The following is a 72,089-nucleotide window of genomic DNA, read 5'->3' as shown; positions in this document are numbered from 1 at the left end:
TCATGTCGTTCTGGACGTGGCAATACCAAATATGTGTACTTTTATTTTTTTTATTTTTTTTCCATAATAAATAAATATTATGAGTACAATATATTTTTATTTTTGGGGGATTATTTTTTTCTTTTTTTATATATATTTTCACAATTTTTTTTTTTTTTTTTTACTTTCTGGCACTTTTTTTTTACTTTTACACTTTATCCCACTATGGGACCTTCACTTTTTGCAGCCTGATTGGCTGTATAGCACAGGAATGCAACACCATCCCTGTGCTATACAGCCTGTCAGCGCTTCACAGGGAAAAGTTACTTTGGTCATGCACTGCGCATGACCAAAGTAACTTCCTGCTGTCTGGTGACCCGGATGTTGTCATGACGACAGCGGGTCATCATGACAACATCCAGGAGCCGCCGCAGACACCGCGGGACGCCGGCAGGGGAGGTGAGTGCCAGCGCTTACCTCCCCTTGCCCCTGCAAAGCTGCAATCGACTTCGATCGCAGCATTGCAGGACTGCTCCTGGCACATAGCACCGGGTGTCAGCTGTGACAATCAGCTGACACCCGGCGGCGATTGCCCCGCACTGCTTGTGTGCGGGCGCGATCGCAGCATGTGTAATAGTACATAGCTGGCCATATAGGCCCAGGGCGCAACTACGTACTATTATTGACAAGGTCGTAAAGGGGTGAAGCTAATATGCTTAGGTGACAAACCGCCCAAGCAGTTGTGGACAGCTCTGAATGAGCAGGCAGATCTGTGGCTGACACCACTGAACCTACTGCCAGGCCTGGTCGTGTGTGACAATGGCCGGAACCTGGTGGCAGCTTTGAAGCGAGGCAAGCTCACATATGTACCATACCTGGCCCATGTGCTTAACCTCGTGGTTCAGTGGTTTCTCAAAACCTACCCAGATCTGCCGGATCTGGTTGTCAAAGTACACCGCGTGTGTGCCCATTTTAGAAAGTCAGCTACAGCTTCCACCGCCATTGCCATGCTTCAGCATCGCTTCCATCTTCCAGCTCACCGATTGGTGTGCGATGTCACCACGCTTTGAAACTCTACATTGCAGATGTTGGGAAGGATTGTGAGCAGAAGAGGGCAGTTGTTGACTTCCAGCATCAACACGGCCATCGGTATTCAGGTCATACTCTACACATGTCAGGAGTGGACATGGATGTCAGAGATCTGTACCATCCTTCAAAAGTTTGAGGACTCCACAAAGATCACGATGAGATGGAGCAAGGAACCACACAGGGTGATTCCACACAGCCCAGCCTCATCTCATCCCAACATGGATAGGGTGACAATGAGGAAGAGGAGGAGGAGGAAGAACAGGAGCTAGTTTCTTGAGCTGTAGATGGTACTACCTGTACAACTGTCATACTGTCTGTTCAGCGTGGATGGCCTGAGGACAGGGAGGAGGAGGAGGATGAGGAGGAGAACATGGTCAGTCATCCTCTTGATAAGGACACGGAAGTCTTGCCTGTTAGCAGTCTGGTACACATGGCTGAGTTTATGCTACGCTGACTTTCCTGTGACCCTCGAATTGTCCAAATTTTGGGTGACAGACATTACTGGTTGGTGACACTTATAGACAGATGCTACAAGGACAACTTTCTATCCCTTATTCCCGTGGCGGACATGCCTAATAAAATAGGGCAGTGCCAGAAGGCCCTTGCTGCAGAATTATTAAAAAAATTCTTATCTGAAAACGCTGGTGGAGGAGGTCACAGTTTGTTGGATAACCAAGGAGTACAGGCGAGAGAGACACAAATCCAATCCAGCTGAGGCAGGGGAATACTGTAAAAGATCTGGGACAGTTTTTTTAGACCCTCCCATCGCACAGGCCCTGATGCGCGGAGTACTCTCACAAGGAGGGAAAAGTTTGGAAAGATGCTGAGGGAGTACCTTGCCGACCGTACCAACGTCCTCCGTGATTCCTCTGTGCCTTATAATTATTGGGTATCCAAGCTGGACACATGGCATGAACTGGCTCTCTACACCTAGAGATCCTGGCCTGTCCTGCCGTTAGCATTTTGTCAGAGTGGGTTTTTAGTGCCGCTCGTGGAATAGTAACTGATAGGTGCTTCCACCTGTCAACTGAAGGTGCTGACAGGCTGACTCTTATAAAAATGAACAAGGGCTGTATTGGGCCAGACTTCTCAACACCACCAAATAATAGCAGCATAAAATAAAGTCAAATCCAGGGTCTTTTTTTTGGGAGGTTTATTCCCATGCACCTCTTCACAACCAGTCAGGGGTATATGCCTTCTGATTTGGTCTATTTGCTCTTGTCCTACCTCCTTCTCCTCATCCTCCATCACAATATCATTCACCACCATATGTATCATATCACCTTCTCTATGTCTCTTACAAGGGACGTTGGAGTGCCTCCAAATTTTTGGCAGCCGATGCATTCACTGCATAGGCAAACAGTATGTGAGACCCACTTCCTAATAATGGGAAAAAAAAAATTTCAGGAGGCCCTCCTCTACGTCTTTTGCAAGGGGCATTGGAGTGCCTCCAAATTTTTGGCATCCGTTGCATTCACTGCATAGGCAAACAGTATGGGAGACCCACTTACAGTATGGGAGACCCACTTCCTAATAATGGGAGCACTTTTTTCAGGAGGCCCTCCTCTACATCTCTTGCAAGGGGCATTGGACTGCCTCCAAATTTTTGGCAGCCATTGCATTCACTGCATAGGCAAACAGTATGGGAGACCCACTTCCTAATAATAGGTACATTTTTTTTAGGAGGCCCTCCTCTACGTCTCTTGCAAGGGGCATTAGAGTGGCTCCAAATTTTTGGCAGCCATTGCATTCACTGCATAGGCAAACAGTAAAGGAGACCCGCTTCCTAATAATGGGAAAAAAAATTTCAAGAGGCCCTCCTCTACATCTCTAGCAAGGTAAATTGGAGTGCCTCCAAATTTTTGGCAGCCGTTGCAGTCACTGCATACGCAAGAACAGTATGAGAGACCCTCTCCTTTCTAATGGGAACATGTTGCTACTGAGGCCCACCTCTTTGTGTCTTTAAATTGTTATTGGGGTTTTTCCTAAATGTTGGCAGCCGTTGTACTCACTGCATACCCTATACCCTATAACTGTATAGCAGACCCGCTCCTTTCTAATGGGAACATGTCATTACTGTGGCCCACCGCATTGTGTCTTTAAATTATTATTGGGGTTTTTCCTAAATTTTGGCAGTCGCTGTACTCACTGAATACCCTATAACTGTATAAAAGACCCGCTCCTTTTTACTGGGGACATGTTGTACTCGTTACTGAGGCCCACCTCTATGTGTATTTAAATTGTTATTGGGGTTTTTCCTAAATTTTGGCAGCCGTTTTACTCACTACATACCCTATAAATGTATAGCAGATCCACTCCTTTCTAATGGGACCATGTCGTACTCATTATTGTGGCCCACATCTATGTGTGTTTAAAACTCAAATATGACAACATGTACCCCAAAAACTGCACCTCCTGGATGGCAAAAACACATTTCTGTAGTTTGGCATATAGTTTGCTATCCCTTAATATCTGGAGCACCTGTTTAACATACCCCCGATGTGTCTCGAAATCAGGTGAGTAAACCAAAATATCATCCAGATAGACTACCACAAACCTCCCCACCTAATGATGGAAAATATAATTTATGAAATGCTGGAGCACCACATGTGCATTGATCAAACCGGAAGTCATAACCAGACTCTTGAAATGCCCTTAAGGGGTATTGTATACTGTTTTCCATTCATCCCCTTCTCTGATTCTAACCAAATTGTAAGTTCCACTTAAATCCAACTTGGAGAATATCTTAGCTCCCACAACCTGGCTGAACAAATCAGATGGTAATTTGATTTAATTCCCAGAAATCTAAACAGGGACATAGGCCGCCATCTTTTTTCTTCATGAAGAAGAACCCTGTCACAACGGGCGAAGATGAGGGTCTGATATGTCCCTTCTCCAAACTTTCCACAATGAAATCCGTCGTTGCTTGTCTCTCAGGGCCAGAAATATTTTACAGTCTGGACTTTGGTAGTTTAGCTCTAGGGGTCCGGTTAATAGGACAGTCATATGCATGGTGAGGAGGCAAATCTTGACACACCTTCTCAGAAAAAACGTCTTCAAATCCAGACTGTAGAAAGGGAAGTATCTAAACAGTTCTCATGGCAGTAATCTCCCCATTCAATAATCTCCCTGGCTTGCCAATCCACAAACGGATTATGTTTCACCAACCAGGGTAAACTGAAAACAATTGAAGTGGGAAGACCGTCCAGGACATTGCAAGGAATTATCTTACAATAAACCGACCCCACCCTCAGTTTTTTACTATGTACAATCTCAGTTAGAGCTTTCTGTACAAGTTGCGCTGAGTCCATGGCAAAGATGGGTATAGGCTTGGCTTAAGTACAGCAAACAAGACCATGAGTTCTCACAAACTCACACAAACTCAGCATCAACCATGCTGACTCTAGTTCCACTGTCAACAAAAATAGAAATTTTCTCGGTTTTGCTCTTCAGCACCACCTCTGCTGTCAGGACAAAGCAGGAACTGCAGGTTGACGATAAATGCACCCCTTGCTTATCCAACTCCAGACTACCAAGGGTTAATTGAGCTTCCTTTTGCTTCGGAATTGAAGGACAATAAAATGACTTTTTTTCCTACAAAAAAAAGATACAGCTATTTTTTTACAAATATCTGGGTTAATGTATGATGCAGAGGCATCCCCCAACTGCATGGGTTCTTCCACCTCCCCCACTACTGGTTCACCGCCAGACCGCTCCCCCAGCAAAGGGGCATAACTGGAGACTTAAAATAGAAGAATGGACTGAAGAACATTTAGAGAAACAGAATGTTTTTATAAGACATCCTGAAAGCATGGAGGGACAGTTTAGAAAAGAGTTAATGCAATTATGGAATAGTTTTTTAAAAAAAACACACTTAGAGGGGGCTTTCAAGTCAGGAGTCTTACTGACCCCCAGCTGTCCAACCCGAGATCAATGTTCAGGGAAGAGTCACCCCTCCTCATATCCATGCTTTTTTAATGAAGGAGCTGTGGAATCATGAGGACGGGTTTCTTATTGAAGATCATTTTGGGGCAGAGGTGTGAGCTGCGGGATGTAAAACTTTCTCAGATGGGATGATGGATTTTTTCAGGCTTCCCACCGCAAGTAACACCGACTTATAGGGTGCTTCCCCTGTTCTCCTTGCCCTCCTTGTCCCTCTTTCCCTGGACAAGGATGGAAGACCTTATGTCAGAGCAAGAATAGAGGGGCTGCCGTGGGAGGCATCCTCATCGATACAGGAGCCTCAGTTTCAGTAACAGGACACAAACTGCAGTCACCCTCTGGACTGCCTGAGACTACCACTTTTGTAGGATTTGAGGGCTCCTGTATTCAAGCAGTAAAAAGCTGTCCAGTGAACCTGAGATTTCAGAATGCAGGGGGATTGAAGAAAAGTGGTTTTCGATGCACTTTTTGGGTAGATCCACAATTACAGTCCACTATTCTGGGTACCAATGTTTTGGGAGCAATGGGGATTGTTGTTGATTTGTGAAACAAAGTTCTGTGGCGGAACAAAGAAGCAAATAGTTGTTCTGTAATAATACCTGTGGAGGAGTTGAAGAGTCACAAAATACCCATTGCCAGTCTAGGTTTATGTACTTGCTGATGAAAATGTTGAAAATGTTGACAATGATGTGCTAAAACATGAATTGAAACAAAGGTTCCCTGAATTGAGGATCTTAAAGAAAACTGATTGTGCAAACTCAAGTTAAAATTGATGGTGAAAAGATACCACCTTTCCATAATCAGTACCGAATTCCTGAGGATGCAATGCCTTACTTAACCGCTTCCCGACCGCCCACTGTAGATAAACGTCCGCGCTGCCTGGGCTCTGTGCAGCGCGGACATTTAAAAACGGTGGGTGGTCTCGCAGTGCTCAGGACCCCCAGGGTCTGTGAGAGCGGTGCAGAGCGTTAGCTCTGACAGGGAACATCATCGGGACCTGATTAGATCAGGTCCCAGTGATGTTAACCCTTTGCTGTCTTCTATATGCCGCGATCTATAGTGATCGCGGCATATAGAAGACAGCAGGAGGAGAGGGGGTCGTCCACTTACCTCTTCGACGACCCCTTGATTGCTTTCAGGACCTGGCGTTGCTATGGCAGCTGGAGGTCACGTGACCGCCTCCAGCTCTGCCATATATGGTGTCCTTCCTGTCTGGCTTCAGCCTGTAGCTGATGCCAGACAGGAGACTGTGAAACAGTCAGTGAAGATCTCATATAATGTAATACATGTCTATTTCATTACATGAGATCAGGGATCAGAAAAATAAAAATTAATGTCCCATACAGGGACTAAGTAAAAATGTAAAAAAAAAAGTAAAAAAACATTTTTTGAAACTGTTAAAAAAAAATACAAAATAAATAAAAATAAATAAATAAAATAAATAAATCCATATATTTATGCAAAAATAAAAAAAGTACACATATTTGGTATTGCCGCGTCCGAAACAACCCGAGCTATAAAACTGTTACACTAATTAACTCCTTATGTGTACACCGTAATAAAAATAAATAAAAAATGGAGCAAAAAGCTATGCTTTTTCCTCATATCGCCAAACAAAAAGTGGAAAAAAATGCGATCAAAAAGCAAAATGGAAATAGAAATGGTACCGCTGAAAACGTCATCTTGTTCCGCAAAAATCAAGCCACTACACAGCTCCATGAGCCAAAAAAGAAAAAAGTTATACCTCTCAGAATAAAGCAATGCAAAAAAAATATTTTTTCTATAAAATTGTTTTATTGTGTAAAAGCGCCAAAACATTAAAAAATATACAGTAAGTGTAGTATCGCTGTTAACGTACTGACCCGAAGAACAACGCTGCCTGATCACTTTTACCACACGCAGAACGGCATAAAAAAAACCTCAAAAAACAATTCCTGAATTGTTGGTTTTTGTTAATTTTACCTCCCAAAAAACGGAATAGAAAGCGATCAAAAAATGTCACGTACCCACAAATGGTACCAATAAAAATGTCAACTCGTCCCGCAAAAAACAAGCCATCACATGACTCTGTCGGCCGAAATATGGAAAAATTATAGCTCTCAAAATATGGCGATGCAAAAACTAGATTTTGCAAAAAAAAAGCGTCTCTTAGTGTGTGACAGCTGTCAGTTATAAAAACCCGATATAAATCTGGTATCTCTGTAATCGCACCGACCCGAAGAATAAAGTAATCTAATCAGTTATATCACACTAGGAACGGCGTAAAAAATAAATAAAACCAATTCTTCACCTGCTACTGATTTGTTTATTATGTCTCCCAAAGATCGCAGTATGGCTCGGCACACATTTATCCTGTGCTCTGCGCTGAGCACTTACGCCAGAGTTTCCATGTAAATCTCTGAAATATGTGATTCAGCCGGAACCCATGACGGAAGATTCCCTGTAATGAGGCAGATATAGGCCACTGTGGATGCCGTCTGGCCTGTGATCCCACGGTGTCATTTGTTTTAGGCGTGCATAAAAGTGCGGTTGGCCACAGTTTTGTGCACTTCTGAAAAAAAGGACACCGCTAAACAGAGGCCAGACGGAGTCCAGAGTAACTCTGCTGCCTCATTACAGTGAATGGATCCCGCAGGGGTTTCATCTGAATTACATCACTTGGAAATTTAGATGGAAACCCCGATGTAAGTGCTCAGCCTAGAGCGCCGGATAAATGTTACGTAAAATGTTCCCAATAAAAGCTTCAACTCAGTCCTCAAAAAAAGCTAGTCCCCACTCAGGTCCGTCATCTGTTAAAAATATAAGGGACTTCCAAGTTACTGGTAGCAGAAAAGCTCTGGAAAAGCAAAATGGCCCTTGCCCCCCAAAAGAAATTCAGAAAATTTTGTGCTCCCAAATCCAAATGCCTATTCTACAATAATTTGTTCTCCAATTGTCAAATAGCGCTCCGTCCCCCCCAGATCTCGCCATATGGCTGAGCGGTACGATACAGCCACATATGGGGTATTGCCACTTTTAGAAGAAATTGTGTGACACATTTCGGTACCATTTTTACCCATTGCCCTGTGTGAAAATGTAAAATCTGAGGGTAAAACATTTTTTTGTGGCAAAGATATAATTATGCTTTTTTCACTGCCCAATGGTATAAATTTAAAAATTTAAAAATACTCACTACTTCCCTAGATGAATTCCTTGAGAGGTGTAGTTTACAAAATGGGGTCACTTGTGGGGGTTTCTGCTGTTTCGGCATGTCAGCGACTCTTCAAATGTGACATGGTGTCTGCTGCCTATCCCAGCCAACATAGCGCTCCTTTCTCTTCCGAACCCTGCCGTACACCAAAGCAGTGGTTTTCCCCCACATATGGGGTATCGGCGTGTTCAGGAGAAATTGAACAACAAATTTCATGTGCAATTTATCCTGTTACCCTTATGATAGTACAAAATTAGGGAAAGGAAAACATTTTTTGTGGGAAAAATGTGAAAATTTTATTTTTATGGCTCAATATTATAAACCTCTGTGAAGCAGCTGGGGGTGCAAGGTGCTCACCACATATCTAGATAAGTTCCCTAAGGGGTCTAGTTTCCAAAATGGTGTCACTTGTGGGGGGTTTCCACTGTTTAGGCACATCAGGGGCTCCCCAAATGCAACATGGCGTCCGCTAATTATTCAAACAAATTTTACATTCAAAAAGTCAAATGGCGCTCCTTCCCTTCCGAGCCCTGCCGTGTGCCCAAACAGTGGTTTGCCTCCGCATATGGGGTATCGGCGTGTTCAGGAGAAATTGCACAACAAACTTCATGGTGCAATTTATCCTATTACCCTTATGATAATGCAAAATTAAGGGATGAAAAACGTTTTTGCGGGAAAAATGTGAAAATTTTATTTTTACAGCTGAATATTATAAACTTCTGTGAAGCACCTTGGGGTTCAAGGTGCTCACCACACATCTAGATAAGTTCCCTAAGGGGTCTAGTTTCCAAAATGGTGTCACTTGTGGGTGGTTTCCACTGTTTAGGCACATCAGGGGCTCCCCAAATGCAGCATGGCGTCCGCTAATTATTCAAACAAATTTTACATTCAAAAAGTCAAATGGTGCTCCTTCCATTCCGAGCCCTGCCGTGCGCCCAAACAGTGGCTTTCCCCCACATATGGGGTATCAGTATGTTCAGGAGAAATTGCACAACAAATTTCATGGTGCAATTTATCCTATTACCATTATGATAATGGAAAATTAAGGGATGAAAAACGTTTTTGTGGGAAATATGTGAAAATTTTATTTTTACAGCTCAATATTATAAACTTCTGTGAAGCACCTTGGGGTTCAAGGTGCTCACCACACATCTAGATATGTTCCCTAAGGGGTCTAGTTTCACAAATGGTGTCACTTGTGGGGGGTTTCCACTGTTTAGTCACATCAGGAGCTCTCCAAACACAACATGATGTCTGCTAATTATTCAGACAAATTTTACATTCAAAAAGTCTAATGGCGCTCCTTCCTTTCCGAGCCCTGCCGTGCGCCCAAACAGTGGTTTTCCCTCACATATGGGGTATCAGCATGCTCAAGAGAAATTGCACAAAAAATTTTGGGGTCCATTTTTTCCTGTTACCCCTGTGAAAATAAAAAAAATTGGGTCTAAAGTAACATTTTTGTGAAAAAAGTTAAATGTTAATTTTTTTCTTCCACATTCCAAAAATTCCTGTGAAGCACCTGAAGGGTTAATAAAGTTCTTCAATGTGGTTTTGAGCACCTTGAGGGGTGCAGTTTTTAGATCGGTGTCACTTTTGGGTATTTTCTGTCATAAAGACCCCTCAAAGTGACTTCAAATATGATGTGGTCCCTAAAAAAATGTTTTTGTAAATTTTGTTGGAAAAATGAGAAATCGCTGGTCAATTTTTAACCCTTATAGCTCCCTAAAAAAAAAAATGTTGGTTCCAAAATTGTGCTAATGTAAAGTAGACATGTGGGAAATGTTATTTATTAAGTATTTTGTGTGACATATCTCTCTGATTTAAGGGCATGAAAATTCAAAGTTTGAAAATTGCAAAATTTTCAAAATTTTCGCCAAATTTCCAATTTTTCTCAAATAAATGCATGTGATATCAAAGAAATGTTACCACTATCATGAAGTACAATATGTCACGAAAAAACAGTCTCAGAATCAGGGGGATCCGTTGAAGCGTTCCAGAGTAATTGCTTCATAAAGTGACAGTGGTCAGAATTTAAAAAATTGGCCCGGTCACGAAGGCAAAAACAGGCTCTGGTGCGAAGTGGTTAAGGGTTGCGGTCAGTGAATTCGAAAAACAAGTTGTTGTAAAAGGTAATTCCTCATGTAACAGTCCCATTTTACATGTAAAAAAGGATGATGGTAGCTTTCGCATGGTTGTAGACTTGTAAATAAGTACACTCCCTCAGCATCTCACCTTGTTGCATCTGTCCCTGAAGTTAAGTCACAGCTGAGGAGTGATTGTAAAGTGTTTTCTTGTTTGGATATCACAAATGGCTTTTTCTCAGTAGCCCTAACACCTAAATCTGCCCTCCGCTTTGCATTCACCTTTGAGAATGTGCAGTACTTGTTCACGTGGTTTCCCATGGGATTCCACAGTTCCCCTGTGTATTTCCATCAGGCATTGGCTCAGGTCTTAAAACCCCTTGGTTACGGAGACAATGTCTTACAACATGTGGATAAATTGCTAATTCAAATTATTGATGAATATGAACACAAATAGACCCTTGAAACTTGACGTGGGACTCAAAATGAGCCTGACAAAGTACAATTGATAAATTCAGAGATCACATTTTTGGGTGTGTCAATTTCAGCAGAAAGAAAAAACAATGCATGACAGGGTTAAATGTATTGAAGCTGTTCCCATACCAACTAATATTATTGAGCTTAGAAGATTTTGGGGACTTATTAATTTTTCCAGAGAATTTATTGAGGAGTTTGCTCATCTGGCTAAACCATAGCATGATTTGTTAAAAGAAGTTAATAATGATTTTGTCTCTGTCATTGAAGAGGGAGAAGCCTTACGGGCTTTTGAAGGTATGAAGCAAGCCCTTACGGCAGCCACTGCGTTAATCAGCCCTGACCCGTCCCAGCCCTTTTGCATTCAAGCTCACACCGGAGATGTATGTATCTCCTCGATGCCTTTACAAAAATGGCCCAAAGATAGTCCTGAAGTGTCCAGTCATGTATGCCTTAGGCCAGGGTTCCCCAACTCCAGTCCTCAAGGCCCACCAACAGGTCATGTTTTCAGGATTTCCTTAGTATTGCACAGGTGATGGAATTATTGCCTGTGCAGGTGATGCAATTATCACCTGTGTAATACTAAGGAAATCCTGAAAACATGACCTGTTGGTGGGCCTTGAGGACTGGAGTTGGGGAACCCTGCCTTAGGCTACTACTCTAGGTTGCTCACCGTGTGGAGAAAGGTTTCACTCTGTGCACGATACAGTTACTGGGCGTCCACTGGATAATGAATCAAGTAAAATATATAGTGGGATTTGCTCCCTTAATTTTACAGACCCCACTGAAAAATAGTCTAAATTTATTAAAGGAGCTCAGGTTATGATTAAAAATTTTAGAAACCTGGAATTTGGGAAGCGAATTGGGAAGGTCCCTTTGTTGTTATTCAAATAATTGGCCACACAGTTTTAGGAGTGCGCAGGATTAGCAAATAAAGGGACAAAAGTTGTTAAAATTGTTAATATTGATCAGTGTAAACTTCTTAATTATCTTACTGAGATTTCTGGTAAGGATTGATTCTCCACCTTTTTTTCTCCTCAGGTGAGCCGAAGATTTTCATATTCGACTCTCATGACCATGCACCTTCCAGATGATCTGTATATGATGTTTCACACTATACAGTGGGAATCTGATAGTGTGAGAAAGGGTGAGAAGACAAAGAAAATCCAGAATACAAAGCGTAAGAAGAAAAAGAGAAGACAGGGGTCAAAAGACTTTACTATTATGGGACTTATTATCTTGGGACTAATACTTTAATTACTTTTTATTATGTTTTTTTTCTCTTTTAAGGGGTTTTTGCCTCTCCAGACACAAGTTTATAAAATGATGAATTACCGCAATAATCATGTTTATAATAATTCACCTTTGCATATTACATCAATGTAAAGTTGTACTCTGGAAAGAGTACAAGAGGGGGACTTGTAAGGGAATGAGAAGTCCTAATATTCTGAACAGCCATGTTAAGCCTAGCAGCCATTTTGTTCAGAAGTTTGAGCTAAGTTTTGCAGCTAATGAGATGCATGTCCTGCTCGTCCTAGTCACAATGCAGACATAAAATGATGTCAGTGCTATTAGCAGGTATGGTAGTATACACAAAGGGTAATAACAGCAGCTGAAGGTCAATGTGAGAGTAAATAAATGGTGTTATAGGCTGATAAATAGCATCCTTGCTATTGTGGTATTGCTGTCATCTGTGTTGGCTCGTTCTACAAGTAGCAGGTGCTGCTTCATCCAGGACACTCTGCAATGTATTACTATATTGTGACAATTATGAGGCTGGACAGGAGAGAGAGGAGATCGAAGCTAAAGATGTAGATTGTTCATAAGCTGCAGGGTATTGATTGCACGTAGATTTCTTTATGTGTGGTAAGAGGGGGTATCCTTAGCAGGGAGACAGTTCTTGACAAAGAACAAATGAAGGTTTTAGTCAGAGGGGGGAGACGGGAGTTAGTAAAGTCATGCACTGAGCAGAGCTAGGAAAAGCCCAGGTCCAAAGTATTCCTCTCCTCATAAATTGGAGAGTTAGCAAACTGTGAGAGGCAAAAAGAGGAGGATAGGAAAGAAGATGAGTGGCAGATGGGGACAGTGGATTATTAATGGGAATGTTAAAGTCCCCCATGATGATAGTGGGAATGTCACATGATAGAAAGTGTGGAAGCAAGGTGTCAAAGTGATCGAGGAACTGCTTGGTTTTGCCTGGAGGGCGAAGCACAACTGACATCCTGCTCCATATACATGTGCATGTCACTAAATTAGAATATCATCAAAAAATAAATTTATTTCAGTTCTTCAATACAAAAAGTGAAACTCATATATTATATAGAGTCAATACAAACAGAGTGATCTATTTCAAGTGTTTATTTCTGTTAATGTTGATGATTATGGCTTACAGCCAATGAAAACACAAAAGTCATTATCTCAGTAAATTAGAATACTTTATAACAACAGGTTGAAAAATGTTTTTAAAATCCAAAATGCTGGCCTACTGAAATGTATGTTCAGTAAATGCGGCTGTGCTGTCTTTGGTCTTGATAAAATACAGTGGACCTAAACCAGTAGATGACATGGCTCCCCAAACCATCACTGATTGTGGAAACTTCACACTAGACCTCAAGCAGCTTGGATTATGTGCCTCTCTACTCTTCCTCCAGACTCTGGGACCTTGTTTCCAAATGAAAATTGGAACTCTGGGACCTTGTGGAATGGGTCAATGACTGCCTTATGGGCATCTGTCAAGTCAGCAGTCTTCCTCATGATTGTGAAGCCTACTTAAACAGACTAAGGGCCCTTTTTAAATGCTTAGGAAGCCTTTGCAAGTGTTTTTTGTTAATTATTTTAATCTACTGAGATGATGACTTTTGTATTTTCATTGGCTGTAAGCCATAATCATCAACGTTAACAGAAATAAACACTTGAAATAGATCACTCTGTTTGTAATTACTCTATATAATATATGAGCTTCACTTTTTGTATTGAAAAACTGAAATAAATTAACTTTTTGATGATGTTCAAATTTAGTGAGATGCACCTGTACATGCACACATCCAACTCTGACTGACATCCTGCTCCATACACATGCCACAAGTCAGGGGAGTGATTACAGCATGCTCCCACTTTGAGGTGAGCAATGTCTGATTACAGCTCCCTGTGCTGCCCTGATGACTGAAAGCAAGATGATGCAGGGAGAATATAACTTCATATTCTCCCTGCAGCCACATTTTGAGTTGGACTGCCACCCAAATGGTATTTGTGTGGAAAAATCAGACGGGTGAATGAGCCCTTAAACTGCTCGTACTAGCAAAGAGAAAATGAATAAACAGAACATGTATTTATTCACACACTTTATAGGGGATCAAAAAATATAATGTTTTATCCACTTTAAATTTCAGAAGATATACAAAATATTTAATAGGACTAGAATAAATGTGATCAAAGTTCTATACAAGCCAAGTGGAATATGAGCTCTGTTAGTTGAATGCTGCAGTCGTTGTATGACCTCCACCCAGTTTTAATATCAGTCTATAAAAAATTTAAACAATGTTTCTGCCAAAATTAGTTTTATTTTTAATTCAAATAACCATCTGTACAGCCTCTTAAATTATTAAGCAATTGACTTGGATGAGAAATTCTGAAAATGACACATAAATTTCACTACATTTATTGCATAAAATGCTAAAATTATTAGCTCTATATGGTATTTTAGGGGGAAAAAATGCATATTTTACAAGAAGCAAAGATCAGGACACCTGTGATTTGCCAGATCTTAAAATCAGCATTTAAGTTGAAAAAAGGAAAAGTGTACCAAATATATTAGCTCATAGCGTTTATTTTGTAATGAGTACCTAGAAATATTTTATATATTGCTGTACATCTATTGCAGACTAATTGCGTAGTAAAACATAATGGTCTTACAATGACCTTATGTAGAAAAGCAAGGAATTAGTTTAATTTTGTTTGCAGGTCCCTGGTTTACAAAGAGTGAATACCCAAATGCAATATATATTTTCAGTTACAGAATGTTGGGACATTATAAAGTACAATGAGTCACACTCAAGCCTGCTTAATTATTTTGCACTGCATTTAACCCCTTAATAACATCTGACATACTAATACGCGTCTGTGCCCTGGGACTTAAGAGCCAGACCCGTATTAGTACGTCATCGCGATCGCGCGCGCACACAGGCTGTGCGGGCGCGATCGCCGCCGGGTGTCAGCTGATTGTCACAGCTGACACCCGGTACTATGTGCAGGGAGCGGTCCTGCACCGCTCCCAGCACATTAACCCCCACGATGCTGCGATCAAAGTCGATCGCGGCATTGCGGGGGCAAGGGGAGGTGATCGGCGATACTCACCTCCTCTTCCGGCTTCCAGCGCAGTCTGCAAAGGCTTCCCGGGTGTTGCCATGACGACCCGATGTCGTCATGACAACATCCGGGTCACCAGAGAGCAGGAAGATTGCTTGGACATGCGCAGTGCATCTCCAAGCAATCTTCACACTGTGCATTTCTGACAGCCTTCATGGCACAGGGATGGTGCTCCATTCCTGTGCCATGCAGGCGATCAGAAAAAAAAAAGTGAAAGTCCCAGAGTGGGACAAAGTAATAAAGTGTATAAACTGTGTGAAAGTGGGAAAAAAAAAAAAAAAAAAAAAGTGCAAAAATATTATAAAAAAAAAAAAAAAATAATACACCAAAAATAAAAATATAATGTACCCATCAATAAAAATTATTATAAAAAAAATTAAAAAAAAACAATAAAAGTACACATATTTGGTATCGCCGCGTCCGGAAAAACCTGACCTATAAAAGTGTCCCACTAGTTAACCCCTTCAGTGAACACGGTAAAAAAAAAAAAAAAAAAACGAAGCAAAAAACAATGCTTTATCACCATACCGCCAAACCAAAAGTGGAATAACACGCGATCAAAAAGACGCATATAAATAAAAATGATACCGCTGAAAACGTCATCTCGTCCCGCAAAAAACAAGCCACCATACAGCTCCATCAGCCAAAAATAAAAAAGTTATAGCTCTCAGAATAAAGCGATACTAAAAAATATTTTTTTCTATAAAATAGCTTTTATTGTGTATAAGCGCCAAAACATAGAAAAATGATACAAATGTGGTACCGCTGTAAACGTACTGACCCGAAGAATAAAGCTACCTCATCAATTTTACCACCCGTGGAACAGAATAAAAAAAAACAAAAAAAACAATTCCTGAATTGTTGGTTTTTGTTTATTCTGCCTCCCAAAAATCGGAATAGAAAGCGATCAAAAAATGTCACGTGCCTGAAAATGGCACCAATAACAACGTCAAGTCATCCCGCAAAAAACGAGCTGTCACATGACTGTCTGCCAAAATCTGGAAAAACTATAGCTCTCAAAATATGGCGATGCAAAAACTAGATTTTACAAAAAATGCGTCTTTTAGTGTGTGACAGCTGTCAGTCATAAAAACCTCATATGATTCTGGCATTGCTGTAATCACACCGACCCGAAGAATAAAATCGTCTAATCACTTATACCGCACAAGGAACGGCGTCAAAAATAAACTCTTGAGTTAGGATTGGGCTAGGGTTAGGGCTGGGTTTGGGGCTAGGGTTGTGCTGGGGCTAGGGTTGTGCTGGGGCTAGGGTTGTGCTGGGGCTAGGGTTGTGCTAGGGTTAGGGCTGGGGTTGGGATTTTTTTCAAAAGTATGAAAAAAAGATGACGATATGGCGACTAGTGTTGAGAGCAAGTGCTCGCTACTTGAGTTTGCATCGGGTGCTCTGGTATGCATTGAGTATCGTGGGTATTTGAGTGACATGCTCGAGTCTCTGCCCCATATGCTTCGCGGCCAAAATACTTTACGGGGATTGCCTGCCATGCACGAGCGATCCCCGCATGTTTTTTTTTGGGTGTCTAATAACCGTGAAACATGCGGAGCAGGGACTCGAGCATGTCACTCGAGCACACGCTGTACATGGTGCATACCTGAGTACCCGATGCAAACTCAAGTAGCGAGCACTTGCGCTCAAGAATAATGACAACTTATTCAATATGATGACCTAATGTAAACAAATTCTGTGCCGTACCTCTGGGTTCAAAATGTTCATTATACACCTTAATAAAATCCTTGAGGGGTATAGTTTCCAAAATGGGGACACTTGTGGGGGAGCTCCACTGTTTAGGCACATCACGGGCTCTCCAAACGCGACATGGTGTCCGCTAACAAATTGAATGGAAAATCGGCTCAAATTGTTAGCGGACGCCATGTTGCGTTTGGAGAGCCCCTGTGTGCCCAAACATTGGAGCTCCCCCACAAGTGACCCCATTTTGGAAACTAGACCCCCCAAGGCACCTAACTAGATGCATAGTGAGCACTTGGAATCCCCAGGTGCTTCACAAATTGATTTGTAAAAATGAAAAAGTGAAAAAAAAAACACTTTTTCATTTTTATGAATCAATTTGTGAAGCACCTGGGGTTCCAAGTGCTCACTATGAATCTAGATAGGTGCCTTGGGGGGTCTAGTTTCCAAAATGGGGTCACTTGTGGGGGAGCTCCAATGTTTGGGCACGCAGGGACTCTCTAAATGCAACATGGTATCCGCTAACAAATTGAATGGAAAATCGGCTCAAATTGTTAGCCGACACCACATTGCGTTTGGAGAGCCCCTCTGTGCCCAAACTTTGGAGCTACCCCACAAGTGACCCCATTTTGGAAACTAGACCCCCCAAGGCACCTTTCTAGATGCATAGTGAGCACTTGGAACCCCCAGGTGCTTCACAAATTGATTCGTAATAATGAAAAAGTGAAAAAAAAAACACTTTTTCATTTTTATGAATCAATTTGTGAAGCACCTGGGGTTCCAAGTGCTCACTATGAATCTAGATAGGTGCCTTGGGGGGTCTAGTTTCCAAAATGGGGTCACTTGTGGGGGAGCTCCAAAGTTTGGGCACAGAGGGGCTCTCCAAACGCAATGTGGTGTCCGCTAACAATTTGAGCCGATTTTCCATTCAATTTGTTAGCGGATACCATGTTGCATTTAGAGAGTCCCTGTGTGCCCAAACATTGGAGCTCCCCCACAAGTGACCCCATTTTGGAAACTAGACCCCCCAAGGCACCTATCTAGATGCATAGTGAGCAGTTGGAACCCCCAGGTGCTTCACAAATTGATTTGTAACAATGAAAAAGTGTTTTTTTTTTCACTTTTTCATTATTACGAATCAATTTGTGAAGCACCTGGGGGTTCCAAGTGCTCACTATGCATCTAGAAAGGTGCCTTGGGGGGTCTAGTTTCCAAAATGGGGCCACTTGTGGGGGAGCTCCAAAGTTTGGGCACAGAGGGGCTCTCCAAACGCAATGTGGTGTCCGCTAACAATTTGAGCCGATTTTCCATTCAATTTGTTAGCGGATGCCATGTTGCATTTAGAGAGTCCCTGTGTGCCCAAACATTGGAGCTCCCCCACAAGTGACCCCATTTTGGAAACTAGACCCCCCAAGGCACCTATCTAGATGCATAGTGAGCAGTTGGAACCCCCAGGTGCTTCACAAATAGATTCGTAACAATGAAAAAGTGTTTTTTTTTTCACTTTTTCATTTTTACGAATCAATTTGTGAAGCACCTGGGGGTTGCAACTGCTCACTATGCATCTAGATAGGTGCCTTTGGGGGTCTAGTTTCCAAATTGGGGTCACTTGTGGGGGAGCTCCAATGTTTGGGCACACAGGGGCTCTCTAAACGCAACATGGTGTCCGCTAATTATTCAAGCAAATTTTACAATCAAAAAGTCAAATGGCGCTCCTTCCCTTCCGAGCCCTACAGTGCGCCCAAACAGTGTTTTTTCCCCAAATATTGGGTATCTGCGTGCCCAGGGGAAATTGCACAACAAATTTTGCGGTCCATTTTTTCTTGTTACCCCTGTGAAAATAAAAAAAATTGGGTCTAAAGTAACATTTTTGTGAAAAAAGTTAAATGTTCATTTTTTTCTTCCACATTCAAAAAATTCCTATGAAGCACCTCAAGGGATAATAAAGTTCTTGAATGTGGTTTTGAGCACCTTGAGGGGTGCAGTTTTTAGAATGGTGTCACTTTTGGGTATTTTCTGTCATAAAGACCTCTCAAAGTGACTTCAAATGTGATGTGGTCCCTAAAAAAATGGTTTTGTAAATTTTGTTGGAAAAATGAGAAATCGCTGGTCAACTTTTAACCCTTATAGCTCCCTAACAAAAAAAAATTTTGGTTCCAAAATTGTGCTGATGTAAAGTAGACATGTGGGAAATGTTATTTATTAACTCTTTTGTGTGACATATCTCTGATTTCAGGGCTTAAAAATTCAAATTTTGAAAATTGCTAAAATTTCTAAATTTTCGCCAAATTTCTGTTTTTTTCACAAATAAACGCAAGTGATATCGAAGAAATTTTTCCACAATCATGAAGTACATTATGTCACGAAAAAACAATCTCAGAATCAGGGGGATCCGTTGAAGCGTTCCAGAGTAATTACCTCATAAAGTGACAGTGGTCAGAATTGTAAAAATTGGCCCGGTCATTAACGTGCAAACCACCCGCGGGGCTTAAGGGGTTAAACAATGTTTTTTTTTCTTATCACATTTATTTTTCCCATTGGGTCTACAGGGTAATGGTTTTCCTTGTGGAAACTACCAGCTTGCATAGGATGGCTAAGGCTACATTCCCATGATGATGAGTATTTAGTGAATTTTTGATTCAGACTTTCAGTATTATTTCTGCACTAGTGATGAGCGAGCATGCTCACTTCTGCTCTATACGCGTCCGAGCATCTCACTGCTCGAGCTGCTCTGAGCTCGGCGAGTACTTCCGGGATGTTCGGGCGGGAGCTCGAGTCCCCGCCTGGCACTGATTTAACAGCGAATAAATATGCGGGGATTGCTTGCCAGTCACTGTAATGCCCCAGCTATGTTGGTTGTTCCAGTATAGTGATTGGCTGGCCGCATAACGTCATCGGGTCTATATCAGATCTGGTGACACTATGCTCGTCACAGTCTAGCCTTCAGACAGGCAGAGTACGGTGAGCTAGGGAGATGCTGCTGAGCTAGGGAGAAAATTGGCGGTTTACTAGTGAGGTATTAGGTATTCCACAGCTATATATACACATCTGAACTAACAGTTCTTTTAAGGACTAATCCAGCTGCATATATTATTAATCCTGATGGTAGCAGGAGTTAGGCAGGCAGAGTTTGTGGAGAGTGTATGAGCAGAATAGGGTCCATTGCACGTTCTGTCTGGTCTGCTGCTGTTACAGCTATCCATAGCCCTAGATATCAGGGGTAATTTATCTTTTGCTGTTAATCTTGATTATTTGCTTAAAAAGCAATACAGTATACCATTTTACTGCTCCATTTGCTTGTTAGCAGAATGCAGCCAGATGTTTTAGATTTTATTCGCTGCATTGCTGTATTGTGGAAGCAGAAAAAAGTGTCCAGTATAAGACGTGATCTGATTTTACTGTGGTAATAATCGCGTGAATAGGTTGAACAACACACAACTGGCAGACTTTAACTGGAGTGTAATATTTGGCACGCTCCAAAAAATATGACGATTATTACAGCAGTAATATTAGATCCAGTCTGATGACCACGGTTTTAGGCAGTGGCCTTGTAGTATGGTATTGGAAATGGTTAGCGACCAAAATTTACACTTGGTCGCTGACCAATAGTATACTTGTGAAAAATGTTGTCAGAGTATTACACCATTTTTACGGACTGACAATAAAACATACAAAGACTAAGCTAAAATGGATTTTCCTGGAAGAAATCTTAAGAAACATTCTTTGCAGGGTCATGACTTGTATGTAAGGTCAAATAAAAAAAAGTATGGACTGTGGAAAAGATTTATGCGACCAGAATGAACACTCATTTCGAGCTGATGATACCACCTAGCAGCACTTGTTCCTATTCTAAATGCATCTAACAGCGGTATCAATAGGGAATATAATAGATTTGTATTATTTTTCTGCAGCACCAGCAGCACGCAGTATAAGGCAATAATACCTGGCTGGATAGGTGTAATACGCTATCCATACTGCGACAACTCACCTAATGACAAGTAATATTCTAGAATATAAAATCTATTTGAATTGTCCTTCCCATTATTAAGGAGTGGGTCTCCTATACTGTTATTACGCATGAATCAATTTCAAGGTCTGCCAAAAATTAGGACGCACTCCAATAAACATTTGAAGAGACGTTAAAAAAAAAAAAAAAACTATAAAAACACAACAGCATCTTTAGTATAAAACCCGACTGGCCAATGTAACCTCTTAATCCTTGCAAGCTTCAACACAATGTTCACAAGGTAGACACCAGAAGTGGTCAGTCTCCTAGACAACGAGCAAACTCCTTCATGATGATAGAGGCCACCATCTCCTTAGCTTGCTCGTACTTTTCTGTGGGAATGAGCTTGTCTCCAACCAGCCAGGAATATCCAGTGAATGGCACGCCATGGTTTGGTATTAGCACCCAGTACCAGAAGTGAAGCCATCCACAATTTCCATATCTCAGGAATTTTATTTGGTAGACTTGCTGCCCAAACATTAGTTTCTCACAAAGGAGCTTAAGATACTGAGTGTCAGTAGGTGTAAATTTCTCCAGCATGACCTGTTTTTTAGATATCAGAGGGAGAACAGAATTGGGCTTTGCCAAGGTGCCAGATTGCATCTTAAATCTTATAGATTGCTTGAGCCAGTCCACAGTTAAAAAAAAAGCAGCCATAGAGTGTCCGGGAACCTTCACACAAACTTTTCTTAGCCAGGACTGCTTCTCGGTGAGAGATGTTTTTCACTACAGCCATATTATTTAGGTCAATGTTCTCCTCCTCATCCTCCTCCTCCTCCTTATCACCCAATCCATGTTGAGATGAGATGAGGCTGGGCTGTGTAGCATCACCCTGCATAGTTCCTTGCTTTGCCTGCAATGCCTCCTCTTTAATTGTGAGCAGCGAGCGTTTCAGTAGACAGAGAAGCGGGATGGTGACGCTAACTATGGCATCCTTCCCAACATCTGCAACGTTGATTTCCAACATGTGGTGACATCGCTCCCCAGTTGGTGAGCTGGAAGCTGCAAGCGCTGCTGAAGCACTGCCAGGGTTGCGGAAGCTGTAGCTGACTTTCTGAAATGGGCACACACGGCGCACTTTCATAAGCAGCTTTGGCAGATCCGGGTAGGTTTTGAGAAACCGTTGAAGCACTAAGTTGAGCACATGGACCAGCCATTATACGTGTGCAAGATTGCCAAGCCTCAGAGCTGCCACCAGATTCCAGCCATTGTCACACACGACCATGTCAGGCTGTATGTTCAGTGGTGAGAGCCACAGATCTGCCTTCTCTGTTACAGCTTTGAATAACTCCGCAGCGGTGTGGGGTATGTCACCGAAGCATATTATCTTCAGCACAGCCTGTTGCTGCTTGGCCAAAGCAGTGCTTCAGTGCTTCCAGCTTGCGACTGATGTGGTCATTTCAGAGATCGAGGCCGTAGAGAAGAAGGAGGAAGTGCAGGAGCTGTAGAATGTGGGGGCAACCCTGATTGACCCAGGGCCCGCAATCCTCTGTGCAGCGAGGATGTGTTCCGTCCCAGGGTCCTACTGGGTCCCGGCTTCCACAATATTAACCCAGTGTGCCATCAGTGAGATGTACCATCCCTGGCCACAAGCTCTTGTGCACGTGTCTGTGGTTAGGTGGTCCTTCCCAGTAACTGCGTTGTTGAGGGTACGGGTAATGTTCTGGGACCCGTGCTTGTATAAGGCGGAGACGGCACACCTGGAGAACTAGTGGCGGCTGGGGACCAAGAACCAAGGGACAGCCACCAACATGAGGTTGCAGAAAGCTTCCGCCTCCACAAGCCTAAAAGACAAAATTTCTAGTGCAAACAGTCAAGAAATGTGGCAGTTTAGTAATGGTGTGTGGTGTCACCCACAGACATTGCTTCTGGACCCTGGCGTTCGGCCAAACTAGTCGGATGGTTTGTTGTTATGTGCCTGAGCATGCTGGTGGTGGTCAAAATGACTTTTGTGTTTTTATTGGCTGTAAGCCATAATCATCAACATTAACAGAAATGAACACTTGAAATAGATCACTCTGTTTGTAATGACTCTATATAATATATGAGTTTCACTTTTTGTATTGAAGAACTGAAATAAATTAACTTTTTGATGATATTCTAATTTAGTGAGATGCACTTGTATGTGTTTTGTACTTGTTGATTTTCTGCATCTACTGCAGTTCTAAAGCAAAAATCTGCACATACAACTCAGTGTAATCGTAACAGAAATTGACATGTTGCGGATTTCAAACGCACTAAAGGTCAGTTTACGCAGGATAAAAAAAAAGCACAGTGGGCATCAGACTTCTATAAATATATATAAGACACTGCTTTTTAAGTGCAGCAAAAATATGCAGCATCAAAATCTCACCAAAAACTAGTAGGAACTGGTCAGGCAATGCTCCTGGAGAAAAATCTTGCAGATTTGCTTGCCTCCATAAGATAGAAACCTGTCCCTCTAGTGTCTGCTGCCACTCATTGTAGGTAGCAGTTTATAAATTAATATCTGTCTGGGTGAGATGCCTTTGATATTAAGACCACCAGTTGGTAAAGAGAGTCTTATAGGCCAGGTAACAATTTCCGGGGGAGAATGATATGTAAATTAGCTATACTCCTAAAGAGAGAAAATGTATTTCTCCATTGTTCCTTATCGAAACTAGCTACCCTATTAGTTAAAGGAGCACTCCCATCAATTTTTTTATCCTCTTAATATATTGCAGCCATCATATTATATAGTACTGTGTACTTAGAATTGCTCATTTTTCCCTTCTACCAAGTTAATTCTTCTGTTTTCCATTAGGTCTATGACATCATATGATTAAAAATTGACTAGCTGCATCAGTCTAAGCTCTAGGTAGAAACAGGAGGTCAATTTTCTCTGTTTGAGTCATGAGTCACTGCAAAAGTCCCTGGCAGTTGGAGGAGGGAGCAGCTGGGTCAGGAGATGAAGAGGGGGATGATAAATGCAGTGACAAGAGACTTCCTATTTTTACTTAGAGTAGAGAAAAGAGAAGAATTAGCTGGGTAGAAAGGCAAAATGAGCAATTGTGAGTACATAGTGCTATATAATATGATTGTTGTAATATATTAAGAGGATAAAAAATTTGATGGGAGTGCTTCTCTAAAGAGGTACTTATGCGCAACCACTGCTGAATTCCGACAGGACTCAGTAGAGTTGCTTTTCATTTTAACTGGAGTTTCCAGCGGTCAGTCACCTACTGAACAGTAAGTTACCCTTTTGGGAAAATCCCTTTTATGGCTGACCTGACTCATTAACAAGTCTTATAATATGATTGATGTAAAAAAGACAAATCAAAGTCTTTTCAGAAGAAATAAGCATCAGGGCTTGAAAGCAAAACAAACAAGGTTCTTCCATTAGTTTTGCTGAGAAAATTATCTGCAGTAAATCCTCTATTTATAAATGGATCCTATCAAGATTTAAAAATATTAAAGGAAAAAAAATAATCCTGTAAATTATTATAAAAAAAGCTTTTGATCACCTTAGAGAACTACGATTAGGATATTATATGTATGTTTCAGCAAAAAGGGAATTCCCTGATTAAACCAGCACCTATTACTTAAATTCACATAGTACAGTAAGCTATAGAATTTAAAGAGCTGCTATACGATTTTTCTATTGATGACCTATCCCAAGAACAAACCAATGAGGATCTGACACCCAGCACCCTAATCAATCAGCTGTTCTCATTGCTGGGGTGGCCGGATATTATCAATTGCAGAGCTCTACAGCACACCTCTATCAATTGCTTAGAGGCCGATGCTGGGTACTGCAGATTCACTCCTATTTATTCATATAAGGTCAGAGGGGCAGTACTCAGCAGCGGCCACTACATTGTTGATAGAGGTGTGCTGTACAGAACTGCAAATGCTAATATCCAGCCGACACTGGACGCCCACTGATCTGATATTGATTATCTATCTTTAGGATAGATCAACAATCTAGCAGTAATGGAGAAAGCCTTTAATTTGATTTATTTATTTATCATTTGAACTGAAAATTGATGTATGCTTTTTTATATATTCTTTTCTATATCAAGGAATTCCCCATTTTAGTTTAAATACATTAAATTAATTTCCTGCTCTTTTTTTGCTTAAAAGACCAGTAGACAGTCCAATGTAGCTATATTTATGTACAGTTATACAGGGAAGGCAGTCAATCACTAATTTGGACCACCAACTGGTCTCCGAAGCATAAAAAGTGCAGAAGTTTAAATGAATAAATGCAAGTTATAATTAAATGTTTTCTACAAATGTTTATACAATTTTTACATATCCTTCCACCATGTAACATGCTGCCTGAAAATCAGACACTATATTTAATGGGTTATTCAAAAAAGTTATGCCCTATCCATAGGTGCAATTGATCCCAGGAACTGGGTTGTGCAGAGTTTGTTCATAAATGGAGCCAAGGTGTACATGCTCAAACTCCACCAGATTCATTGTCTGTGGGCCTGCCAAGTACAGTACTAGGTTATTTCCAGGAGTAGAGCATGTGTACATCCTCTCTTTTGAAGTCAAGGCTCCGCAGAGCCAGATTTCCATTATCTAGATTCCCTATTCTATGGATAGGAGATAACTTTGGGGTTTGAGAATGACCCTTTAACATTACTTGCTTTCTTTAAAGGGTTCTTTTTCTGAAAAAGTTGTTACACATGTTATATTAGTGAGGTCCAATAGTGAGTCAATGTTCAAGGGAAGCTCACAGTCCCGACACTCTATTATAATTTAGAACAAGGTAAGAAAAAGTTTTAGAATTTGTATTCTATATATTTTGTCCATACAAAAATCATTTTTATATTCAAGGTGTTATTTTGCTAAATCTATTTTACTAAATAGAATTTATTAGCTATCAGACTCCGATCTTATATTTGCACCATTATTTCTCCCTCATTATAATAACTAGGATATCTTTGAGGTATCATCTCATCCGGGCTGGTCCTGGACTTTGTAATGAAGTGCTGTTTTGAAAGCTGTCAGTGAATCGAGAAAACACTATCTGGGTTAGCTGAGGATAATGTCATTTTGTGTATGTTAATCATCAGTTTTCTACCAGAGACATAAATAATTACATCTACACCATTCACATAGAAATAGCTGATCTCCAGACTTGTATACATTATCACCAGTAGATCTCATTTGGAATATATTGAGTTACGGCACACCTCATATATCTGGGTGGCAGCATATTACAAAATATTTATTTTCTTAAATGTGAGATGATGGGAAAGTTTAGAAAACAACTTCAATACATTGGGAAATACCAGTATTTCCAGCATCATGTTCCCATGTAATAGGTATAACCTTCATAAATAATAAAACACATATGAAGAATGAGAATTATATGAAAACAATAGAAATGTGTGAAGTTGTTCCCATTATTTTTGTTTTAGGCCACACACATCTTTACCGTGTTGACTTGTATAAAAATTCTTATTATTAATAACTGATGATTTATTTTATCAAGCAAAAGACTAAAACAAAAACAGCCCCTTTGGTGCAATAGAAATGTTTTTCAGATTGTTACATTATTTTTAAATCCAAATTTATTTTTAGAAAAAAAACTGAATATACTATCTAATAGATCTCTCAGACTTGATGAGGCTGTTATATTTATTTTGAAAATGTATTTAAAGAGGTTGTCCACTACTAGGACAACCATTTCCTTATCAAAATGTTTGGTGTCGTATTCGCGTTCCCGAGACTCTTGTGCGGTTGATATGACAGGTGAGCCTGGCGCCCAATCAGTACCATCTCCACCTTCAAATGGCATGAGAAAAAAATCACTAGTCGGCACTGCCCCATAGTATAACACTGGTCTGAGTGCTATTCGATAAAACATCAGATAGTACTCGGTTGTGTTATGCACCAATGTGAGCGATCCCTTAAATGTAGACAGCGATGGCTGTTTTCTGGGAAAAAAATGGACAGTCAAGTTTTTTTTTTAACCATAGAATGAGTGCTAGGTAGACATGGCATTTTCTTCATGCCTTCATAGGAGTTGCGCCTGTCACAATTCCACCAGGTGAGTGTAACCAGCACACTCCTACTCTCCCTCCATAGGGTGTCCCACTATTGTGTGCATTGTTTCCCACTTCCAGATCTATTCAGGTAGAGATGGTGGACTGATTTGCGGAACTCGAGTCTATTGGTTAGATCAGTTAAGAAGTCTCTGGCAGCTGGACTGGAGTCTGGTGAATCTGTTACCTTTCAGGATCCCCAAAGTGGCTTCTGATTAGCTTGGCTGGTGTGAAGTCATCATTGCTGGGTGACACATAAATTAAGTTACGCCACCCCAGTGTGCCGGGGATTCTGGAAGGTAAGGGATTTGTGTGCCTCTAGTCCAGCGGCTAGAAACTACTGACCTGACCGATGAGCCGCAGGCCAGCGAATTGATCCTCCCATCTCTAGTGCTAAGGCTGTTTTTCCCATACATTAACCAATAACTTCAGTATTATTGACTTCTTGTATACTGTATAGAGTTATGTAGGAAAAAAAAAGCTTCTTTAAAAAACATGGACCTTATAGAGACACAAAAGACATTGTGAAATTCCTGCTTGTGGAATGGCAGAGAACAGACTGTATGGTGGATTTTTAATCATTCTTTTAATTTGAGAGAATATATTGTAAAATGAGAAACTTAGACCTTTACCAGAAACTACTGTATGTTTGGATACTTAATTTGATTTCATTTGTACCTGGGGTAGCTATAAATGATAGAAATATAAAACTAATTATAGTTTAAACTATAATAGGAGACATGTTATATTTGCCCTTGATTGCTGCATTTCTTAAAATACCTTTGTGATTACTTTAGCGTCAGAAAATGAAGTTGGATGTAAAAATAGATTTTCTCCAGGAAACAGAACAGTAACTTTAGTAATAGACTATAGTTGCGTGAAGAAAAGAAACTTAATACTTGAGCAGAGGTTTCTAACTTACTGGAAAATAGATTTACAAAGCAAACCTGCTAGCAAAACCAGCCGCCACCTGAAACCTAATTTTTCAGAAAGGAAAACCTGTGAAATTTCAGCCCCTAATAAAACCTGACCCAAAGCAGAAGTAGCTGTTTTCTTTTACATGAGTTATTTCCACTTGAGTGTGGAAAGAAAGGTAAACACTGGGCTTCTTTCCTTTCTTTTGCATTTTATGTAAAATGTGCATGAAGTGTCTTGCAGCATTTCTTAATAATACCAGGCTCAGAAATAGGCATGGGAAATAAGTGACATAAAATATGGTATGTAAATGCAGCTGCTTTGTCTCTTGTACTGATTTTAGCCATACTAGCTAAAGTTTACTGTAATATACAGTACAGACCAAAAGTTTGAACACACCTTCTCATTTAAAGATTTTTCTGTATTTTCATGACTATGAAAATTGTACATTCACACTGAAGGCATCAAAACTATGAATTAACACATGTGGAATTATATACTTAACAAAAAAGTGTGAAACAACTGAAAATATGTCTTATATTCTAGGTTCTTCAAAGTAGCCACCTTTTGCTTTAATGACTGCTTTGCACACTCTTGGCATTCTCTTGATGAGCTTCAAGAGGTAGTCACCGGAAATGGTCTTCCAACAATATTGAAGGAGTTCCCAGAGATGCTTAGCACTTGTTGGCCCTTTTGCCTTCATTCTGCAGTCCAGCTCACCCCAAACCATGTCGATTGGGTTCAGGTCTCGTGACTGTGGAGGCCAGGTCATTTGGCGTAGCACCCCAGCACTCTCCTTCTAGGTCAAATAGCCCTTATACAGCCTGGAGGTTTGTTTGGGGTCATTGTCCTGTTGAAAAATAAATGATGGTCCAACTAAACGCAAACCGGATGGAATAGCATGCTGCTGCAAGATGCTGTGGTAGCCATGCTGGTTCAGTATGCCTTCAATTTTGAATAAATCCCCAACAGTGTCACCAGCAAAGCACCCCCACACCATCACACCTCTTCCTCCATGCTTCACGGTGGGAACCAGGCATGTAGAGTCCATCCGTTCACCTTTTCTGCGTCGCACAAAGACACAGTGGTTGGAACCAAAGATCTCAAATTTGGACTCATCAGACCAAAGCACAGATTTCCACTGGTCTAATGTCCATTCCTTGTGTTCTTTAGCCCAAACAAGTCTCTTCTGCTTGTTGCCTGTCCTTGGCAGTGGTTTCCTAGCAGCTATGTTACCATGAAGGCCTGCTGCACAAATTCTCATCTTAACAGTTGTTGAAGAGATGTGTCTGCTGCTAGAACTCTGTGTGGCATTGACCTGGTCTCTATTCTGAGCTGCTGTTAACCTGCGATTTCTGAGGCTGGTGACTAGGATAAACTTATCCTCAGAAGCAAAGGTGACTCTTGGTCTTCCTTTCCTGTGGCGGTCCTCATGTGAGCCAGTTTCTTTGTAGCGCTTGATGGTTTTTGCAACTGCACTTGGGGACACTTTCAAAGTTTGCCCAATTTTTTGCACTGACTGACCTTCATTTGTTAAAGTAATGATGGCCACTCGTTTTTCTTTACTTAGCTGCTTTTTTCTTGCCATAATACAAATTCTAACAGTCTATTCAGTAGGACTATCAGCTGTGTATCCACCAGACTTCTGCACAACACAACTGATGGTCCCAACCCCATTTATAAGGCAAGAAATCCCACTTATTAAACCTGACAGGGCACACCTGTGAAGTGAAAACCATTTCCGGTGACTACCTCTTGAAGCTCATCAAGAGAATGCCAAGAGTGTGCAAAGCAGTCATCAAAGCAAAAGGTGGCTACTTTGAATAACCAAGAATATAAGACATATTTTCAGTTGTTTCACACTTTTTTGTTAAGTATATAATTCCACATGTGTTAATGCATAGTTTTGATGCCTTCAGTGTGAATGTACAATTTTCAAAGTCATGAAAATACAGAAAAATCTTTAAATGAGAAGGTGTGTCCAAACTTTTGGTCTGTACTGTATAGGGATGAGTGGACTCGTGGAAATTCTAGTTCTGGTACAAGAACTTTATTCAAACTTGAACCCAAACCTTTGAAAACAATGGGGACCCGAACTTTCGATCTGGAAACTCTCCCTCTCTCTATCTATCTCTTGTGTCTCCGGACTTCCTCCAGAACTCCAACCATTAACCCCTTTACCACCTTGGGTTTTTCCGTTTTTGCATTTTTGGTTTTTCTCCCCTTCTTCCCAGAGCCATAACTTTTATATTTTTCCATCAATATGGCCATGTGAGGGCTTGCTTCTTGCGAGACGAGTTGTACTTTTGAACAACAACATTGGTTTTTCCATAACATGCATTGGAAAATAGGAAAAAAATTCCAAGTGTGTGAAATTGCAAAAAAATTGCAATTTCACAATTGTTTTTTTTTTTTACCATGCTCACTAAATGCTAAAACTGCTTTGGCAATATGATTCTCCAGGTCATTAAGAGTTTGCAGATGCCAAACATGTATAGGTTCTTTTTTATTTAAATGGTGAAAAAAAATCCAAAGTTTGTAAAAAAAAAGGTTGAGGGCTTATTTTTTGCACACTGAGCGACGTTTTGTTCGCCTGTTATTGCATTTTATTGCAATGTTGTGGTGATCAAGAAAACTTAATTCTGGCGTTTAGATTTTTTTTCTTGTTATGTCGTTTACCGATCAGATTAATTCTTTTCATATATTGATAGATCGAGCAATTATGAACGCGGCGATACCAAACATGTGTATTTTTGATTTTTTTTAAATTTTTTATTTTGAATGGGGTGATGGGCAGCACGGTGGCTCAGTGGTTAGCACTGCAGTCTTGCAGCGCTGGCGTCCTGGCTTAAAATCCCACCAAGGACAACAACTGCAAGAAGTTTGGATGTTCTCCCCGTGTTTGCGTGGGTTTCTTCCCACACTCCAAAGACATACTGATAGGGAATTTAGATTGTGAGCCCCAATGGGGACAGTGCTGATATTGTCTGTGAAGCACTGTGGAATTAATGGCGCTATATAAGTGAGTAAAATAAATAAAAATAAATAAATTGGAAATTTAATATTTTTTAATTTTTTTAATATTTTTAAAAACATTTTTTTTTACTTTTCACATGCTTTAATAGTCTCCATGGGAGACTAGAAGGTGCGATAATGCGATCACCTGTGCTACACACAGCTGGGCTGAAGCTCTGCTATATGTAACAAAAATGCCCATCTGCTATGAGCGCCGACCACTGGGCGGCGCTCATTGTAGATTGGATATGATAATCACAAGGGTCTCCTGTAGACCCCGGGTTGACAAGCCAACCCATCGGTGGCCCGCGATCATGTAACGGGCTTGCTGATGGGTGGGTCTTATGACGCGTTTCCATTGCAGCAATGTTAAATACCGCTGTCTGAGTTTGACAGTGGCATTTAACATGTTAACGGCCGTGGGTGGATCGAGGTTCCACCTGTGGCTGTAAGGGGCACATGACAGCTGATCAGGTCAGCTGTCATGTCCCAGGAAAGATGAAAGGGAGGGAGATGACCTTGGACATACCTATACATCCAAGGTCGTAAAGGGTATAAAACAGACCTCTGGGAGAAGTCCGTGTTTGGAGTTTAACACCAGACACTCAGTGTTCGGTTCGAACAGCGAACTTTTAAGTTTGGGTTCGCTCATCTCTAGTAATATGTGATCAATAACAACAGGATTTCTTATCTTCTCTTTACTTTTCCTTTTTGCAGAATACTGGAATACATGTCCTGGGACTTTATCGTGACATCACATACAGAAAGTTTTCCAGGTCATGTACATGAGCGTATAATGGATTCTTGCAATGTAAACTTAAATTAAATGTGATGTCTATAACCAGTGTTGTAACTTGAAGCTCCTGGGTCTTAATGCAAAAATCTCTAACAGGACTCCCAATTACTACACGGTGTTAATAGTGATGTCTTTTCATGTGGGCCAAAGGGACTTTTAGGGCCACATAAGCTCCAGGGCATCGTTGTGATTGCAACACCTGCACCTATTATAGTTACACTACTAACTATAACCTACTGATCAATATAATGGTGGTACTCTGCTAATATGTATCTATAATAATACATTGGATTCAAGACAATAAAAATAATTTCTGGACTAATTAAGGACCTATATAAAAAGAATGCACGGAAACCTAATAGTAAGTAAATAGTAACACAAAAAATAGAAAATTGACAGTAGTGTCTGTATGTGTAGCCCAAAGATGAAATATCTATAAAGCACCTATTGGCATTTGTATCGAATAGTATTACTGTGCATTCATACTACTTGGACTGAAGTAAATATACTGGGATCAAAAAGACCTGTTTTAAAGTGCTTAGTGCAAAATCAATTAGTCCCTACATATTGAATATAGCCACAATTCACATCAGCAAAAGTGCATGCTTGAAAGTTCAGTGAATGACTCCTATAGTGTGTATATTGACTACATCTATATATTGAGCAGGCAAAAAAAAACACCAGGTTATATGGTAAAAAGTAATAGAGATAAATATATAGTCTATGCTCTTATAATGTAGATGCAATCATAAGAAGTAAAGGCTTGTCTAAGTACAGGCATGGAGGCGATCAGCCTGTGGCACTGCTGAGGTGTTATGGAAGCCCAGGTTGCTTTGATAGCAGCCTTTAGCTCATCTGCATTGTTGGGTCTGGTGTCTCTCATCTTCCTCTTGACAATACCCCATACATTCTCTATGAAGTTAAGGTCAGGCGAGTTTGCTGGCCAATCAAGCACAGTGATACTGTTGTTTTTAAACCAGGTATTGATACTTTTGGCAGTGTGGACAGGTGCCAAGTCCTGCTGGAGAATGAAATTTCCGTCTCCAAAAAGCTTGTCGGCAGAGGGAAGCATGAAGTGCTCTACAATTTCTTGGTAGACGGCTGCGCTGACTTTGGTCTTGATAAAACACAGTGGACCTACACCAGCAGATGACATGGCTCCCCAAACCATCATTGATTGTGGAAACTTCACACTAGTACCTCAAGCAGCTTGGATTGTGTGCCTCTCCACTCTTCCTCTAAACTCTGGAACCTTGATTTCCAAATGAAATGCAAAATTTACCTTCATCTGAAACTAACACCTTGGACCACTTAGCAACAGTCCAGGTCTTTTTTCCTTGGCCCAGGATTGATGCTTCTGGCATTGTCTATTGGTCATGAGTGGCTTGACACAAGCAATGCGACACTTGTAGTCCATGTCCTGGATAAGTCTGTGTGTAGTGGCTCTTGAAGCAATGACTCCAGCAACAGTCCACTCCTTGTGAATCTCCCCCAAATTCTTGAATGGCTTTTTCTTGACAATCCTTTCAAGGCTGCGGTTATCTCGGGTTAATTGTGCACCTTTTTCTACCACACTTTTTCCTTCCACTCAACTTTCCATTAATATGCTTAGATACAGCACTCTGTGAACAGCCAGCTTCTTTAGCAATGACCTTTTGAGGCTTACCATCTTCGTTGAGTGTGTCAATGACTGCCTTCTGGACATCTGTCAAGTCTGCAGTCTTCCCCATGATTGTGGAGCCTACTGAAACAGACTAAGGGACCTTTTTAAATGCTTAGTAAGCCTTTGCAGTTGTTTTTGTTAATTATTCTAATTTACAGAGATAATGACTTTTGTGTTTTTATTGGCTGTAAGCCATAATCATCAACATTAACAGAAATAAACACTTGAAATAGATCACTCTGTTTGTAATGACTCTATATAGTATATGAGTTTCACTTTTTGTATTGAAGAACTGAAATAAATTAACTTTTTGATGATATTCTAATTTTGTGAGAAGCACCTGTATATACAGCAAGTGCATAGTGCAAATCATATTATATTACAGGGAAGCCATTATATTTTTCATCAGGCAAGCAGAAACAACAAAGTGCAATAGGTGAAAGCTTGACTAATAGAAATATAATAAAGTACATACACTCCCTGACAGAAGTTATGTCACTTATCCAAGTTATGTAAATAACAGCTTATAACCTGACGTTAAATTCATCCATTGGTTTTATAAATTACTCTTTTGAAAGCTGAAACCCTCCCAAATTTGGTTTAGGTAAAGAAAATAAATTGACATCAATGCTGAAATATTGATCATTTAATGAACACAGAATGGTCAGATTTTGGCAAGACAAAAGTTTTGTCGCCTGGTCATATAATGCACCCAATCCTAGTTTACATCCTCCCCAGTGCTCAGTAAATGATTGATTAATTAGTGGGTGTGTATAAAAAGATACCCAGCACCCCAGACCTTCACTTGAATTGCCAAAAATCCACCCTGCGACCAAAGCCTTGATTATCAAGAGGCTGAAGACTAGATCCACTGCAGAGGTGGCTGGCACCTTTAATGTGATTCAGCATCAAGTGCAAAGAATTATAAAAGATTTGAAGAGACTGGAGATGTGTTTGACAAGTCCAGGTCAGGCAGACCCCACAAGACAACTGCTCAGGAGGAACGTTTGTTGGTTAGATAATCCAAAGCAAGCCCCTCTTCCACTGCAGCAGAGCTCCAACAGGCCTGGTCACCTCAAGTCCCTGTGTCAACTAGAACAGTTTGTAGGATTGTGTCTCGAAATGGCCTCCATGGTCGAATCAGTGCCCAGAAGCCAGCAATAAACAAAAGGCAAATAAAAAAACGTGTGGCATTTGCAAAGTCCCACAGCCTGCTAAACAGATGGACGCTGGAAAAGTGGCAGAAGGTGGATTTCTCTGATGAATTTTCAGTAGAATTACACCACAGTCGTCGCAAATACTGCAGGAGACCTACTGGAGCCCATTTGGATCCAAAATACCAGAAAACAGTTAAATTTGGTGGTGGAAAGATAATGGTCTGGGGTTACATTCAGTATGGGAGTGTGCGAAACATTTGCAAGGTGGAAGGCAATATCAATAGCCTAAAATATCAAGAAGTATTAGCTACCTCTTACATTCCAAATGATAAAAGGGGTCAAATTCTTCAGCAGGATGGTGCTCCATCTCATACATCCATCTCTACAACAAAGTTCCTCCAGGCAAAAAAGATCAAAGTGCTCAAGGACTGGCCAGCCCAGTCACCAGACATGAACATCATTGAGCATGTTTGGGGTAGGATGAAAGAGGAAGCTTGGAAGACAAAACCAAAGAATCTAGGGAGGCATGTAAGACTGCATTCTTTGCTATTCCTGATGACTTCATTAATAAATTGTTTGAATCATTGTTGAACCGCATGAATGCAGTCCTTCAAGCTCATGGAAGTCACACAAAATATTAAATGTGACTCTAATAGCACCAGAACTTCATTCACCAATGTTATGCAACATACAGTTAGGTCCATATATATTTGGACAGGGACAACATTTTTCTAATTTTGGTTCTAGACATTACCACAATGATTTATAAACAAAACAATTCAGATGCAGTTGAAGTTCAGACTTTCAGCTTTCATTTGAGGGTATCCACATTAAAATTGGATGAAGGGTTTAGGAGTTTCAGCTCCCCTAGAACGCATGACCATAAAAATCTACTTTTTCACATACCTGGGGCCTTTTAGGCCCGTGTGCAAATAACATGGAATAACTCAAACAGAAATGACAAACAACTATATACCTGAGGAATACCTAGAGTTTCAAAATTCTAACTAAAGTATTCTTGCAGAAAATAGAAAACAATTAACAGGGCGGGCCTGCGAGGCCCCAGGTATGCGTTCTAGGGTTAACATGTGTCACCCTGTTTTTAAAGGGACCAAAAGTAACTGGACAGATTAAATAATTGTAAATAAAATGTTCAGTTCTAGTACTTGGTTGAAAACCCTTTGTTGGCAATGACTGCCTGAAGTCTTGAACTCATGGACATCACCAGACGCTGTGTTTCCTCCTTTTTGATGCTCTGCCAGGCCTTCACTTCGGTGGTTTTCAGTTGCTGTTTGTTTGTGGGCCTTTCTGTCTGAAGTTTAGTCTTTAACAAGTGAAATGCATGCTCAATTGGGTTGAGATCAGGTGACTGACTTGGCCGTTCAAGAATATTCCACTTCTTTGCTTTAATAAACTCCTGGGTTGCTTTGGCTTTATGTTTTGGGTCATTGTCCATCTGTAGTATGAAACGACGACCAATCAGTTTGGCTGCATTTGGCTGGATCTGAGCACACAGTATGGCTCTGAATACATCAGAATTCATTCGGCTGCTTCTGTCCTGTGTCACATCATCAATAAACACTAGTGACCCAGTGCCAATGGCAGCCATGCATGCCCAAGCCATCACACTTCCTCCGCCGTGTTTTACAGATGATGTGGTATGCTTTGGATCATGAGCTGTACCATGCCTTCGCCATACTTTTCTCTTTCTATCATTCTGGGTTGATCTTGGTTTCATCTGTAATGAAACTAAGTAATTTATAAAACCAATGGATGAATTTAATGTCAGGTTATAAGCTTTTATTTACATAACATGGATAAGCGACATAACTTCTGTCAGGGAGTGTAGTCCAGGTCAGTTTGTATTATAGATCAGCCATTGCAATCCCACCAACATTGTCCCATGCCCGGTAACCATACATTAGAAAAAACATATGGAAAGATACACACGTCACAAGGTATATTACCCAAGTCAGTACAGCGTCAGCGAACCGTTTGACGTGCATTTCGTTGCTATTTCTGCAGAAGCTAAGTTTACATTAATCTCTTTAAAGCTAAAAATTATTTTTTATATTTTCTGCTTGTATGTGTTTACAATTATTTCCCATTCCAGATGAAAGAGATAACATAGATAAGTGAATATGCATTAACAGGATGTTATTTGTCACATTTAATATACACAAATTGAAAGGTGCACAATACCATACATATGTGAGATATTTTTGAATGTTTTTATTTTTTTATTTTATTCTTTTTACTTATTATACACCAAAAAACAGATAAGATAGTATAAGACAAACATGTATAAAGTTGGGAAAAACAAAGTTGGATAAACAGAAAACAGAGGGCCAAAGGGTTAGATAATATGGAATGCAGTAAATATGATACAGAAATGTTTAAGAACTACATTGGTTAGATATAACAGCACAAACATTGACCAACACATACAGCATGAAATATAAAATCAACAAAGTACTAAACAACAGAGTGACAAGTGCATATATGCATATATCAATAAATATAAAGAACCAATCTATCAAGCTCTCTGCAGCCAAACATTTGTGTCGCTTGCTCTTCTTCCACAGGAATAATGTTCATAGTGAAAAATTCTAGCTATTAAAACACAGGGCAGACTATCTAGAATCAGAAGAATAATTAACTGAAGTAAAGATCAATGAGTAGCTCTGTATACATGGAGCCACGTCCCCTCGTGTGATCATAGGGTGAGAACGATTAAGGTCTTGGGACTTCCAGCCATTTCCAGGCCTCAGAGGTCTCTGAACACCCCACGTCTATGAAGTTATTATGTGCGACATGCCTTGACCTTAAAGGCCTGGTCGCAGCCGTAAGTCTCAGCATAGAATGACTGGGATATGTGGCTTGCAACGAGGGAAAGAAGAGGCAGACAAGTGAGCAGTGAGGAGGGTAAAAGTTTTTTGGGTTGTTTTTTACATCTTACAGTTATTATGCTCTGGGGTCAGGGGAGAGCTCAAAGCATAAGGGACAATAAATTCTTAGAGAGTAACTTGGCTGAGACTCAAATTTCCCAGGAAAATCCATGCAATTTGGTGGATTTGAATTACTGTCCAAAAGTAGATTGGAAATTTACTCTAATGAAGGTAAGGCAGACCCAAAACAATGGATCACCAAGAAAAATGATGTAGAGAGTTTGAGTGAAGGATACCCAGACTCTACTGACTAAACAAACAATTTCAGCCATAAATATTAAATATGGTGAGTGTAGAAATTCAAATGTGCATTATACAATTTTTGGGGCCAAGCATATGTGTGCCTTAAATTTGAACAAAGATGTAATAGACTATTAACTCTATAGTAAATACAATGAAAAAAAATATATATACATATATATATATATATATATATATATATATATATATATATGCATACGCCTATGCGTTTACATATTGATATTCACAATAAAGAATGGTTAAAGTGGAAAAACTGTCACTGAATAGTATTATGTGCACAAAGTCAAAATCAAAAATGCAAAACGTAAACAGACACGTTTTACAGAAAAGCTACTAAGCATACCATGCATACAAAATATAAATGTGTCAGAAAACCAAATGTTTACAGTAAAATAACACGGCATATAGAAATAGTACAAAGATTCTTTTTTCCTTGTTTTTTAACCTTTAGATGGCCCTTTACAGTTCAACAGAACAGCAGCTAGTGGCCACCATTTTGCTGAATCTACACTGAAGCAAATTACAAAAAATCTGCATTTTGGTGAATGCAGATTTTTGTAATATTTGAATAGAATAAATTTCCAGTAATCTCCAGTACATGCATAGATAAAGTTTAATTATATTTTTATATACACAACCAGGTGCATACTAACACATTCAGAGCCATACACATCTGTATATTAAAGGTAATGTTTTAAGGGTATGGAAAGGGCATATTGTGCTAAATATCCTTCATACTGTATATTGCTTCATTCTCCAAGAGGTAGTCACAATATGAAAAGATCAAAGTAACAAAGAATACAGTTATTGATTCATTTTAAAAGGTGTGACTATTCAGCTAGATAAAACAGACAAAAACAAGAGGTTAAAAGAAAGTGAAAATGTAAGCTCATATAATGAAATTTATGCGTATACAAACCAACCTCAAATACTAATTACAAAACAGAAGAAAACCTAAGATGTAAACCATTTGGGGTTACTGCATCCAAAATAACAATAAATCTCAGCTTTCTGGGCCAACATTTATTTCTAATTGCAGATGCTACATATCTTTAATAGTGTTGAGTGAGCATGCTCGACACTGCTCGGTACTCGCGCAAGCATCTCACTACTCGGGATGTTCGGCGAGCACCGAGCATTTCCGGGTTACTTGGTTGGGAGCTCGGGTCACCGCCCTGCACGTTTGGCGCTCTTTACTGGGCCAATGAACATGCAGGGATTGCCAGTCACTGTAATGCCACAGCCATGTTGTTTGTGGGCATTACAGTGATTGGCTGGCCGCACAGCATCACCTTGAGTATTTAAAACCGGGCGCCGCCATCTTGGACACAGTCGATCCAGATCAGCCAGTGTAGGGTCAGTGCTGCTGAGCTAGTGAGAGATTTATACTCTGAAATAGTTAGTGTAGGGTCTCTAAAGTCTGCCAAATCAAACAAACAGTCCTTCTCAGGACTAATATCCATCCCAGATATCAGGCAGGCAGGCAGGCTGTATAGGAGACGCAGTGGTTAAACCAGCAAACGCTGCATTATAGTCCTGTGTGCTCCTGTTGGTCAAATTGCTAGACTTATCACCCCGGTCTCAGGGGCCAGGAAAAAATTTTTTTTTTTCATCTAAATCCTGCATTTTTTTTCCCTCAGTCAGACTGTCCAAACACGCGTTTTATTAACCTTTTGGTATCCCCCCCCCAAAAAAAAATTGAGCGTGTCTGTGACTGTTCAGACACCAATATGTCTGGTGTGGGCCAGAAAAATAGAGCTGTGGTTTTGCAGTTCCACGGGTCAAATCTCTGTATTATCCTGTTTTTGGCATTTTTTGCCGTAAAAAAAAAACTGTAATAATGTCTCCCTGACTGGTCAGACACCAATATATCTGTTTAAAAGAGTCTGGTGTAGGCCAGAAAAATATAACTGTGGTTTTGCAGTTCCACGGGTCAAATCTCTGTATTATCCTATTTTTGGCATTTTTTGCCATAAAAAAAACAGTAATAGTGTCTCCCTGACTGGTCAGACACCAATACATCTGTTTAAAAGAGTCTGGTGTAGGCCCGAAAAATATAACTGTGGTTTTCCAGTTTCACAGTTCAAATCTCTGTATTATCCAGCTTTTGGTATTTTTTCTGTAAAGAAAAACAGTAATAGTGTCTCCCTGATTGTTCAGACACAAATATATCTGTTTGAAAGATTCTGGTGTAGGCCAGAAAAATATAACTGTGGTTTTGCAGTACCACGGTTCAAATCTCTGTATTATCCACTTTTGTGCCTTTTTTACATAAAAAAAACAGTTTGAGTGTGTCGCTGACAGTTCAGCCACAAATGTTAGGCATCGGTCTGTGGCTGGATTTCAAATGGGTCCAGGACCTTCTGTGGTCTCCCATTTCAGTCCAGCCATGGCTGATGCTACTCGGCATCATAGTCAGCCCCAACGCCTAGCTGGTCCACGAGACGTACAGATTGTCTCCCTTGTATTGGTACCTAGCAATGTTAAGCATAGGTTGCAGAGGGAGATAGGGTGCTTGGAATCTAAGTCCAGGTTTCGCCGCACTGAGCAAGCCCGTGACCTGGCGGATCGTGATTGGTGGTTTGGCACCCACCTGACCCGGTGACCTGGTACCACCTGATTGGTCCACGGGTGGCATCACCAATGGCGCGTCGGAGGGCAGGGCTTAGTCTTTAAAAGGCCCGCCCACAAACATGGCGGCACGCTCTGATCATTGAGCAAGTGTTGCTGTGTGTGGACGACTGGGATCCACGTAGTTTCTGTCAGGCAGGCTAGTTCCATAGAGGCAGGCTAGCTCCACAGAGGCAGGTAGTTTCGTCTACCAGGCTGGCTCAGCCAAAGGGGTCGCCTAACACCCAGAGCAGCCTGCAGACGTCCTATTCACGGCTATCGCCTGTCAGCCACGTGGAGTTTTACCCTTCAGTCCGGTAGCACGCCGGCTGGAGGCACATGTACCCGTCGGCGTAGTCACACACGCATCCTAGCGCCGCCACTGTAGTACCTGTGATGTAACAGGACTACAGATAGTTTTTCTCTGCCTATCTCTCGTGCTGCTAACGGAGATAGAGAGAACCGCTATACCTGTTCCCGTGTGCAGTAACACGGAAGGGTTTACCATTTAAGTTGGTTGCTTTACTTTCCACCTGGAAAGTGTTCGGCAGCAGTCCTCCAGGCTGCATCGCGGACCCCGGGGTCGGTTGCGTTCCATTATAATAAAGTTGTCTGCAACCGCCCTCCTAACACCAAATGTATCTATTAAAAAAAGACTGGTTTACGCCAGTAAATTAGAACTGTGGTTTTGCAGTTCCACGGTTCAAATCTCTGTGTTATCCAGCTTTTGGCCTGTTTTACGTAAAAAAAAAAAAATAGTGTCTCCCTGTCTGTTCAGTCACAAATATATGTGTTTAAAAGAGTCGGGTGTAAGCCAGAGAAATAGAACTGTGGTTTTCCTCTTCCACGGTTCTAATCTCGTTTCTATTACCCTTTTTCCATTGATAGTGCGAGTGTAAGCTATTTTACTTAATTTACAATGGGCAAGGCGCGTGACAAGGGACGTCGAACTGGATGTTCTGGTGATGGTGCGTGCAGAGGAACGGGGCCGTGGCCAAGGTGAAAATGTGCCACAACCAACAGCCACATCTTCTCGCTCCCACTTCTTGACCGAATTACTAGGGAAGCACACTGCAACACCAGTATTGCGAACTGATCGGTGTGAACAGGTTATTAATTGGATAGCAGATAATGCTTCCAGTTACCTGGGCACCACCACCTCTGGTCTGTCTTCCACACAGTCAAGTTTTAGTAGCCTTGAGTCTCGACCGCATACTCCTCCTCACTCTGATGGTCCTTCCTCCCACCATGCCGAGTGTCATCAGACAGGAACTGATCCCACACTTGGACACTCTGAAGAGCTGTTCACTGGTCCATTTCCATATTTGTGCCCCTCGCCTGCTCCGCTCGAAGTGGTGGAAGAGGACATCCCATGTAGCGATGCCCAAATATTTGAACAGCCACGGCCACAGGAAGTCGACGCTGGCAATTGTTATGATCTGCTACAGGGACTAAGGAAAGACAGGAGAACTGTCCCTACAATAGAACTAAACTAGATCCCTACGATGTAACGGGGAACCTGATCCTGCAATCAGACCCGCTAAAGTCCTCGGCTAGTCTGAACGAAGACCTATAGATGTGAGGGAGGGATCCCTACAAGAACTAGGGACTGGGATAAGTTGGACACCTCCTAGCAGAAATAGTAGCAGTCAAAGACAAACACACAACAAAAAGCATAGAGGTCAGAAGACCTAGCAAAACTAACAGAGAACGGCAACAGAGCACCAAGCTAGCTCAAGAGTAGTAAATACAATGAAGTCCAGCAAGACCAGGAGGGCGGAGCCGGATTAAATAGGCAAAAATGGTCATGTGACCAGCAAACTAAAAAAAACTAACAGGAGAGTTCTAACAGTACCCCCTCTTCTAAGAGGATCCTCCGGATCCCCTAGGCCCAGGCTTACCAGGAAACCTCCTGTGAAACGCTCTGACAAGTCTGGAAGCAGAAACATCATCCGCCCTCACCCATGAGTTATCCTCAGGTCCGAAACCCTTCCAAGCGACGAGATACTGCAAACTCCCTCTATACCGTCTAGAATTTAGGATGCGGGAAATTTGATATTCCCCGTCCTCCACCACCGGAGGAACAGTGGCAGAGGCGTCACCATCAGACACATCAGCTTTTTTCAACAGAGAAACATGAAACACCGGGTTAATCTTCCAGGACGTAGGAACCTCCAACCTAACAGCAGATTGGTTAACTATCTGAAGCACCTTAAAGGGCCCTACGAACTTGGGACCCAATTTTTTAGAAGGAATCCTCAATCGCAGATTCTTAGAGGACAACCAAACCATGTCACCAACAGCAAACAAAACCTCTTGCCGTTTCCTATCAAAGTACCTCTTAGATTTTTTGTTAGCCTCCTGAAGATTACCACGCACATTCGTCCAAACTCTCTCCAAATCACCGGAAAAACTCTCCTCCTCAGGCACAGCCGAAACCAATTTGGAAAATGACCCAAAAGACGGATGTCTCCCAGAACAACAAAAAAAAGGCGAACACCCAGCAGAAGAGGATGTATGGTTGTTAAGAGCAAATTCAGCAAGTGGCAGAAACTCAGACCACCCCTCTTGATTGTCTGCCACAAAACAACGCAAGAACTGCTCAATATCCTGGTTCTTCCTTTCTGTCTGGCCATTAGACTCAGGATGATATCCAGATGAAAACGACGAATGAACTCCCAACCTGTCACAAAAGGCACGCCAAAAACGAGCCATGAACTGAGGTCCCGTATCAGAAACAATGTCAGTAGGAACACCATGTAGTCTGACAATTTCCTTGACAAAGGCCTTAGCGAGTGTCTTAGCGCAAGGCAGTTTGATGAAGGGAACCAAGTGACACATCTTGCTAAAACGGTCCACGACCACCCAGATGACCGTGAAACCTTCAGAGGGGGGAAGGTCAGTAATAAAGTCCATAGCCAGATGTGTCCAAGGTGCACTAGGAACCTCCAGAGGTCAAGCAACCCCGCAGCAGGAGCATGCGAAGACTTGGATCTAGCACACACAGTACATTGGCGAACCCACTTAATGACTTCCTTCTGCCATCCAGGCCACCAAAAACTGCGACCCACAAGTCTCTTGGTTTCAGAAATTCCTGGATGACCTGCCAACCGAGACTCATGACACTCAACAAACAAATCTCTCCTAAAGGTCCTAGGCACAAACAACCTCCCATGGGGAGTGTTAGATGGGGCATTCTCCTGAGCTTTAAGAATCTCATCCTCCAAAATGGAGTCCAAAGCAGCAATCACAACACCTTCTTGTAAAATGCTCTCCTCTTCCTCCTCAACACCGACCATGGGAGAAAAGCTGCGAGACAAAGCATCCGCTTTAACATTCTTGGTACCCGGGATGTAAGTAACGGAAATATTAAACCGCGAGAAAAAAAGTGCCCACCTAGCCTGACGGGCATTCAAGCGCTTGGCAGCATCAAGATAGATCAGATTTTTATGATCAGTGAAAACCTGAATGGGAAATTCAGCACCTTCCAAGAGGTGACGCCAGTGTTCAAATGCGAGTTTAATCGCCAGCAATTCCCGATTACCAATATCGTAATTAAGTTCAGTCTCAGAAAATTTTTTTGAAAAAAAGGCACAGGGATGTACTCCATCCTTGTTTTCCTGAGACAACACCGCACCGACCCCCACCGAAGAAGCATCAACCTCAACCAAAAATGGCTTAGTCACATCAGGCTGCATAAGGATGGGAGCAGAGGTGAACCTCTCCTTTAGAAACACAAAAGCTTCAATGGCCTCAGAAGTCCACTGAACCGCATTAGCACCTTTCCTGGTGAGATCGGTCAGCGGTTTGACAATAATAGAATTTTTTTTTATGAATTTTCTGTAATAATTGGCGAAACCCAAAAACCTCTGTATCGATTTCAAACCAATAGGCCTAGGCCATTCCTGCACAGCTTGAACTTTAACCGGGTCCATCTCAAAACCTTCACTGGAGATAATGTAGCCAAAAAAACTAATTCTCTGTACAGCGAACTCACATTTCTCCAGCTTAGCAAAAAGCGAATTCTCCATTAATAACTGTAATACCTCACGTACGCTCCACCAATGAGACTCCAGATCAGGCGAATAAATCAGAATGTCATCCAAATACACAACCACATTTTTGCCGATTAAAGGTCTAAGGATGTCATTAATAAGATTCTGAAAAAATGCTGGAGCATTGGTAAGACCAAAAGGCATAACCAGATTCTCAAAATGACCCACAGGAGTGTTAAAAGCAGTCTTCCATTCATCACCCTCCTTCATGCGCAACAAATTGTATGCCCCCCGGAGATCAATTTTAGAGAACCACTTGGCCCCCACTAACTGGTTAAATAAATCAGGAATCAATGGCAGTGGGTAAGGATTGCATACAGTAATTTTATTAATCTCACGAAAGTCCAGACAAGGACGTAAACCGCCATCTTTTTTTTTTACAAAAAAAAATCCAACAGCCACAGGAGACTTGGAAGGCCTAATGTGACCGGCGGCCAAGCTTGTCTGTATGTATTCCTCCAAAGCCTTTCTCTCAGGAATAGTAAGATTAAATAAACGACTTTTAGGAAGAGTCGCTCCAGGGACAAATTCAATGGTACAATCATAGTCTCTATGGGGAGGCAAAATTTGTGACTCCTCCTCAGAAAAAACTCTCAAAAAATCGTGAATAGGTACAGGCAATTCCCCTTTATCCACAGCAGCAATACGTCCGTTACAATACTTGTCATAACACTTAGGGCTCCAGGACTTAATTTCATTGGTAGACCAATCCAGTACAGGATTGTGCAATTTTAACCGGGGTAACCCCAATATTACTGGAGAAGGCAAATTATCCAATACCACCAAATCCAAATTTTCTTGGTGAATACCATTAATAGTGAGGGGAAATTCACAGACCTTATGAGTAACACTCTTCAAGGGAGAGCCATCAACAGAAACCACAGCAATAGGGGATGACAAAGTTTTAGGTTCTAATCTAAGTTTTTCCAAGAATCCCCCATCAATCACATTCAGAGTAGAACCACAATCCACAAATACCTGAAATTCAATTAATTCATCCTGAGCAGCAGTAGTGGCAGATAGGAATACTCCCTTAGAATTAAAAAACAGGCAATACGGGCATAACTGACCATTTTTTTTTCTTACTTCATACGAAGCACACAGTTCTTAAGAAAATGACCAGAATTTCCGCAATAGAAGCACAAGCCTTCAGAAAGCCTGCGATCTTTTTCCTGAGAGCGGGGTGCCATCGCCCCAATCTCCATCGGCTCTCCATTGTCAGCACAGACCCTCTCAAGACTCGGAGCTGACATAGCAGAGGATTTGCTCTCATTAACCCTTGCACGCAGTCTCCTGTCCACCCGTATAGCTAATTGCATTGCCTCCTGCAAGTTTCCAGGTGTGGGATAAGCAATCAGTAAATCCTTAACCCTTTCACCTAGCCCTGCAAGAAACAAGCTTTTCAAAGCTGAATCGTTCCACCCCACCTGGGCAGACCACTGACGGAAGTGAGAACAATATTTTTCCACATTACCTGATCCCTGCCTCAAACGTCTCAATTCAGACTCAGCAGATGAGACACGATCAGGATCATCATACAACAAACCCAAAGCAGAAAAAAACTATCCAGTGATCTAAAGCACGGATCACTAGGTTGGAGAGAGAAGGCCCATCCCTGAGGATCTTTGCGCAAAAGTGACATTATGAACCCTATGCGCTGTGATTCATCACCAGAGGATCCGGGTCTCAAACGAAAATACAATAAACAAGCATTTTTAAAAGAAAAAAAATTTTGTTGTTCGCCAAAAAATAAATCAGGCAGACGTACCTTTGGTTCCACAAAATGTGCTCCAGAACAGCTACTCACGTGTTGTTGGAGCTTGGCCACCTCCAGAGAGAGTCCCTGCAAGCGTTGAGCCAAATCTTGAACCGAGACCATGATGGAAAACTGGAGGTCTTTCCTTAGAGAAAATTTTTTTTTTTCTTTTAGGGCTGGACTTACTGTTATGATCTGCTACAGGGACTAAGGAAAGACAGGAGAACTGTCCCTACAATAGAACTAAACTAGATCCCTACGATGTAACGGGGAACCTGATCTTGCGATCAGACCCGCTAAAGTCCTCGGCTAGTCTGAACGAAGACCTATAGATGTGAGGGAGGGATCCCTACAAGAACTAGGGACTGGGATAAGTTGGACACCTCCTAGCAGAAAGAGTAGCAGTCAAAGACAAACACACAACAAAAAGCATAGAGGTCAGAAGACTTAGCAAAACTAACAGAGAGCGGCAACAGAGCACCAAGCTAGCTCAAGAGTAGTAAATACAATGAAGTCCAGCAAGACCAGGAGGGCGGAGCCGGATTAAATAGGCAAAAATGGTCATGTGACCAGCAAACTAAAAAAAACCTAACAGGAGAGTTCTAACAGCAATTTGTCACAAGAGGTAGACTATGACGAGACGCAATTGCCATGAAGTGAGGAGGAGGATCGTGGTGCACAAGTGGAAGAGGAGGAGGTGGTGGATGATCTAGTAACTGACCCAACGTGGCAGGAGGACACGCAGAGAGAGGCCATCAGCACACAGGGAGAGGGAGGCAGAGTACCCCAACAGGCAGGAAGAAGCCGTGTGGTGGCTGCACACAGAAGGCGGGCAACAGTTCCCCGTAACACCAACACGAGGGACGTTGCCAGTGCAACCGGTAAGTTTTCACGAGTCTGGAATATTTTTAAAGACTCTGCTGATAACCCCAAAAAGGCCATTTGTACCACATGCCATGCCAGCATCAGCAGGGGTGAAAAACTACCAAACTGACCACCACCAGCATGATCAGGCACATGGCAGCAAAGCACCCGACTTTATGGGGCGAACCCCAGGGTCCACGACCAGTGTCAGCAGGTGTCACCACTGCTTATTCCGCTGTTGTGCATGTAATAGAACCCCCTGTTGTGCGTGCAAGGCAATCCCCTGTCCATACTGCATGCAAAGATGCCCCCCCCTCTCAGTCTTCACATGTTATGGCAGTTTCTCAAGAAACAGCATCAACGTCCACATCCACGTCTCACCGCAGCGTTCAATTGTCCATATTCCAGAGCTTTGAATGAAAGCGCAAATTCGCAGCCAACGCCCCACAGGCCACAGTCCTAAATTCACACATTTCATGACTGCTTGCGCTGGAAATGCTGCCTTTTAGGCTGGTGGAGGCGGAATCCTTCTGCAACCTTATGGACGTCCCTCGGTACTCGGTCCCCAGCCGACACTATTTTGCCCGGTGTGCCATCCCCACACTACACAAGCACGTGTCCCAAAACATCTGCCGTGCCCTCAACAACGCAGTTACTGGGAGAGTCCACCTAACAACGAACACGTGGACAAGTGCTTGTGGCCAGGGACGGTGCATCTCCCTGACGGCACACTGGGTAAACATAGTGGAAGCCGGGACCCAGTCGGACCTTGGGACGGAACACATCCTCCCCACACCGAGGATTGCAGACCCTATGTCAGTCAGAGTTGCCCCCACAGTGTACAGCTCCTGCGCATCATCCTCCTCCTCCTCATGTTCAGCCTCTATCTCAGATATCACCACAACAGTTACACTGCACTGCAGTACTGCCTCAGCCAAACGGCAACAGGCTGTGCTGAAACTTATAAACTTAGGTGATAAACCTCACACTGCTTGTGAGTTGTGGACAGCTGTGAAAGAGCAGGCAGATATGTGGCTGAGACCGCTGAACCTACATCCAGGCATGGTCGTGTGTGACAATGGCCGTAACCTGGTGGCGGCTCTGAGGCGAGGCGAGATCACACACGTACCATGCCTGGCTCATGTGCTTAACCTCGTGGTTCAGCAGTTTCTTAAATCGTACCCCGAGTTGCCAGATCTGCTCGTCAAAGTACGCCGCCTGTCATCTCATTTTCGCAAGTCGGCTACAACTTCAGCCACCCTTGCTGTGTTGCAGCAGCGTTTGCAGCTTCCGGCACACCGACTGGTGTGTGATGTCCCCACACGTTGGAACTCTACCCTCCACATGTTGCAAAGGATTTGTGAGCAGAAGAGAGCAGTTGTGGAGTACCAGCTGCAACAAGGCCATCGATATTCAGGTCAGACTGACTCCACACATAAGACCTCAGGAGTGGACCTGGATGTCTGACATATGTACCATCCTGACAAACTTTGAGGAGTCCACCAAGATGGTGAGTGGCGATGACGCCATCATTAGCGTCAGCATCCCGCTTGTCTGTCTTTTGCAATGCTCTCTGCAGAGAATTAAAGAGGAGGCATTGCAGCCAGAGTATGATGAGATGGATCAAGAAGCCATAGCAGGCGATTACACACAGCCCAGCCTTATCCCATCCCAACGTGCATTGGGGGACAATGAGGGAGAGGAGGAGGAGGAGGAAGAACAGGAGCTGGTATCATGCGCTGTAGACGGTAGTACCTGTACAACTGTCATACCGTCGGTTCAGCGTGGGTGGCCTGAGGACAGGGGGGAGGAGGAGGAGGAGAGCATGGTCAGTCATCATCTTGGTGAGGACATGGAAGTCTTGCCCGTTACCAGTCTGGCACGCATGGCTGACTTTATGTTACGCTGCCTTAACCATGACCCTTGCGTTGTAAAAATGTTGGGTGACATTCATTACTGGTTGGTGACACTTTTAGACCCCCGCTACAAGGAGAACTTTCACTCTCTTATTCCTTAGGTTGAGAGGTCTACAAAAATGGGGCAGTACCAGAGGGCCCTTGCTGCAGTACTGTTAAAAAAATTCATATCTGAACACGCTAGCGGCAGAGGTCACAGTTCGTTGCCCAACCAAGGCGTACAGGCGAGAGAGACGCAAATCCAATCCAGCAGAGGCAGGGGAACACTGTCAACATTCTGGGACAGTTTTCTGAGACCCGACCAGCTTACAGGCCCTGAGGCGCGGGGTACTCTCACAAGGAGTGGAAAGTTTCAAAAGATAGTGAGGGAGTACCTTGCCGACCGTACCAGCATCCTCCTTGATTCCTCTGTGCCTTTTAATTATTGGGTATCCAAGCTGGACACTTGGAATGAACTCGCTCTGTATGCCTTGGAGTCCTGGCCTGCCCTGCCGCTAGCGTGTTATCGGAGCGTGTTTTTAGTGCCGCTGGGGGAATTATAACAGATAAGCGCACTCGCCTGTCAGCTGACAATGCTGACAAGCTGACCCTTATCAAAATGAACAAGGGCTGGATTGAGCCAGACTTCTCATCACCACCAAATGACACAGAGTAACATAAAGTCAAATCCACTGTGTTATTTCGGGAGGTGTATTCCCATGCAGCGCTTCACACATGGGCATATGCTTCCTCATTTCGGCTGTATTTTGCTCTTCTCCTTATCCTCAGCCTCCACCACCACTATACCACCAGGGTGACCGTGGTCCGTGTTGCCAGCAATGCAAGTTCGTCCGTCCTAATTTTTGGCAGCTTTTGCTTGGAAGGCATAGGCAAAGACTGTGGGTGACCCACTCCCCAATAATGGGAATAATGTTTTTAAGATGCTGTACTGCATGGCTCTTCTTTGTCAGCATTGCAAGTTCCTCCATCCTAATTTTTGGCAGCTTTTGCTTGGAAGGCATAGGCAAAGACTATGGGAGACACACTCTCCAATAATGGGAATAATGTTTTTAAGATGCTGTACTGCATGGCTCTTGTTTGCCAGCATTGCAAGTTCCTCCCTCCACGTCTCTTCCAGGGGGCATTTAAACCGTCTTTTTAAGCTACTGCGACCTCCACCACTCTTCCAAGGGGCATTAAAACTGTCTTGTTAAGCTGCTGTGACCTCCACCACTTCTCCAAGGAGCATTAAAACTGTCTTGTTAAGCTACTGCCACCTCCACCACTTTTCCAAGGGGCATTAAAACCGTCTTGTTAAGCTACTGCGACCTCCACCAATTTTCCAAGAGGCATTGATATTGTCTTTTTATTCCACTGTGACCTCCATGTCTCTTCCAAGGGGCATATAAACCGTCTTTTTAAGCTACTGTGACCTCCACCACTCTTCCAAGGGGCATTAAAACCATCTTCTTATGCTACTGCGACCTCCACGTCTCTTCCAAGGGGCATTAAAACAGTCTTGTTAAGCTACTGCGACCTCCACCATTCTTCCAGGGGGCATTAAAACCATCTTGTTAAGCTACTGTGACCTCCCCCACTTTTCCCAGGGGCATTAAAACCGTCTTGTTAAGCTACTGCGACCTCCACCACATTTTCAAGGGGCATTAATATTGTCTTTTTATTCCACTGCGACCTCCACGTCTCTTCCAAGGGGCATTAAAACCGTCTTGTTAAGCTACTGCGACCTCCACCACTTCTCCAAGGGGCATTAAAACCATCTTGTTAAGCTACTGCGACCTCCACCTCTTTTCCAAGGGGCATTAAAACCATCTTGTTAAGCTACTGCGACCTCCACCACTTTTCCAAGGGGCATTGATATTGTCTTTTTATTCAACTGTGACCTCCACCATTCTTCCAACGGGCATTGCGTTTCCTCCTAATTTTAGTCAGCTTTTGCTTTTCAATGCATAGGTGAACACTAAGGGAGACCCACTCCCCAATAATGGGTAGAAGGATTTTAGTATGCTGTAATCCACGTCTGTTTCAAGGGGCATTGCAGTTCCTCATAATTTTTGGAAAGCCTTCCATTCACTGCTTAGGCCAACAGTACACAGGAGACCCAGTTGCTATAAATGGAAAAAACGGTTTATTTAAGGCCCTCTGACCTCCATGTCACTTCCAAGGGGCATTGGAGTGCCTCAAAATTTTTGTTAGGCATTGCACTCACTGCGTGCCCTTTAACTGTGTAGCCGAACCGCTCCTTTTGGTACAGAAACATATCCTACAAGACATGTGTGGTTGACTGGCCTGATATTGATGTGAATGGTCCCTGTTCCTCCTGCTCTTTCTCCTTTGCCACCACCTCATCCATCATTCATCACCTGAAGCTTTGTTTTAACGGGAGTCATAGAACTGGGATAGTAGCAGGAAAACATCCAGCAATCCTCGGAGAAGTAGGATATGCGCCAAAACCCTGACCATCTCAGGCCTAGCCGCTACTACACACATGCGCTTGCATTCCCAGAAACCAAAGCAGATGCTAACTTCTATCATCATCATCATGCTCCTCACCTTGGCACTCTCAATTCCCCTGATTGAGAAGTCAGGGCCCACCGGAGGAGTCTGGTTCGCTGGTGGGCTCGTCCATTGCTGCACTAAAGCAGGCCAGGCTAAGAAAAGTGTGTGGGGGATGTTCCAAGGAGAAATGGACGGCGGCTGGGGACGGCTTATGGACACCCGGCCGCCCCCAGGCGGCTGGGGAGCGTGTGTGGACACCCGGCTGCGGGGCGGCTGGGGACCGAGTATGGACACCCGGCCGCCCCCTGGCAGCTGGGGACCGAGCGTGGACACCTGGCCGCCGGGCGGCTGGGACCTGAGTATGGATACCTCGCTGCCGAAGCAGCCATGATGTAGTGGCCAGCTTCGGCCTCCTCCAAACTAAAAGGCCCCATTTCAAGTGCAAGCCAGCAGTATGGTATTGCAGCCTGGGGGTGGGTGGGTGTTTGGTTGCACACTTATGCTTGCATTCAAAGAAAACAAAGCAGATGCTAACTTCTATCATCATCATCATGCTCCTCACCTTGGCACTCTCAACTCCCCTGATGGAGAAGCCAGGGCCCACCGGAGTTGTCTGGTTTTCTGGTGGGCTCGTCCAATGCTGCCCTAAAGCAGGCCAGGCTAAGAAAAGTGTGTGGGGGGGATGTTCCAAGGAGAAATGGGGGCGGCTGGGGACCGTTTATGGACACCCGGCCGCCCCCAGGCGGCTGGGGAGCGTGTGTGGACACCCGGCCGTGGGGTGGCTGGGGACCGAGTATGGACACCCGGCCGTCCCCTGGCAGCTGGGGACCGAGCGTGGACACTCGGTCGCCGGGCGGCTGGGGACTGAGTATGGATACCTCGCTGCCGAAGCAGCCTTGAGGTAGTGGCCAGCTTCGGCCTCCTCCAAACTAAAAGGCCCCATTTCAAGTGCAAGCTAGCAGTATGGTATTGCAGCCTTGGGTTGGGTGGGTGTTTGGTTGCACACTTATGCTTGCATTCCAAGAAAACAAAGTAGATGCTAACTTCTATCATCATCATCATGCTCCTCACCTTGGCACTCTCAACTCCCCTGATGGAGAAGCCAGGGCCCACCGGAGGAGTCTGGATCGCTGGTGGGCTCGTCCAATTCTGCCCTAAAGCAGGCCGGGCTAAGAAAAGTGTGTTGGGGGATGTTCCAAGGAGAAATGGGCATGGCTGGGGACCGTTTAAGGACTCCTGGCCGCCCCCTAGCAGCTGGGGAGCGTGTGTGGACACCCGGCCGCGGGGCGGCTGGGGACCGAGTATGGACACCGGGCCGCCCCCTCGGGCAAGCAAGCTAGCAGTATGGTATTGCAGCCTTGGGGTGGGTGGGTGGCAGGCTGCATACTTGCGCTTGCATTGCAAGAAATGGGGGAGGTACAATTGAACACTGCCCTGGGACAAGGACTTGCATGGGGATAGTTGCAAGTCTGCATCTTCTGATGCGGAAAGGATCACTTCTGATGGGCACTCTTTTAGACAGTGACCTGGGTGTCAGAGATACTTCCAGGGGTCTTCCCCATGCTGTTCCCATGTCTTTTCAGCACTGTATGCATGTGTCACACAGCACATGGCCAGATAAGATTGTAAAATGTTAAAATGACATTTCCCGGTGAATGCATTTGTCACGGTTGAAAGCAATACAAAAGTGCAAAAACGCATAAAAAATGCTACTTGTGAACATAGCCCAAGGTGTGGAGGAGCATTTTTGTTTTTGGTTATTTATTTTACCTTATAGACAAGTCTTTACCCTGGAAAGGAAGTTCCTTAACATATTTCACAGGAAAACCGTTTCAGTTTAGTTTTTGAACGTTTTATTGTGAGCCCGTAAAAGTAGCTTAATACCTCTGACCACGTTGTTGACAGCAGTGACCTGGGGATCAGAAATGCTTCCTGGGGCGATGCCCATGCTGTCCCCGTGTCTTTTGAGCACTGTCACTATCGTTTTGGGCACTTTTTAGGATTTCTACAGACTGCCGGGGGTGCCGCCGCAAAAATGATTGAGTCTCCCATAGACTAACATTGGGCTCGTTGCTCGGGTCGAGCACCCGAGTATCACGGCGAGCTCGGCCCGAGCTTCGGGCACCCAAGCATTTTAGTGCTCACTCAACACTAATCTTTAACAATGAATTGTCACATGCATGAAAACATTTTAAGTACTTTGGAATGGTTTTCAGTGTAAAAATATCATGTTGGATTTATGACTCACTACATGGACGCACTTAATACCTCCATCAGACTGACTCAATATCACCAAACTCCCAAATCTAATCTAATTTATTGCCACCTGGAATTATGGGTGGCAATAAATCTCACTTGGTGATTTGGACCAAGTTGTTCTTTCTTAAGTCTCAATAGTTTATCTTGTTTAAATTTCTTCAACCTCTGGTATAAATTATCAGTTGAGCTCTCACTGTAACCATGTTCCCCAAACCGTTGCTTCAATTCATGGGAACATTGCTCATAAAATTCATCCATATAGTAAACTAGCTATTGAACCGGCTCCTTCATCCTGGTATATGCTCCCCTATCCTGGTCCACCATCCTGGTATATGCTCCCCATCCAGGTCCCCACACCCTGGTATATGCTCCCCCATCCTGGTATATGCTCCCCCATCATGGTATATGATCCCCCATCCTGGATTACGCTCCCCCATCCTGGTATTGGCTCCCCAATCCTGGTATATTCTCCGTCATCCTGGTATGTTTCCCCATCCTGGTCCCCATCCTAATATATGTTCCCCCATCCTGAATATGCTCTCCCATCCTGGTCCACGTTACTGGCATACCTTCCTGGCATATGCTCTCCCATCCTGGTATATGCTCCCCATCATGGTCCCCCATCCTGGTATATGCTCCCCAATCCTGGTATATGGTCCCTCATCCTGGTATATGGTCCCTCATCCTGGTACATGGTCCCCGATCCTGTTATATGCTCCCCCATCCTTGTCCCCCATCCTGTTATATGCTCCTCCATCCTGTTATATGCTCCCCCACCCTGGTCCCCCATCCTGGTCCATGCTCCCCCATCCTGGTATATGCTTTCCCCCATCCTGGTATATGCTCCTCAGTCCTGGTCCTCCTTCCTGGTATATGCTCTCCAATCCACTTATGTGGTCCATGGTATCGCATCCTGGTATATGCTCCCACTTCCTGATATATGCTCCCCCATCCTTGTCCTGCATCCTGATATACACTCCCCATCCTGGTCCCCCATTCTGGTACATGCTCCCCATCCTGATCCCCCGCTCCATGCTCCCCATCCTGGTCCCCCATCCTGGTATATGCTCCCGAATCCTGGTCCCCAATCCTTGTATATATATTCAGCTCTGGCTCAGGATAGCATGCGTGCTGGGTCACACTTGCAACAGACTGTAAGTACAATAGCTTAATGTGCTTTTAATAGTTATACAACTTTGTGTGCTGTCTGTGAACAAAGTCATATTCTAGCAAGATTTCTACATGGTATTTGATCCATCCATCCGTTTGTGTGCTGTCAGAGTGTGAACAAAGTCATATTCTAGCAAGATTTCTACATGGTATTTCATCCATCCATCCATTTGTGTGCTGTGTGAGTGTAAACAAAGTCATATTCTAGCAAGATATCTACATGGTATTTCATCCATCCATCCATTTGTGTGCTGTCTGATTGTGAACAAAGTCATATTCTAGCAAGATTTCTACATGGTATTTCATCCATTGCTGCTGTGGTTTTTTTTTCTTTGTTTTTTTTGTTGTTGTTTTTTGGCTCTGTTGTGAAGTGTTCAAAGCTATCTTTTTCACTGTTTTATGGCTCTTTGTTGTATATAGGTTTGTTTACCCTGCATAGCATTGCCTGCTCTGGCCTTGTGCTACTTGGCTAATTACTCTGTTTGGCCAATTGGTGCTGCATGTTAGCAGACATTTCAATTGATATATATTCAGCTCTGGTTCAGGATAGCACGCGTGCTGGGACACGCGTACAACAGACTTTAAGTGCAATAGCTTAAAGTGTGTTTAATAAGCAGTTATACAACAGCAGTTACACATGGCAGGAGACAGGTAAGGTGTATAAGATATTCATACAAACATACTGCTTCTTGGTCAGATGTATTGCATTATGCATTGGTCATAGCAATCTGCTTCTTACTTGTTTTAACTTCTGCTTTCTCACATCTCATCCGCCCTTTAACACATCTGTGCACTCTTTCCATATCCACCCCTCCCTTCTCCCCTCTCCCATGTATAACTCTGAGGCTCTACTAACATTTCTCACCCACTCCAAACCATCCACTACCTCCATACAGCACTCAAACCATTCATACAAATCATTGCACCATCTACTCTTTCTCTTTTTTCTCCTTCTCCTAGTCACTGGCGACATTTCCCCCAACCCCGGGCCTCCCTCCACTAGCATACACCACTCTCCTCCAGCTGCATATAGAAACCCTGCTAATCTTATTAACATTCAGTACATGCCCTCTCCTATCGCTTTCCATTGTGCTCTCTGGAACGCACGGTCTGTGTGTAACAAACTAACTTACATTCACGATTTTTTCCTCTCTAATTCACTTAACCTTCTGGCTATTACAGAAACCTGGATCCAGTATTCAGACACCACCACAGCTGCTGCTCTCTCATTTGGTGGGCTGAAATTTTCACATACCGCCAGACGTGAGAATAGACAGGGTGGAGGTGTTGGTTTGCTCCTTTCACCACAATGTGCTTTCCAGGTCATCCCCCCAGTTCCCTCACTTATGTTTCCTTCCTTTGAAATGCACACCGTCAGACTCTTTTAACCCTTCTCCCTGCGAGTGACGGTTGTGTATCGCCCTCCAGGCTCCTCCCACCAGTTCCTGGATCACCTTGCACTTGGCTTCCTCACTTTCTATCCTGTGACATCCCCACCATCATCATGGGAGACTTTAATATCCCCATCAATGATCCCCTCTCGAAATCTGCCTCTCATCTACTTTCTCCAACCTCCTCATTCGGCCTCTAACAATTTACTAATTCTCCTGCGCATGAAGACGGGAATACTCTGGACCTGGTTTTCTCCACTCTCTGCTCACTGCATGACTTTACTAACTCCCCTCTCCTGCTCTCGGACCACAACCTTCTTTCCTTCTCTGTCAAGAACCGCCTCCTCACCCAGGACATCCCCACTTACCACACTTATAGGAATACACGTACCATTAATACCCAGCAGCTTATGGGCAATCTCCCCACATCTTTAGCCCCCATCTCCTCCCTCTCCTGTCCAGACTTAGCATTGTCACACTACAATAATACACTGAGGAATGTCCTAGAGGAAGCAACACCTTCTACACGCAGAAAGACCCGACACAGACAACGACAGCCCTGTCACACAATGTAAACACACTTTCTTCAGCGTTGCTCAAACAATCCAAAACGACTTTTTGAAACCTTAAACTCCCTCCTGAGCCCTAAAGCACAGACCCCCCACCACCAACCTCAGCGGGGAGGACCTGGCCACTTATTTCCTAGAAAAAATCAACCACATCCATCAGGGCATCTCAGTCCAATCTCCTCAGTGCCTGGATCCTCTTCCCTTCTGCACTTCAAGTTCACTAGCCATCTTTGAGCCTGTTACAGAAGAAGAAGTTACCCAGCTCCTCATTTCTTCTCGACCTACAACCTCCAACAGTGACCCCATTCCTTCACATCTCCTGCAGTCTCTCTCACCGGTGGTCACCACTAGTGTTGAGCCACCCCCGTAGTGTTCGAGTTCGGTTCGGTTCGTCGAACACCCGTGTGTTCGCCGAACTGTTCGTCGAACTGTTCATCGAACACCTTCGAACACCGTTAAAACCAATGGCAGGCAAACAAAAACACATAGAAACACATAGAAAACACCTTCAAAGGTGTCCAAAAGCTGACAAACTGCTCAGAAGACACAACTAACACATGGAAAAGTGACAAGTACATATAGTCATGCGAAAAGAAAAGAGGTGGAGGAGTAAAAGGAGGGGGAGACACAGATATAGGCATGTCATGCCCTTCTAAAATCCAAAAAGTGAGAAGCCGAGACGGCCAGTCCGCTCCTGCCCGTGCCACCTCCGTGTCGCCGGGTTTGTGCCAGAGCCGCGGTGAACCCTGACGGCCAGCCCCCCTCTCCCAATACTGGTGCCTGTCCGCTGGTGGGTCGAGAGAGCCCCCCTGTGGTGGAGGCAGCTCTAAGCTTTTTAATTTAAATTGTCCCTCTAATTTGAATGAATACACTTTAAATCCATTTACAAGGATCTATTGGAGGGCAAGTCTCATGCCAGCAGCCGCGTAATTCCAGCTCCAGTAGCGTCCACTAAAGCTGCTGCAGTTAAAAAGCTTTTATAAGGATCGAGCTCGGCTGTCCACCGCAAGGCATCCTAGTGCCAGTCCCAGCCCCTATGCCTTGGGGTGCCTCCTGATGCTCTTCACTAAGTATCCCGTGGTCCCGAAGCATTTCCTTTGAAAAAATTAAGTGTCCAAACTACAGGTGGTGTAGCTTGCTTAACAGCCGGGATAATCCGCTGACTAGCAGACACTGCTACTAGGCACAAAGTATTTCCTGGGCTAGATGCAGTTAAAAATTTGTAAGTAGATACTCTCGTTGGATTCTGAGAAAGCATTCCATAGAGTCTCCTGGCACGCCATATATGATTCTCTTAAAAAGCTTGGGGTAGGGGTCTAGGGGACCCTTTTATAGCCAAAATCACGGCCCTGTATCACAATACGTCACCTAGGCTGAAGATAAATGGAACTGTAGCACCGAGGGCTCGGTTGCTACAGACGTATTGCACCTCACCCAGAGGTGTGATATCTCACTCTCAGATAAGGATGGAGTGTGGATCAGGACCCGACACCTGCATGCATTACACCACATTGCCGTGGGGCAGGGCGACCAATATGCCCCTGAGATGGGCACGACAGTCCCTGTCCCTGGCTGGAGTGGGGGGAGGGAACACTGAGGAAGGGGAACCCTGCAGTGCAGGAGCAGGGAGGAAGCAGTTCCTGGGTGCATTGAGAAGGGAGTATAAAAGGTGGGCACCATCTTAGTTCAGTGCAGAGAAGTCTGAGCAGAAGTGACAGGGAGCAGGGGCTCTGCATGAGCTCTGCTCCGGAGGCGGGCCTACTAACAGACGCCCAGGCCTGCAAGAGGGAGAAGGAAGGAAGAGGTGCGGAGAAGGCTCCAGGAACGAGGAATGAAGGGATCCCAGGGGTGCGGACGGGCGAGTCGCCACCGCACGCCCGAATCCACCTGCGTGGAGGGGTCAGGCCAAAGGGGGAGACCGGTCCCCGAACTAGTGGAGGCAGGAAACGACCCTCAGCTAGAAACCGGAGGCTCTGACATTTTATGTGGCGCAGCCCCTTGCTCCACCCGCTAGGAAGGCACCACATAGGGTCAGGGAAACTGGCGCCAAGTTTACCAAGAGGAGGCCCGAGGCAGCCGGACAGAAGTGTTGGTAAGAAAGGCCAGACAAAGGACACACAAAGGGGGTCCTGTGAAGCGCTCCAAAGTTATCTGGGAGTTGTCTGAGCCCCTCACCTGGTGAGCACAGTACGACGTGGGCAGCCGTTACCTGCAGACGTGGTCTGGATAATAAGAACTGTGAGTAAAGGCCCTGAACTGCATCACTGACTCCGTGTCGTTACTGCTGCTGCCCTGCACCATCACCCCCATCCTCCGCATACACTGCCCTGAGGCTATACTCCTCCCGTGGGGAGTTATGCTACGCTCTGCTGCACCCACAACACCAGCCTTAGCGGTCTGCCCTGTAGCGGCGGTTCACTCTGACCGCAATCCACGGGTGGCGTAGTCGGACATTTAAACATCAAAACCACATAAATAGTTCCGCCACTGGTTTGACCGCCCTGAGCCACGGAACCGGATCGCCGCCACGAAGACTACAACCACCAGCATCCACCAAAAAGGGTCCGGCTCCGGGTGTCCCAAGGCCCAGGGGGTGCGTCAGAACATTTTCATCACCTTTCACAATCACCAATGGGACAAGGCAGGGATGTCCTCTGTCCCCTCTCTTATACATCCTAGTGACGGAGCACCTGCTCTCATCAATTCGCCATAACCCCAATATTAGGTGGATTGAGGTGGGAGGCACCGAGTACAAGTGCTCTCTATTTGCTGATGATGTCCTAGTATATATCACTCAATCACATATATCCATCCCTGCTGTTATGGCTGAAATAGATCACTTTGTTACATGGTAAAATTTTAAAATCAATGCAGCGAAGTCTGAGGCCCTCGATGTCTCCCTCCCTAAATCCATATAGGATTCCATCCAGTCCAACTTTCCCTTTGCCTGGCCCTCACAGGGTATCAAATACTTAGGAATTCCTATTCATAGAGACCTCTCCCATCTATGTTATCTTAATTTTGGGCCCTTTATTGAACAATTCCATACAGACCACGGTTGGCAAGTTAGAACTGTAAGATTCACTACGTGAACCACTGGTGTTTTGTGGAAAAGCACATGTACACCGCGTTCCAAATTATTATGCAAAAAGTGTTTAGGAGTGATAAGGGAAGAATTTGTTTGTTTGTCAGTTAAACTCATTGATGGTGATGTGTGTCAGGGCTCTTTATATCACTGTAAGCAATTGCAGACACCTGTGCTAATTAGTTTGGCAGGTGTGTCCAATGAAAGGCAAGACTACTTAAGAAGGCTCTCTCACATTATTAAGCAGCCTACATTTTCTGCCAAAATGGGAAAGAAAAAGGATGTGTCGGCTGCTGAGAAGCAACAAATTGTGGAGTGTTTAGGTCAAGGCATGACTACAATCAACATTGTGCGATGATCAGGATGAAGTGTCTTGGCAATCAAGAAGTATGTAGCTGATTCACAGTACACATGTGCGCGTGCTGATAAGGGCAAATTGAGGACTCTTTCCTACAGGCAATTACGTCAGGTTGAAACAGCAGCGGCAAAAAAGCCTTGTCATAGCAGCAGACAAGTTTTTGAAGCTGCTTGTGCCTCCAACGTCCCCCGAACTACAAGATGCAGGGTCCTTCAGAGGTTTGCAGCTGTGCATATGCCATCCTGTCGACCTCCTCTATCCACTTCACACAAGCAGAAACGGCTCCAGTGGGCCAAACATTACATGAAGACTGATTTCAAAACTGTTTTGTTCACGGATGAGTGCCGTGCAGCGCTCGATGGTCCAGATGAATGGAGTGGAGGATGGCTGGTTGATGGACACCCCACGCAAACACGGCTACAGCGCCAACAAGGAGGAGGTGGAGTAATGTTTTGGGCTGGAATCATGGGGAGAGAGATTGTCGGCCCCTTTAGGATCCCTGAAGGCGCTAAAGATGAACTCCATAATGTATGTGGATTTTCTCAAACAGCACTTCCTGCCATGGTTCAAGAAGAAGAACCGTGTATTTCACAGCAAGATCATTTTTCTGCATGATAATGCACCATCTCATGCTGCACATAAAACATCTGCATCTCTGGCTGATATGGGCATAAAAGGGGACAAACTTATGGTGTGACCCCCATGCTCCCCTGACCTCTACCCCATTCAGAACCTTTGGAGCATCATTAAAAGGAGTGTCTATGATGGCGGGAGGCAGTTCACATCTAAGCAACAGCTCTGGGAGGGTATTCTGTCCTCATGCAAAACAATTGAAGCAGAAACCATCCAAAACCTGACAAATTCAATGGACGAGAGAGTTCAGAAGCTCCTTTCGAACAAGGGGTCCTATGTGAAAATGTAACATCACCTAGAATAAAGTTTTGAGTTGAAAACTGTTTGATTTCAGTTTCTAACAACCTGCTAATGCTTATAATTTCAAAAATGACCATTTTTTTGGTCTTTATTAAAATGAAAAGGTTGATCGAAAAGTTTGGGGGATCTAAGAGTGTGGCAAGCCAGTAGTCATGATTACTTCGAATTCTGACAATATGAGGGTCATGCTGCAGGTAGTGCAGCAAGAAGGCACTTATGTGTCTTGCGCATCTCGAAGCCCCAAAATTATTTTCCGGGCTAGATGCAGCTAAAAATTATTTTTAATTTTAAATCTGGTGAAGCTTATTATAGATGGCCTAATAGGATCAGTGCTGCACACTGCTACAAAGCCCAAATTATTTTCCAGTCAAGATACAGGTAAACATGATTAGTAATTTGAAAGCTTAAAACGGTTGGTAGGGTGATTTTAACCAATCATCAAGCTTTTACCCTCCCCAGGATGACACAGGGGTAGAAAAGTCGTTTCGGATCCATGATTTGTTCATCTTTATGAACGTGAGTCTGTCTACATTATCAGTGGAGAGCCGCGTGCGCTTATCTGTCAGCACACCACCAGCAGCGCTGAACACACGTTCAGACAGAACGCTGGCTGCGGGGCATGACAAGATCTCCAAGGCGTAAGTGGCTAGCTCCGGCCATTTATCCAGATTGGAAGCCCAAAAAGAGCAAGGGTCCAGTGACACAGTCGTGGCTTCAATGTTTACTTGGAGATACTCCTGTACCATCGTCTCTAGGCGTTGACTATGTGTCAGACTTCTTGTCTCCTGTGGCCTTGCAAAGGATGGGCTAAAAAAGTGGTGAAATGATTCTGCAAAATTGATGTTACCAGCAGATACTGTGGTTCTGTTACGGTTTGAGTGCTGAACACTTGACGGTCCCACGGTTGGCAAGTTGGAACTGTGAGATTCACTACGTGCACCACTGGTATTTTGTGGAAAAGCACATGTAAGATTCTGCAACAGTCTCTGCTGATACTCCTGCATGCGTGCATCCCTTTCTATGGCAGGAATAATTTCTGCAAATTTACTTTTGTACCGGGGATCTAACAGTGTGGCAACCCAGTAGTCAGGATTATTTCTAATTCTCACAATTCGAGGGTCATGTTGCAGGTAGTGCAGCAAGAAGGCACTCATGTGTGTTGCGCATCCAGGAGCACCAAGTCCCTGTTGTGTTGGTGGCGAGGTAACAATCATGCTTCCTTCCTCTGTCCTCTCCCCCCAACCTCGCACAACAGAAATGTGATCAAGGTCTCCCTCATCTGATGAGTCTTCCATCAGTTCGTCCTCCACTTCTTCCTGGGCTCCTGCACCTTCCTCACTAGTTTGGCTGCTACCATGCGCCCTGGTAAAACCATCTCCCCCACCCTCACATGCCTGCCGCCTTGGTGCTGCCGACCGTCTGGACCTTGCAGATGTTAGCCCTTCCGCATACAACTCCTCCTCCTCTACTTCCTCCACCTCCTCTTGTGCCACCACCTGACTCCGAATTCTGTTTAACATGTGCTCCAGCATGTAAATCACCGGAATAGTCATGCTGATAATGGCATCGTCAGCACTAAACATCTTCGTCGCCATTTCAAAACTGTGCAGAAGGGTGCATAGGTTCCTGATCTGAGACCACTCCTCCAGCGTGATTTGCCCCACCTCTGAATCTCGTTGGCCCAGGCTATACGTCAGAACGTATTGCACCAGGGCTTGTCGGTGCTGCCACAGTCGCTGCAACATGTGCAGAGTTGAATTCCACCGGGTAGGCACATCGCATTTTAGCCGGTGAAGTGGCAGGCCCAACGACTTCTGTAGAGATGTAAGTCGCTGAGCTGCGGGATGCGAACGGCGGAAGTGAGCACACAGCGACCGTGCCCTCTGCAGAAGGCCATCTAGTCTGGGATAGTGGGCTAAAAATTGCTGGACAACCAGGTTCAACACGTGAGCCATACAAGGCACGTGTGTGACATTGCCCCGGCGAAGGGCCGCACCCAGGTTTGCAGCATTGTCGCACACGGCCTTCCCTGGTTTCAGGTCCAGTGGAGACAACCATTCATGAAATTGGTTCTCCAGAGCTGACCACAACTCCTCAGCTGTGTGACTCACATTTCTCAGACATTTCAATGTAAAAACCGCCTGATGACGTTGAGCCCTACTGCCAGCATAGTAAGGAGGTGTGCAGGATCCCTTCTGCGCAGTTAGAAAGCTTGTGGCATGACCAGACAGGCTTTGGGTGCAGGTGGAAGACCGAGAGGAGGTTGAGGAGGCAGAAGCAGTGGAGGAACTTTGACATAAAGAGGATTGACGCACAACTCGTGGGGACGGCAAGACTTGGACAGCAGCCCCTTGTCCTGCTGTCACCATAGTTACCCAGTGCCCAGTCAGCGACATGTAACGCCCCTGTCCATGCCTACTCGTCCAAGTGTCTGTGGTGAAATGCACCCTGTCACACACAGAGTTTCTCAAAGAAGCGGTGATGTTGTGTGCGACATGCTGGTGGAGCGCAGGCACACCTTTCTTTGAGAAGTAGTGCCGACTGGGCATCTGGTACTGGGGCACTGCGACGGACATAAGGTCTCGAAAATCCTCTGTGTCCACCAGGCGGAAAGGCAGCATTTCTGTAGCCAAGAGCTTGCAGATGGTGAAATTCAACCTCTTAGCTTTCTCATGGCTAGGAGGAAATGGTCTTTTACTTGTCCACATCTGAGGGACCGAGGGCTGGCTATTGTGCTTAGACGGGGTTGATAAGGGTGTCCCCGGCAAACTGCCGGTCTGTGAGGAAGATGCAGGCGGACATGTTAGGTTGCCTTGATCCAAAGGTGGTGCTATCGATGTCGGACAGCGCTCAACACCAGCTGGTGTTACCACCTCCAAAGAAAATGATGACCTGCCAATCACGCTGGCTGTTGCGGGTAAAGAGGTGGCAGGTCTGCGCCCCAAAACAGGTGTGACTGCTGTCCCCCCAGTCACAGAGGATGAAGAGGCCGCGGATGCACAAGATATGGCAGACGGTGATTGGCCCGGCCGGCTAGGCCGCATTGTAGCACACTGAGCTTCCCACTGCAACTTATGCTTCATGTCCATGTGCCGGTTCATGCATGAAGTACTCAAACTATGTATTTTTTGGCCTCTACTTAGCTTTTGCTGACAAATGTTACAGATAACACGAGTTGGGTCATCATTATCGATCTGAAAAAATGCCCAGGCTATGCAAGGCTTAGCACCCATGCGACCTGAAGAGCCACCACGACTTGTGGTGAGAGGCAGAGTTGTGTTTGAGGATGCAGTTGTTGACGTGCTTCCAGTACTACGTCTCTGTCCAGGAAGGCGCAACCTGACCTCGTCGTCACTAGCATCTTCCTCCACCTCCTCTGCTGACCTCATCTCTTGGCTGACTGTGGGTTGACAGTAAGTGGGATCTCCGACCTCATCATCATCACCCTGTGCGTTATCACACCCGTCGTCCTCAGAGCCAACCTGTTCCTGCCCTGACAAAAAACTAAAGTTGTCGCTCCAATCAGGTATTTGAGTCTTATCATCGTCTTCCTCATTGTCTCCACCAACAGGAGTTACAGTTTGGGAATGAGGGTCTACATTATGGTCAGAACCTTCTGCGTCTGGTCCTGGATCCGACTCATAAAGATTCTGGGAATCAGTGCAGATCATTTCCTCGTCTGGATTCACAGAAGCGCTGGAGTCGACCTCTGATTCCCAGGCTATAGTATGAGTAAACAGCTCTGCAGACTCAACCATCTGTTCTACCTCATACTCAGACGGGCAGCTGGAGATTTGGGAGCTGTGAGGAAGCAAGTGCGATTTGGGTGACACCTTTGAGGACTGGAGTATTTGTGATGTTGAAGTTGATGTGGAGGAGAGCCCACTTAAAGGAGCACTTGATATCCGTTGAAGCACCTGCTGTTTTTGTGCCTCATCTGGAATTTGTAGCGATTGGCGTGGCCGTAAGAAAGGGATCTTATCACATTGTCCGCTAAAAGAAGTAGACATTTTAGTTTGGCTGGAAGATGGTCTTTCTTCTGCACCTACCCCACGGACACAACCTTTTTTCCCCTTCCCAACACGCCTATTCCCCTTTCCACCAGCAGCAGGCCTTTTTCCACTCATTTTGGTGGTTAACTAATTCACAACTCTGGAGTTGTTTGCACAAAAAAACAATGGATGGTAACCGAGCAGAGCTGAGTGGCCAAACTGTGGTATTAGGCCAAAACTATTGGCTGGGCTAGATGCAGAAAAAAATTATTTTTAATTTGCAACCTGATGGAGGTCAGTATAGATGGACTAATAGAACAAGTCCCACACGCTGCTAGAAGCCCAAATATTTTTTCAGAGATAAATGAAGAAAAAAATTATTTTTAATTTGCAACCTGATGGAGGTCAGTATAGATGGACTAATAGACCAAGTCCCACACACCGCTAGAAGCCCAAATATTGTTTCAGAGCTAGATGCAGAAAATTTTTTTATTCAATTTGCAACCTGATGGAGGTCAGTATAGATGGACTAATAGACCAAGTCCCACACACTGCTAGAAGCCCAAATATTTTTTCAGAGCTAGATGCAGAAAATTTTTTATTCAATTTGCAACCTGATGGAGGTCAGTATAGATGGACTAATAGACCAAGTCCCACACACTGCTAGAAGCCCAAATATTTTTTCAGAGCAAGATGCAGAAAAAAATTATTTTTAATTTGCAACCTGATGGAGGTCAGTATAGATGGACTAATAGACCAAGTCCCACACACTGCTAGAAGCCCAAATATTTTTTCAGAGCTACATGCAGAAAAAAAATATTTTTAATTTGCAACCTGATGGAGGTCAGTATAGATGGACTAATAGAACAAGTCCCACACGCTGCTAGAAGCCCAAATATTTTTTCAGAGATAAATGAAGAAAAAAATTATTTTTAATTTGCAACCTGATGGAGGTCAGTATAGATGGACTAATAGACCAAGTCCCACACACTGCTAGAAGCCCAAATATTTTTTCAGGGCTAGATGCAGAAAAAAATTATTTTTAATTTGCAACCTGATGGAGGTCAGTATAGATGGACTAATAGACCAAGTCCCACACACTGCTAGAAGCCCAAATATTTTTTCAGAGCTAGATTCAGAAAAAAATTATTTTTAATTTGCAACCTGATGGAGGTCAGTATAGATGGACTAATAGAACAAGTCCCACACGCTGCTAGAAGCCCAAATATTTTTTCAGAGATAAATGAAGAAAAAAATTATTTTTAATTTGCAACCTGATGGAGGTCAGTATAGATGGACTAATAGAACAAGTCCCACAGGCTGCTAGAAGCCCAAATATTTTTTCAGAGATAAATGAAGAAAAAAATTATTTTTAATTTGCAACCTGATGGAGGTCAGTATAGATGGACTAATAGACCAAGTCCCACACACCGCTAGAAGCCCAAATATTGTTTCAGAGCTAGATGCAGAAAATTTTTTTATTCAATTTGCAACCTGATGGAGGTCAGTATAGATGGACTAATAGACCAAGTCCCACACACTGCTAGAAGCCCAAATATTTTTTCAGAGCTAGATGCAGAAATTTTTTTTATTCAATTTGCAACCTGATGGAGGTCAGTATAGATGGACTAATAGACCAAGTCCCACACACTGCTAGAAGCCCAAATATTTTTTCAGAGCAAGATGCAGAAAAAAATTATTTTTAATTTGCAACCTGATGGAGGTCAGTATAGATGGACTAATAGACCAAGTACCACACACTGCTAGAAGCCCAAATATTTTTTCAGAGCTACATGCAGAAAAAAATTATTTTTAATTTGCAACCTGATGGAGGTCAGTATAGATGGACTAATAGAACAAGTCCCACACGCTGCTAGAAGCCCAAATATTTTTTCAGAGATAAATGAAGAAAAAAATTATTTTTAATTTGCAACCTGATGGAGGTCAGTATAGATGGACTAATAGACCAAGTCCCACACACTGCTAGAAGCCCAAATATTTTTTCAGGGCTAGATGCAGAAAAAAATTATTTTTAATTTGCAACCTGATGGAGGTCAGTATAGATGGACTAATAGACCAAGTCCCACACACTGCTAGAAGCCCAAATATTTTTTCAGAGCTAGATTCAGAAAAAAATTATTTTTAATTTGCAACCTGATGGAGGTCAGTATAGATGGACTAATAGAACAAGTCCCACACGCTGCTAGAAGCCCAAATATTTTTTCAGAGATAAATGAAGAAAAAAATTATTTTTAATTTGCAACCTGATGGAGGTCAGTATAGATGGACTAATAGAACAAGTCCCACACGCTGCTAGAAGCCCAAATATTTTTTCAGAGATAAATGAAGAAAAAAATTATTTTTAATTTGCAACCTGATGGAGGTCAGTATAGATGGACTAATAGACCAAGTCCCACACACTGCTAGAAGCCCAAATATTTTTTCAGAGCTAGATGCAGAAAATTTTTTTATTCAATTTGCAACCTGATGGAGGTCAGTATAGATGGACTAATAGACCAAGTCCCACACACTGCTAGAAGCCCAAATATTTTTTCAGAGCTAGATGCAGAAAAAAATTATTTTTAATTTGCAACCTGATGGAGGTCAGTATAGATGGACTAATAGACCAAGTCCCACACACTGCTAGAAGCCCAAATATTTTTTCAGAGCTACATGCAGAAAAAAATTATTTTTAATTTGCAACCTGATGGAGGTCAGTATAGATGGACTAATAGAACAAGTCCCACACGCTGCTAGAAGCCCAAATATTTTTTCAGAGATAAATGAAGAAAAAAATTATTTTTAATTTGCAACCTGATGGAGGTCAGTATAGATGGACTAATAGACCAAGTCCCACACACTGCTAGAAGTCCAAATATTTTTTCAGAGCTAGATGCAGAAAAAAATTATTTTTAATTTGCAACCTGATGGAGGTCAGTATAGATGGACTAATAGACCAAGTCCCACACACTGCTAGAAGCCCAAATATTTTTTCAGAGCTAGATGCAGAAAAAAATTATTTTTAATTTGCAACCTGATGGAGGTCAGTATAGATGGACTAATAGAACAAGTCCCACACGCTGCTAGAAGCCCAAATATTTTTTCAGAGATAAATGAAGAAAAAAATTATTTTTAATTTGCAACCTGATGGAGGTCAGTATAGATGGACTAATAGAACAAGTCCCACACGCTGCTAGAAGCCCAAATATTTTTTCAGAGATAAATGAAGAAAAAAATTATTTTTAATTTGCAACCTGATGGAGGTCAGTATAGATGGACTAATAGACCAAGTCCCACACACTGCTAGAAGCCCAAATATTTTTTCAGAGCTAGATGCAGAAAATTTTTTTATTCAATTTGCAACCTGATGGAGGTCAGTATAGATGGACTAATAGACCAAGTCCCACACACTGCTAGAAGCCCAAATATTTTTTCAGAGCTAGATGCAGAAAAAAATTATTTTTAATTTGCAACCTGATGGAGGTCAGTATAGATGGACTAATAGACCAAGTCCCACACACTGCTAGAAGCCCAAATATTTTTTCAGAGCTACATGCAGAAAAAAATTATTTTTAATTTGCAACCTGATGGAGGTCAGTATAGATGGACTAATAGAACAAGTCCCACACGCTGCTAGAAGCCCAAATATTTTTTCAGAGATAAATGAAGAAAAAAATTATTTTTAATTTGCAACCTGATGGAGGTCAGTATAGATGGACTAATAGACCAAGTCCCACACACTGCTAGAAGTCCAAATATTTTTTCAGAGCTAGATGCAGAAAAAAATTATTTTTAATTTGCAACCTGATGGAGGTCAGTATAGATGGACTAATAGACCAAGTCCCACACACTGCTAGAAGCCCAAATATTTTTTCAGAGCTAGATGCAGAAAAAAATTATTTTTAATTTGCAACCTGATGGAGGTCAGTATAGATGGACTAATAGAACAAGTCCCACACGCTGCTAGAAGCCCAAATATTTTTTCAGAGATAAATGAAGAAAAAAATTATTTTTAATTTGCAACCTGATGGAGGTCAGTATAGATGGACTAATAGACCAAGTCCCACACACTGCTAGAAGCCCAAATATTTTTTCAGAGCTAGATGCAGAAAAAAATTATTTTTAATTTGCAACCTGATGGAGGTCAGTATAGATGGACTAATAGACCAAGTCCCACACACTGCTAGAAGCCCAAATATTTTTTCAGAGCTAGATGCAGAAAAAAATTATTTTTAATTTGCAACCTGATGGAGGTCAGTATAGATGGACTAATAGAATGATGCTATGCCCAAAAGATTTTACTTCACTAGGTGCAGTAAAAAAATTGGTATTCTATACACAGGTGGTATATCTTGCAACACAGATAGGCTACTCCACTGACTAACACACTCTGCAATAGGCCAAAAAGAATTAGCTTTGCTAGATTCAGCCAAATGCTGTGAAAAAAACTTGCACAGCACTGGCACAGACCTGCCTGGCAAAAACTGATAGGAACTGATGTAACCTAGTCCTGAAAAGGACTCCAATTACAATTAGTCTTTACTCCCACAATCTATCTATTTTTAGAGCACAGACCTGCCTGATAAAAGTCGTAGGAAATGCTGTAACCTAGTCCTTAAAAGGACTGCAATCACAACTATTCCCTACTCCCAAGCTATCTGTATATTTGTGCGAAAATTGGCTTGAAATTAACAAGGTATAGCGCACACAGCAACAGCGGTGCCGTCTAACACGCAGCTGCAGCAGTGAGAAAATGGTGGCGACGGGGAAAATGGCTTGGTCTTATAGGGCAAGGACATGTGACATACACTGCCAATCACACATGCCCTTGCTTGTGTGAAAAAAAGCACTTCGCTCCGTGTGTGCGCTGCTGATAGGCTGACAGATTGCACCTCCCCACTGCAAATGCGGGAAAGAGAAAAAAAAATGGAGATCTTCATTGTTCCTGCAGAGATCCATCCCCTGCCCCTCCCCCCGCCCCGCTGTACACTCAAACTGCGTATTAACATTAATTTTCATCATTACTGAGAAAAAATCCAGTTATGATTTTGGTGCACGAACAGTTATCGAACATAACCTCGAACAGCCGAATTTTTCTCAAATTGTTCGTGTTCGCCGACCGGCTCGAACACCGCCCAAAAGAGCTCGAATTTGAGATTGGCGAACAGTTCGAGTAGAACAACGCTCATCTCTAGTCACCACTCACCTGACCAAAATATTTAACCTCACTCTTTCTTCAGGTATCTTTCACTCCTCATTTAAACATGCCATCATAACCCCTTTACTTAAAAAGCCATCCCTGGACCAGAACTGCACTGCTAACTACAGACCTGTCTCTAACCTTCCTTTCATCTCTAAACTCCTGGAACGCTTGGTTCACTCCCATCTAATCCGCTATCTCTCAGATAACTCTCTCCTCGACCCTCTACAATCTGGTTTCCGCTCCTTACACTCCACTGAAACTGCCCTCACCAAAGTCTCTAATGATCTACTAACAGCCAAATCCAAAGGTCACTGCTCCCTGCTGATTCTCCTGGATCTCTCCGCCGCATTTGACACTGTGGATCACCAGCTCCTCCTGACTATGCTCCTCTCTATAGGCCTCAAGGACACCGTTCTCTCCTGGTTCTCCTCCTACCTCTCTGACCGCTCCTTCACGGTATCTTTTGCTGGCTCCTCTTTGTAAGGCAGCGCTAGTCATCATAATGGGGGTTACTCGCTGCACCGGGTCAATTAAGGCACATAAGCAATGTCTTTACGCTTTTCTCACAATGTTGCAGTTTATTACATCATAAGCCACAGTTCACCGGGTCCAACTCCGTGGCACGCCGACACACTTATCTACAATATTCATGAGACAAGTGGCACACAGGCCCACTCACTCCAGGTTACAGCCTACGGCAAGGTAATAAATTATCAATGTCCATAACACAGTCCATGTAACAAAGTGTATTACCTTTGCCGGGTTTTAGTTGCTGCAGTCCATTTAATCTGCCACCACTGTGGCTTTGTGGCTTCCCAGGTGGGGGTCTCCAGCCGTCGTACCTTCGAAGGCTACTGGTATGTTTTCACTCACATCCAGTCTGCGCCTTTCAGGACTCTTGTATGCCAAGCCGGCTCTCCCTCAAAGGTCACTGGCATCGACGCACAGGATCCAGGCTCGACCATTCAGGCTGCCAGGCTTCACTCTCGGCCTCACTAGGCCTCACACGAATGGTGTCCCACACACATGGGGAACAGGCCTCATGCCTCTCACAGAACACACCTGTCTCAAATTACCAGGTTTAATATATCCTGTGCACACACACACAAACTGACAGGACCTTGCTGATGTCACAGTCATGTGATCGGTCAGCTGTGTGTATAGGTCCTGTGTGCTGTCCCAGTCATGTGTACAGACCTTTACTGTGCATACAGGACCTGTGTGATGTCACAGTCATGTGACCAGTCACCTGAGGGGAAAGGTATATGGTCAGGTAAAACACATCCTAGACCATTACCGTAATGCAAGCACGTCGCTGCGTTACATCTTCCTCTCCTCATCCCCTTACTATCGGGGTCCCCCAGGGCTCAGTCCTAGGCCCCCTCCTCGTCTCTCTATACACTGCCCCTACTGGACAAACAATCAGCAGATTTGGGTTCCAGTATCAACTCTATGCTGACGACACCCAACTATACACCTCTTCACCTGACATCACCCCTACCCTAATACAAAATATCAAGGATTGTCTTGTCTGCTGTCTCTAACATTATGTCCTCCCTTTATCTTAAACTGAATCTCTCTAAAACTGAACTTCTTCTGTTTCTCCCCTCTACTAACCTAACTCTACCTAACAACGAAATTACCTTGGAGGGTTCAACCGTAACTCCGAAGCAGCACGCCCGCTGCCTTGGGGTTATATTCAACACTAACCTTTCATTTACCCCCCATATCCGATCACTCACTTGCTCCTGTCACCTGCATCTTAAAAACATCTCCAGAATCTGACCTTGTCTCACCTTTGAAACTGCTAAAGCTCTTACTGTTGCT

Source organism: Phyllobates terribilis, unplaced genomic scaffold (assembly GCF_046119375.1).
Source record: "Phyllobates terribilis strain yellow unplaced genomic scaffold, ASM4611937v1 Scaffold_1__5_contigs__length_1240528914, whole genome shotgun sequence".
In the NCBI taxonomy this organism is placed as follows: Eukaryota; Metazoa; Chordata; class Amphibia; order Anura; family Dendrobatidae; genus Phyllobates; species Phyllobates terribilis.
The sequence above is the reverse complement of the archived record's forward strand: the minus strand, read 5'-3'. Positions refer to the sequence as shown.